Consider the following 72,089-nt stretch of genomic DNA (forward strand, 5'->3'; position numbering starts at 1 on the left):
TCCAAGAATGGAAAATTTATTTAGACAATGTTTGAGATCTCATATGTGCCACAACAAGATAAAAACTAAAAGGTAGAAATCTCACACTTCTCCTTGTACCTCCTTTTCCTACTGCCCAACCAGATTCCAGACATTATATTATTGTCATTACCATTTCTGCTAAATGGAGGCCCCTAGGCACTAATCACACTGGCAACTGCATGGTGACATAATGCACCACCACTTTTCCACTAAAAAGCTGTAGTCTCCTTCTCTCCAGCTATAGTGGTGATTCTCTAGTTACTTCAATACTTTAAAGGCTGCAGAAGCACACAAAAGAATTTCATTTAAAAAGAAAGAAAGGTCTCCAGGAGATGGTGAGTTTTACTTTGTCTTGTCTGGATAGAGGTTTGATTTGCTCTGGAATGTTCCAGAATGGAGAGAAACTAGGAGAAAGCACAGGATGTCGAGGTCTATTCAACAAAATTTTCTCCCTCGTTTTTATCTTCACCATCAATGGAGAAAGCAGCATATGTGCTTGCAGAACTGAACTTGGAAGCTGGATTTTCCTCAGGTTTCTTTGGCTCAGGTGCAGATCTGGAATCTTGATCCTTTTTGCCATCTTCCCTATCTGACTCCTTCCAGTGGTCTTTGTTCCCTCCGTCTCCTGGACTACAGCTAGCATTCCCAGTTTGGCCTTTTGGGATATTCATCCCATCTACTTTGTTTTCATCTTTTCTTGCTGGTCCTTCCTCAGATTGAGCTGGAACTACTTTCCCCCCACCACTTGTAGGGGATTGCTGCTCCGTGTATGAGGTCCTACAACACAGTAACTAAACTTGCCTGCTTTTTAAAGCATTTTTGTAGGGATCAGCTTGGTGGATGGTTATTAGCAGAGAAATGACACCCTGATCTTGGTTTGCAGGCCCTTCACCCAACAGTCCTAAAGATTAGGCCCTGTTCAGTCATGCAGGGTTGTTGATTTATGTGTGCTACAGCAATGGGCATAATGAATATAATTTACCCAGTGGACAAAGGTGTGTACCAAGTGAATTTAAATAATTGGTATGGATTGGCTAGTAGCTAAGAAGTGGACTTTTAAAGAGAGACTGAAGACCTTCCAAATAGTTGTATCCAAAACTGTTTTTCCCTCTCCCCTACCTTATTGCCCTGTTAAAATAGAAATGGGGATTGATTAATGTACCACTCCTGAATACATGTAAAATTTGTACAAAAATATCTTCTATGAAAATGATTTGTAATCTGTATATTTATTACCTGGGAGATGTCTTGAGATGTAAAATCCCATCCTTTGAGTTGTGGGTTTTTTGTTTTCTCCAAATAAATATGATTTTTAAAGTTCAAAAATAAATGACTATATATATATATAAAACTTTAAATTTTAAAGCCCCCAAATATTTGCAAATCTGCTAGCCACTTAGATGTTTTGGTACTTGAATTTAACATTCTTTCTATAGTAGCCTATAACCCAAGATAAATAGAAATGTTGACCACATATGTTCTTTATAGCTAACAAATGGAAATTTATTTGCATTTTACTAAAGTAATCTATGTAAGTGAGGGGTTTTGTTTTCATTTTAAAATGTTAGACTATGTATTACATAATGCTTTTTAAAACAAGCATATTATGTTTATTATCCTAAGATATTTAAGAGCTGCAACCCTGTATTTTATTTATGACAAAACCCCTACATAAAATATAATATTAGACACATTAAAAATATTCATTTTCAGGGCATGTTAAATTGAACTTTTGACATTAGACTAATAAAATGAGATAATGTATCAAAATTATTTAAAATTCTAACAGGAACAAATGTTCTCACATGGTCATACCTAGATATAAAAAAAATTAAGATCAATGAAAATATTTGCTTGATTTATGGCAAACTATATGACATATGGTAATATTAATAGCTCACATTTAATAAGCACTAAGTTCATCATAAGTTCTTTAAGGATTATTTGACCCTGGCCTTAAAGAAAAAATGTGATAGTATTTTGATGCTGTTATTTCAAAATATTGTTCATTTGGTCTTTTTTGGCAATGAGGTTTTCCCTTGTCCCTTCCTAGTTTCACTTTGACATACCTCCATTTACTGCTTAATACTGTTTTCCTTTGCAGCTCATGCTATTCTGTGGGATAACGTATTTTCATGGAGTCAAAATATAAATTTGCATTTTCTTCAACACTATTCTTTGTTCTTCTCCATTTCTTATGTGTATCTCAGATGAGCAGTGCTTAGTTTAGATAACAGAGTGTAGGAAAGAGGGGTAAAAGGGAGAGAAAACAACCAAATTGATCTTGAATCAAAAGAGCTGCCAAACTGACACTTCCATTACTGCACAAATTGCACAGATTAATCTTATTGTTAGATTCAAGCTATTCATACAGGAACAAAATTTCCAGTCAAGGCATTCACAGTTCTATGAAGCCCACACGGCAAAAGCGGCCAAAATGATTACTGACTTTGTTATTGATATATTCTCATCCATCTATCAAACAAATATTAAACTTCTTAACTTTTTCATCTATTTTTCTCTGCCACTTTCTTGAATAATGACTAGTAATACCACCAACACATCCTAACACAGATCTTCTACCTACATGGTATGAGCCCAGTAGACCAATCTATCTAGATGTCTTATGTATAAAAAAGCACAATCAAAAAACATATGCTCAAGGCTACCATGCACACCTCTCAAGATAATCAAAGACATCAGATATTATTCTACAGTAGTAAGATTCACAATTTATTGACTTTGAGATTTAATTGTCCACTTTAAAATTTTAATTTTTAACTTTGTATGAAAAGGACATTAGCAACATCCTCTCTTCAAAGTCTCTCAATGACATGACACATTTACATTTGGAATAATATGCAAGTTATTTTGCACAACACTAGAAATACTATTGGTGTTGAGAAATCTAGTAATTTTTTATATATAGACCTTTGTGAAATTATGAGGATTTAAGATATTAAGGTTAACTTTTTTCTTGTGAGTCTCTTTTCCTACATTTTTAAAGCATACAATGGATAAATTCAATTTATCTCTCTTATTACAGAGAATCTTTTTGCCTGTGTTACCTAGTTGTGATGGTAAAAATAATAAATACTATATAGCAGTAGATATTGCATAGTCATATTAAATCATTTAATAAAATATGGCCTTAACTTCATGATTCTGATAGATAAGAAAGTTACAAGAAAATGCTTAAAGTAGATAACAGATACTGGTGTGCTTTCAGAAATACTGAACAAGTTAGGACTGATAAACATATCAACATTTGCTTTACAGCAAGACATAGCAGCATTATAGAAACAACTTTTTCATATACACACATCTACCTACCACTATTGGGCTGCAGACTAGAGAACTTACCACACAAAAATGCAGCTAACAGAAAATACAGTTTTTAGATATCAGATATCTGAACCAGATGGTTTACCATATTAAGATGAAGGCTTAGAGCACAGATGTCCTTGTGCTAGAATCAAAGCAGCACAGCCCTCCTCTGTGCCTCTAGGAGATGGTGTTAGCCTTGCAGTCAGACAAGGTGTTGTGACGAAAGGCTATTTCTGTTGCTAATGGAATGAGGACAGAAGTACTAACTGGAAATGGTGTTTCTATTTTTCCCACCATTCTATTTTGCTTCTCTGTCTTCATCTCCTTCCACTTATACTCCCTTCTTTTTCTCTCCTTCCCAGGACCATTCACCTAAAAATATTTCTCATATCTTAGAGCTTTATATGTCTCAGCTTTTTAAAGAAATGTTCTACAGTTTACTGTACTTGGGCAAGAAAACCTCAAGAGTAGGATTTGAGTAGATTCTTACATAAGATTATGATTATCTGATTATATTGGAAACATGATGTTAAATAACAAAACCACTCAAGGAGATCTGGATAAATTCCTCAAGAATGCAGTGAAACAGTTGGACAGTTGAACAATAGCTGCTTTTAACAAAAGTCATATATATACTAGTACAATGGTGTTCAGGACAGTGTAGTCTTGACTCAGCAGAAACAGTATGCAACCTGTAGGTCAAAGCAATCATGCTAAAAATAACAACAGCATGCCCAGGGACAATATAAACCAATGCTAAGAAATACAAGGCTTGCAAAGTCATCTAGAAGAGTCTAAAACGAACTATCCTTAACTGCACTGAAGTCCACCATCAAATAATGTCATGATTCCTACATCTGTCTATTGAGCTTTCATACATACTGAGCTATTGCCCAAAGTCACTGTTGATCAATTTTAAAAGTTGCCTGTTTGTCAAAATAATACATGTTCATTGCCAAAAAAATTGAAATATATATAGAGTATAAAAATCCTTCACTCAGTTTGAATCTAAGTCACAGGACCAAAAGGATTTTTAAGAAAAGCCTCACTAAAAAAAGAAAAAATTAAAATAAGAAATTAACACTCTGACATATTTTACTTACATATACACTTATTTATTTGAGATGGGTCTCCCTCTATCGCCCAGGCTGGAGTGCAGTGGAGCAATGTTGGCTCATTGGAGTCTTGACCACTTTGTCTCAAACGATCCTCTCACTTCAGCATCCAGAGTAGCTGGGACCATAGATATGCCCCACCACACCCAACAAATTTGTCACGTTTTTAAAAATTGTATTGGTTTTTGAAAAGCGATGTTCCTGTTGTATTTAACATGTGAATCTTGCCCTATATTTTATTGATGGAGTAATTTACTTTTATATTAACCTCTTTGAAGAAATGAAAATGGTTTCTTCTATTTTACTACTGTATTATTCAAAACATCATTAATTAGTATCATTTTAAACATTGGTTAGTTGATAAATGGTCATTAGATTTTTATAATTATTACTAAAGTATACTGAAGGCCTGAACATCATCAAAATATTTTGGGTTATCATCAGTCAGTAGTAAATGCTAGAGTATGCTGCCTATATCCCTTACCCCTTTAGAAAAGGCACTTTATTCCCTGAGTTGCTGGGAGTACCACCTACTGCCAGTTCACAGATGAAATCAAGACTGCCTTGTGGTTTGTTTGTGTGTTTGTTTTATGAGACAGAGTCTTGATTTGTCACTCATGCTGGAGTGAAGTGGTGCAATATCAGCTCATTGCAACCACCACCTCCCACATTCAAGCAATTATCCCACTTCAGCTTCCCAAGTAGCTGGGACTACAGGTGCATGCCACCATGCCCAGCTGTTTTGTATTTTTAGTAGAAACAGGGTTTTGCCATGTTGCCCAGGCTGGTCTTGAACCCCTGACCTCAAGCGATCTGCCTGCCTCAGCCTCCCAAAGTGCTGGGATCACAGGCATGAGCCACGGTGCTCGGCCTCCCCAGACTTTTTAATTTAATTTACAACTCTAAGGGACATTCTAGCTGTAGAACTTCCCATGGAATTGCAGTACAACCTCTTCTGGACCTGATCTTTCTTCCTTCTTTTGCTCCCTCCATCACAAGTCTTGATATGAGAGTACCATCCAATAAATCTCCTGCAACCCAACCTTATTTCGGAGGCAATTTATTGCTATTTTTGCCACACACTCCCCCAATATTTAGGAAATAGTATCTATATTATTTAATTGGAATTTCTCAATTGTTGTGATTTTTCTGTTACAACGTTATTATAATTTGATCGTGAGGTCTGTTGACAATGGCCATCACCACTCTCTAAAAGAGCCTTCATAGGAAAAAGTTATGTTTTAGTGAGTCAACCAGGTAAGATACAACAAGGAAGTAAAAGCCAAAATGCATGCAACTGATGAAATTTATTACCCTAGGTTCTTGAGAGGTTAGGGGCGTGGACAAGAAGTTTGGAGAAAACAGGGCACTTGAGCAGCAAATTGGGAGTGGGAGAGAAGCTGTAAAACTGTACCTTCATTAAGGTCTATGGGCATTATCCCTTAGGCTTTCCCATGGGAGTGGTGGATTGGCTGGTTTAAAGAAAACACATGTAAAGAAGGGAACTTATTTAGCCGGCTCTGGTATTGACCATTGGGTTTTATCCTGGTTAAGAGCTGTGGAGTCTGTTGTGTGTTGTGCCAATGCGATGAGGATCAATTAGGGCTATCTCACAAAAACACCATGCAGGAAAGGGAAAATTTAGCTGGGCCAAAAGTGGCAGGGTATGACTAGGTTTCAAACAACTTATGCTGGGCTTAAAATAGATGCCAAGGCAACAACTATATTAAACAAATATATAACATAAATAATTTATTAATTTATGACCTGTCATTCAACTAGTGATTGCCTATTTCATATCCAAAATTCCTTGGAAAAGGTATGAATTTCTGATTAGTTTGTGACACTGCAAATAAAGAAAATATACAATCCATTCATGATGACTTTGCATCATGTGAATTTTTGTGTTTACCTACTTAATATTCTTTGCCTTTTGACAATAATACAATCATTAGTGTTTCCTGTATGTGTTATATAGCTGATTCATAATCACAGTAAAAAGTATCATAATTTCAGTTTTTTTATAGCTGTATGTTCAATTATGTTTACAATATTTAAAAGTGGAAAAAGACAAATCCTTTTAGAAAACATGTAAGAAAAAAAGTTTCCTTAATAAAGATGTTGAGATGCAGATCTATTTTTTCTGTATAAAGAGATGTGTCTAAAAATTAGCAGAATAAGGAGGATGCATATAGCAACTTCAGTAACCTAATCACACAATAATCAAAACCTGATGAGAGTCGAGGATAAGGATGCAAATAAAGTATCATGTATCTTCTTAATAATTTTGACATGGGACGGAATGAAAGGATGAATTAAAAGAAACCCAGTTATCTAAGAAATGTCATTTTTGTTCTAAACATGAAACAAATATAATCTACTCAGGAAATCTGTATTGAATTAACATAATTACTAAGGGAAATCTGATCCATTATCGCACCAGAACAAAAGTTAGGAAAATGTTCACTAGAAAAGCTTTTAGTTTATTTATTTATTTTTTTTGGTTTAAACAATAGAAATGTATTTTCTCGCCACTCAAGATGCTAGACGATCCAGATCAAGGTTCAGGATCAGGTTCTGATAAGGACTTTCTTCCTGGAGTCATATGGCCACCTTCTCACTGTGTCCTCACATACCAAAGATCTCTCTCTCTCTTTCTCGTTTTTACTTTTATAATTTTAACTTTTATTTTAGATTCAGGGGGTACATGTACAGGTTTGCCACATGGGATACTGAATGACGCTGAGGTTAGGGATATGAATGATTCCGTTACCCAGCTAGTAAGCACAGTACCCAACAGTTAGTTTTTCCAATGCTTCCTCCCACCCATCCTTCCCTTTCTAGTAGCCCACTCTTACCACTGCTATTTAAGACAGTACTGAGACTCCTAGCCAGAGCATTTAGTCAAGATAAAGCAATAAAATGTATCCAAATAGGAAAAGAAGAAGTCAAACTATCTCTCTTCACTGATGACATGATTCTATACCTAGAAAGCCCCAAAGACTTTGTCAAAAGCTCCTGTAACTGATAAACAGTTACAAAGTCAGTTCAGTAATACCCCAATCAGTGTACAAAACTCAGTAGCATTTCTATACACCAATAATGTTCAAGCTGAGAGCCAAATTAAGAATACAATCTTAATTAAAAATAGCCACAAAAAATAAAATTCCTAGAAATACATCAAACCAAGAAGGCAAAAGATCTTCACAAGAAGAACTACAAAATACTGCTGAAAGAAATCAAAGATGACACAAGCAAGTAGAAAAACATTCTGTGCTCATGGATTGGAAGAATACATACTGTTAAAATGACCATACTGCCCAAAGTTATCTACAGATTCAATTCCTAGTAAACTAACCAATGGCATTTTTTTCAGAATTAGAAAAAAAGACTCTAAAAGTCACATGGAACCAAAAAAGAGCCTGAATAACCAAGGCAATCCTAAGGAAAAAGAACAAAGCCAGAGGCATCACATTACCTGTCTTCACACTATACTCTAAGGCTACAAAACCAAAACAGCATGGAATTGGTACAAAAAGAGACACATATACAAATAGCACAGAATAAAGAAACCAGAAATAAAGTCACACACCAAAGCCATCAGATCTATGACAAACTCAATAAAAATAAGAAGTGGCAAAAGTACTCCCTATTACCTTGATGGTGCTAATGTAGCTGACTACCCATATGTAGAAGAATAAAACTAGACCTTAACCATTAAGAAAAATTAACTCAAGATGGATTAAAGATTTAAATATAAGACCTCAAACTATGAAAATCCTGGAAGACCACCTAGGAAACACCATTCTGGACATTGGCCTTGGAAAAGAATTTATGACTAAGTCCTCAAAAGCAATTACAACAAAAACAAAAATTGACAAGTGGGACCTAATTCAAGAATTTCTTAATAGCAAAAGAAACTATCAACAGAGCAAACAGACAATCTACAGAATGGTAGAAAATATTCACAAACTATGCAACCAACAAACATATTTAATTTTCTTTGGGTATATACCTAGTATTGGGATTCCTGTTCCATATGATAGTTCTACTTTTAAATAATTGAGGAACTTTCAAAGTGTTTACCATAATGACTGTACTAATTTACACTACCACTAATGGTATACAAGGATTCCCTTTTCTCCTTATCCTCATCAGCACTAATATTTAATAATAGTCGCTCTAACAGGTGTGAGCTGATAGCTCACTGTGGTTTTAATTCACGTTATCTTGATGATTACTAATGTTGAACACCTTTTCACATACCTGTTGGCCATCTGTCTTCTTCTGAGAAATGTCTATTCAGATACTTTGACCACTTTTATTTATTAATAAATTCAACTTTTATTTTACATTTAGGGGTACACGTGCACATTTGTTACATAGGTATATTTCATGATGCTGTGGTTTGGGGTATGGGTGATCCCGTCACCCAGGTAGCGATCAGAGTTCCCCATAGGTAGTTTTCCAGCCTACATCTCCCTTCCCTCTCCTCTCTGCTAGTCCCCAGTGTCTATTATTGTCATCTTTCTGTCCATGTGTACTTGGCGTTCACCTCCCACTTATAAGTGAGAACATGTGGTATTTGGTTTTCTGTTCCTATATTAATTTGCTTAGAATAATTACCTCTGAGGGTTGCATCCATGTTGCTGCAAGGGACATAATTTTGTTCTTTCGTGGCTGCATAGTATTCCATGGTGTATATGTACCAAATTTTCTTTATTCAGTTCACTGTTGACAGGAACCCAGATTTATTCCCTGTCTTTGCTATTGTGAATAGTGCTGCAATGAATGCATAAGTGCACCTGTCTTTTTGGTAGAATGATTTATTTTTCTTTGGGTATATATCCAGTAATAGGACTGCTAGGTCAAACAGTAGCTCTGCTTTAAGTTATTTGAAAAATTTCCAAACTGCTTTCCACAATGGCTGAACTAATTTACATTCCCACCAACAGTATATAAGTGTTCCCTTTTCTCCACAGCCTTGACAGCATCCTGTTTGACTTTTTAACAGATGCCATTCTGACTGGTGTCAGATATTATCTCATTACGATCTTGAAGTGCATTTCTCTGATAATTAGTAATGATGAGCAGTTTTTATGTTCATTGGTCACTTGTATGTCTTCTTTTCAGATGTCCATTTCATTTTACCCATTGTTAACGGGGTTGTTTTTTTTTCCTGTTAAGTTTCTTAGAGATTCCGGATATTAGATCTTTGTCAGATGCATAGTTTGAGAATATTTTCTCCCATTCTACAGGTTGTCTGTTAATTTTGTTGATAGTTTTGTTTTTGTGTGTTTTTTGTTTGTTTGTTTGCTGTACAGAAGCTGTTTAGTTTAATTAGGTCTCACTTGTCAGTTTTTGTTTTTGTCACCTTTCTCAGGTGGATAGTTTGAGAATACTGTCTCCCATTCTGTAGGTTTCCTCTTCACTTTGTTGATTTCTTTGCTGTGAAGAAGATTTTTAGTTTCTCATATCCTATTTGTCTAATTTTGCTTCTGTTGCCTGTGCTTTTGGGTTCATATGCAAAAAAAAACATTGCCCAGATAAACATCATGGAGGCTTTGTCCTATGTTTTCTTCTAGTAAGGTTCACTGTTATGTGTATTACATTTAAGACATTAAGCCATTTTGGATGTTTTTGGTAGATTATGTAAGCTATGGGTATAATTTCATTTTTGTACACATGAATATCTAGTTTTCACAGAACCTTTTATTGAAGATAATGTCTTTTCCCTGTTGTATGTTATTGGCATCTTTGTCAAAAAATCAGTTGGCTGTATTTATGTGGATTTATTTTTTAGCTCTCTGTACCATTGTTCTGTGTTGTTTTTATACCAGTAACATGATGTTTTGAGTACTGTAGTTTAGTAATATGTTTTGAAATCAGATAATGTGATGGTTTCGTGTTTTGCTCAAGATTACTTTGAGTATTCAGGGTATTTTATGGTCCTATACAAATTGTAGGACTCTTTTTTATTTCTGTGAAAAATATCAATGGAATTTTCATAGGGATTGCATTGAATCTGTATACCATTTTGGTTAGCATAGACATTTTAACAATATTAATCTTTCCAATCCATGGATGTGCAATTTCTCAATTTTTTTGGGTTTCTTCTTGGATTTCTTTCATCAATGTTCTATTTCAGTGTACAGAACCTTTACCTCTTGGTTTAATTTATTTCGAAGTATTTTATTCTTTCTGGTGCTATTGGAAAAGAGGTTATCCTTATTTCTTTTTCAGATAGTTAATTGTTAGTGTATAAAAATACTACAGATTTTCATATGTTGATTTTGTACCCTATAACTTCACTAACTTTGTTTATTAATTGTAACAGTTTTTTGGTAGGGTCTTTAGAACTTCCTGCATATACGATCATGTCTGCTAACAGAGACAATTAAATTTCTTTCCAATTTGGATTCTTCTTATTTTTTTTTCTTTCCTCTCTGGCCAAGACTTTCAGTGCTATGTTTAATAGAACTGTTAAGAGTGGACTTGTCTTGTGCTTGCTTTCAGAGGAAAAGCTTTGACTATAATGTTACCTTTGTAACAGGCATTTATTCTGGCATTTATTGTGTTGAGGTATACTCTTTCTATTCTTACCCTGTGGTGAGTTTTTATCATTAAAGGATGTTGAATTTTGTCAAGTGATTTTTCAGCATCTATTGAGAGAATCATATTTTTTTTCTTTTATTTGGTCCATTGGTGTAGCACATTTATTGATTTACATATGTTGAACCATCCTTGGATGACAGGGATAAATCTTTCTTGATTATGGTGAGTAATTCTTTTAATGTGCTATTAAATTCAGTTTGCTAGTTTTTGATTGAGAATTTCTATAGCAATATTCATAAGGATAGTGTCCTAACTTTTCTTTTCTTCAACATTCCTTTCCTGGCTTTTGTATCAGGATAATGCTGGCCTCATAAGATGAGTGTGAAATTATTGTCTCCTTTTAAAATTTTTGAGAGAGTTTGAGAAAGATTGACATTAATTATTTAAATGTTCAGTAGAATTCAGCAATGAAGTCACCAGATCTCAGACTTTTCGTTGAAGGAAGACATTTTCTTACTTTGATAATTTAACAGATTATGCAAATTGGTTTCCTATCTGGAAGACAACAAAAAAATGATTTGCTTATGTTTTTTGTTTTGTTTTTGTTTGGTTTGGTTTATATATTTAATACATTACATGATGTCATTTAGGAAAACACTTCCTGCTTATTGAAAAAGAGGATAGCTTTAGAGATCTGGATGTGAGACATTTGTGCTTTTGATCTTATTTTGACCTATTGCTGATATTGACAAACTAAAAAAGCATTTACTTCTTATTAACTGTAAAATATTTTTCTATCTCTGAAGGGTATTAGTAAATAAGGTGACAAAATCTCTTATACTTAAAAGCTCTGATCTTATTGGTTAGGAGAGGATAATGTATTTTAAAATAAACATAATATCCACTTCAACTTGTCAGGAATAATTTTGTTTGTTTTGAGATGGAGTCTTGCTCTGTCACCCAGGCTGGAGTGCAATGGCAAGATGTTGGCTTATTGCAACCTCCTCCCAAGTTCAAGCAATTCTCCTGCCTCAGCCTCCAAAGTAGCTGGAATTACACGTGCGTACCACCATGCCAGCTAATTTCTGTATTTTTAGGAGAGATGGGTTTCACCATGTTGGCCAGGTTGGTGTCGAACTCTTGACCTCAGGTGATCTACCTGCTTCGGCCTCCCAAAATGCTGGAATTACAGGCATAAGTGACAGTGCCTGGCCAGGAATAATTTTTTAAAAAAACTTTTTAATACATTAATATGATAACATTTTAAGAAGTCTCTTTCAGAAACCACTACCTCAGCAGTATTTTTCTATAAGAATATAAGTCCAGTTAGTCAAGGCGAATCCTTAACAAATCAGGTAGTTTGAAAACTTATTTAAAAATATCAGCTAAATATATATATGTTAAAAATTTTATTAGTTTGCAATACAATACAAACATTTTGGATTTTTTTCATAAGAGAACTAGATATTCTGAATTTCCTAAATTCTTATGCAAGTTACTTAATCAGATTAGCTAAAATTGCTCTAGCATAAAGCTGAAAACACAAAGAATTATGGTTTTCTAAGATTAAGCCATAATTCTGAAAATATTTTAACAATAATTTCTCTCAGTACTGTGTCAGCTATTTTTATGATCTGTACTTACTTTTAAAACTTTAGATATTTAAGAACTAATTAATGAGTGATTTTTGCATATAATTAATGAATCATAAGATGGACTACTGAAACAGTGATTAGCAAGTATGGATTTGGAAGGTAAACAGTTGTGCTCATTAGTTTTATATGTTATATAGACCTTATATCCTTGGCACAAAAGTGAAGTGGACAATTATAGGTGGCCATTAGGTGTGTTCATGAACTTTTCTACTTTGCTACAATGCTTGACTGAGTTTTCAATTACCCACCACGCAGTGTTTTCTGTGATATAGTAGTTACTTTGGTTAAAAATTATAATTACTATAAGTTTTTGAGTTTCACTAGAAATAATAATGGGAAATAAATACAGCAACATATGCAAAGTAATGTAACATGTTTCTGCTTTTCAGGGAAAAAAAAGCAGTTTTGTTGTAAGGAAAAACTGTCAGGTTGCTTGAGAATATGAAAGATCACTATGAAAAAAACAGTTCATATAGTTAGTGGTGGAACGTCAGAGGAAAGGGAATTTTTATGCCTTGGTTTCTAAGTCATTTGGGGCTGCTGTAACAGAATACCATAGACTAGGGTAGGGGCTTAAGCAACAAACATTTATTTTTATAGTTCTGGAGCCTGGCAAGTCCAAGATCAAGGTGCCTGCAGATTTGCTATCTGGTGGGGACATTCTTACTGGTTTTCCTAAGGCTGCCTTCTTGCTACATCCTCATATGGAGAAGAAAGAGATCATCTTCTTCCTTTTGTCACTTCTTGTAAGCACTCATCCCACCATTTCCTCTGAGGCCAGAAACTGAATTTTCAATAAAGGATGTTCTTAGAGCCAGGTAGAAAGGATACAACAAGAGAATTTTGACATTTTAAGGAATAGACTCATGAGTACAAGTTTCAGAGCTTAAACCTATCATTGCTTAAACAACTGTCAGGCAATATCGTAGGATTCTTTTTGGTCCAGAAGCAAACAATCTCTTGAAATTAAACTGCTATCACAAGATCTAGAAGAAGAGTCTTCTCAAGCCCTACTTAATTATAAAAAATTGACTAGGTGTGCCAGACTCTGTGGCTCTCGCCTGTAATACCAGCACTTTGGAAGGCCAAGGCAGGCAGATCACTTGAGGCCAGGAGTTTGAGACCAGCCTGGCCAATATAGCAATACCCTGTCTCTATTGAAAATACAAAAATTAGCCAGTCATGTTGCCACATGCCTATAACCCCTAGCTACTTGTGGGGATGGGAAGGCAGTGGGGGCTGAGGTATGAAAATTGCTTGAACCCAGAAGGTGGGGGTTGCAATGAGCCAGATTGTTCACTGCACTCCAGCCTAGGCAATAGAATGAGACTCTATCTCAAATAAAATAAAAAAATAATTATTAAAAACTATGTGGATGAAGGAAATTATTTGTACTTATTTGTTTGAGATAGTATTGAAGTTGTCCTAATATTCTATTTTTTATTAACATGTGGAATCATTCTTAATCTGACTCTAATATGCACATTGGTAGAATACATTTTCATGAATTAAATGGATCATTTTTATAATTAGTGTAACTTTCACTGACTCCATTAAACTTGGTAACAATTACTCTATTAATTCTCCTTATTTTTCATAATACTTTTATTCACGTAAGTACAATAAAGTTTAATCCTCCTCTGTAATATGATTTAATTAAACAATATAATTATGCAATAATCAAGGCCAACCCTGGAGTGTCATATTTGGTAATACGTTAATCTAATAATAATAAGCTCATCATCAATGAAAAAGGATTGTACTTTATACTTGGAGTCAATGCCCATAACTATCTTCAAGAAGATGTAAAACACAGTTTACAGGTTTCAATCTGTCAGGTGGTGAGGAAGCTGACTCCCTGGCAGGCCAGGAACTTCTGAAAATCTAGTGTAACCCGAGGAGAGAGGAAGCAGCTCAAATCTATAATATGGCTAGAAAGATGTAGTAGAGAGAATTTCTTTCATTTGATTTTCCAGCCTTGGGACAGAAAAACATATTGTAGAACATTTTAAAATTTATTATGTGATTTTTAAATGAAATGTTTTGAATTAAGTTAATTATTCTAGCCTCAATAGTCACTTGACACTTTGTGCTGAAGGAAACATGTATCATCAATTAACACCTCTTGCTACACCTATGTTAATAAATAGACCCATGCATGCAAAGAATGGCCTTTTTGGCATCAAGAGTAGTCTTTAGAAATTGTATGTTATAAAAATGAATGTATTACATAAAAAGTTATTTTATTTTAACATGATTTAATTATCAGGGAGATACAAACTTTTTTTTTAACAAAATAAATTAGGCTTTGCAATCTGTACATTCTCTCTCACAACTACTCAATTCTGTTATTGTGACTCCAGATCCACCATTGACATATGGTAGATTAAAAAACAAAATTTATTTATGAAAGTAGGCAATTGGCAAACAGACACAGTTTGTTGGCCTCTGATAGAGGAAAATATGCTTATGTTTATTTCTGTTATTTCTTGTTAAGTGAGGGCATAAATTCTGTTAATTTACATTTTAACATATATTTTTGTTCAGTATAAAAGTTACAGTTGCCCTGCCTGGTAAGACATTAACCATATGTATATCTGACCTAGTAATCTCATTTTATTAGTTTTTTAATGCATTTTGTGAAAGATAATATAATCCTTGTTCCCGTAATTCACATTTAGATTGGATTTGCTGTATTTTGGGTCCTTTTAATAATAAATTGAGAATTTTTGACACAAGTTCATTCTAAATCTGTAAAAGAATCATGTTTTTACTTTTGAACATTATATCTGGATAATAAAAATATTATGTGTGTATCTTGTGATTCTTAATTCTATTATTTTATATATTTTAGATTCTAAAATATCAAATTTTCTGTTAGATTTTCAGCATCTTTACTGGCAAGATTTGAGGATTTCTAAACTAGGGCAGCCTCTCACCTCTGAAAAAGACAAAATTTGAATATTTAAATTATTGAGACCAAAATTTTCAAGGCATCGTCAGAGAGCAATTAAATTATTTGAAAATTCCTTTATCCCTTATAAAACATATTACTAAATATGTATATTTTATCTGCATTTAAGCTTTTGACTTAAGATGTGATTTTTTTCAACTATGAGTACTACCAAGTCCTAAATTGCTGTTTTTTTGTTTTTTTTGTTTTTTTTTCTTAGCACATCGAGTGTAGTAGACAGAGTTTATGCTTCGAGAAGAATCTTTGCAGACAGAGAGGACCACAGTTAGAAAGAAAGAGAGATGTTCTAACTTCTTCAATTACTTTTCCTTGTGACTGAGAATTTGAGCCTTTGGCACATTTAATCCAAACTCTTAAGTCATTCAAGACACTGAGAAGCAAAGCTCACTCAGAGGTAAATGTGCATTTAACTCTGCACAGGATTTCTAAGTGACAAACATGTCTCTGTTTTTGCCAGATGTTTGTTGGTGCTTTTTATGGTTCAGAAACTTATAGTTGGATGACAAATGTAACCACTCCAACACACGCAATATGTATTAGTGAACTAAAACTTTATGAACTAGTATGAAAAAACAGAGATTTAGTGAAGTCAGATCCTGAATCTAATTCATTGACTGGGAATCTAATTCATTGATTAGGAACATCTTCCTTTTCACAAGAGGCTTTTTGTTCTGCCGTCCTCCCAGCACTAGGTATAACGGCTTCTATCTTGGTAATTGTTCTACAACAACAGAAATGATAGAGACCTTGCTCTACAGTTGTACCTCAGTGGATTGTACTCCACAGGCCAATAAGTTTTACATTCGTCGGTCAGAAATTTAAAAAATTAGGTACATGCTTTGAGAGGCCGAGGCGGGCTGCTCACCTGAGAGGTGAAGAGGTTGAGACCAGACTGGCCAACATGGTGAAACCTCATCTCTACTAAAAATACAAAAAAACATTAGCTGGGCATGCATGCCTGTAGTCCCAGCTATTCAGGGAGGGTGAGGCAGGAGAATCTCTTGAACCCAGGAGGCGGAGGTTGCAGTGAGCCAAGATCGTACCACAGCACTCCAGTCTTGGTGACAGAGGGAGACTCCATCTCAAAATAATTAAATAAAAATAGGCACATGGGAAAGAAAGTTGGTGTTTCATAGGTTTTATAGTATTATCTCTATTTTCTTTCTTACCCACTTCACTGCTTTTTCTACTACAAACTCTACCTAGAGCAGCATATTAAGATTTATAGTGCTGTCAAACTGAGGGTTTTAAGATTCTCAGCCACATTGTGCCACTGGCTGAAGGCACAAAGAGTTTATCTTCATTAGGTTGTATTTACTCTTTCTCTGCTTGCAGACAGGGTATTTAGAAGAATCTGGTCTCTTAGAATAATGTATTGAAAGCCACAAAAAAATAGTCAACACATTTCAAAATACTGAAATTTCTCTACAGAATTTTCTAAAGTTCTAGCCACAGAGAAATAAAAGTCTGAATACCAAGTAAATTTCCATGAATATGGCAGTATAAATATTTTTTCTACTGTATAATACCTATCAGTATCTTCTCAACTAAGTTAAGGGAGAATCTTCATACTGTATTTTTTGGCAAATCAACTTAATCCACAGTTTAAATGTTCCAATTATAATACGTCACACTTCCAGAAATCAGGTATACTGTTTTTACTATTCAGTAATACTTACAACACTTCAAACTTCCAGAAACTAGTTTCAGAATTAGAACTCCTTTTGGCTTCCAAGTAACAAAGTCAAATGCTATATGGTAGCTTATTTATCTGAAAATTCCAAGTAATCAAATCATTTTGCTATATTTCTCTCTCTTCATCTCTCAGCTTAGAAGTTCTGTCTTGCTGGCTGCAGTCTCAGTTAATTTCTCCACTCGACACAAAATGACCACTGAAAATCGCAAACTCACATCTCTCTAACAGTGCCAGAAGACAGAGCTCTCTTTTCTTTAAATGGTTCCAGACATTCCTAGATTTCTGCTTATGATCTGATCCAATCAGCTGGATTTGGAGATTAAATTCTGTTTAGCAAAGCTTGCACCATGCTCCCTCAAAATAAAAAAATCAAGAGTACAGTAGAAATGATTCCACCAAAGAAAATCAGGATTCTTTTACAAGATGTAAAGAAAAAGAAAAGGAGAGAGAGAGAGAGAGAAAGAGAGAGAGAAAAAAAGAGAGAAAGAAGAGAGAGAAAGAGAAAGAAAGGAAGAAGGAAGGGAGGAAGGAAGGAAGGAAGGAGAGAGATAAAGAAAGACAAGGAAGGAAAGAAGGAAGGAAGGCAGGCAGGCAGGCAAAGATGTCTACAACTTGTTAAAGCATATTGAAAAATAGAAGAAATGTGACTTGTCGGGAATTTTTGTTGGTAGGCCATGGTGATTGAAGTACGCATAATTTCCTTTTTTTAATATTTGTAACCCATCTATTTAAGAAACCTGTCAGAGTACTGTTAGGTTTATTACTTATACCTTACAGAATATTATTTGTTTCTGAAATAAATTAAAATTATTTTTGTAATTGTTTTCCTTCATAGACTGATATTGAAAGCTGTTGTGCAAATACATCTTAAAGTTATTTTAATAATTGAATAAAACACTGAACTCAATTCAAACAGTGGTATGGTCTCTTCCTATAACCTAGGTGCCATTCTTTTTTAAATGTATTTTTTCTAACCACTTTGACATTGGAGATTAAGCTTCTGTTTAATGTTGTTATTTTATTTATTGCTTTGTTAATATTGGATCTTCAAGAGATAAGAGTCCCCTTCTTTTCTTATTGTTTATATGTTCAAACACATGCATCACTCTTTTAAAAAATCATCTTAACAAGCTTTTAACATAGTTTGTTATCTTTTAAAAAATCATCTTAACAAGCTTTTAACATAGTTTGTTATTTAGTATTCCGGATATTATAATGTAACTTTTCCATCTATATTCTGCTTAAGCCATTTGTTCCAGCATTCATGCAGATCTTTTCAAACCTCTGCTCATTTAATATCCCCACATACTTGACTTCTTGTTGATCTCCTATATTTTCCTTAATTTATCATAAAAATGTTATTCCAATGTTTTCAAATCCTTGTTTTCTAAAAAAAAAAAAAAAACTTGCTTTCAGGTATCTAAAACCATGCCATATTAGATATTTTTCCTTTGCACTAAATTGTGGAGCTTATGTCTATCTATGCCTAACAGTTCTTCTCCCAGTTATTGCAAACTTAAGGATTCCACACTCACATTCGTTCACAGTGTTTGTTGGCTCTTAGCAGTACTCCAGGGAGGCATCATAATGCAATATAAAGTGTACTAGTTTAAGACCTTTCTGTCATTCTTACAGAAATTGTTGATAACTTAAATGTTAACCTATTTGAGCCTTAATGTTTTACTCTAGAAAATGGTTATATTGTATCGAGCCTAAATGTAATCACATGCATAGGACTTAGTATAGTACCTGACGGTGGTGGTGCTTAATAGGTGACTGTCTTTTATTATTATTGTTATTATTTATTAGATTTTACTCTTTAATGCATCCATCAGGAATGGTTTTGACCATTCAGGACCATTTTTCTGATACTAGGCCATTCCTGAGTTTATAAACCATAGATACTGACTCATGCACAGAGAAATAATACTTATTATGTCTTCCTTCTAGGTTCCCTGAATCCGTTCATGACTGTAAGTGTCCTTGTTCTCTATGACAAAATGTGTCATTTAAAAAAAAAAAGAATTTTCTTCTATCTCTTTTTTATTTTAAAAATATAGCTGGCATAAAATCTTATAATTACACTTTTATTGTTTTTTCTCTTATTTTTCTACTCATCAATTCCTCAATTCTAGTTTACCTCTTTCTGTTTCCTCATTTTTTTTCTTGTTTTTATTCCTTTTGGATCATTTCTCTCCACATTAAGAAAACATTCCATTCTTAGCACAATTTTAAAAATGGAAAGATATTCTGCAAACATTTTGAATTTGTCATCAATGTCAGGAATTGGCACCTTCCATTTTGAGTTTAGTTACTCCTCATTTCTTGCCTAGATTACCACAGATAACCCCTTTTCATCTCCCTGTATCTTGATCTTTTTCCCTTCTTATTTATTCATCACATTTGAGTGTTACTTCTAAAGAAATGGCTATAACAGTCTGCCAATTGCTATGGTTCAAAAATCTATGTCAGTTCATTACATGGAAGGGCCTTTATCATCCTGCTTTATCAACTGCCAAGTAGCAAATATACACCTGCCACACTGAGCCAATCACTATCTCTATTATCCAGTAGACATTAGTTTATGAATGTTCATTTATACATCTCAAGAATAAAATGGCAGTGCCTAATTCTCCTAATTGTAGCTGAATGGACCAGTGATAACTTGTGATCTCTGGCATAAAAAAAGATGAATAAGGTCAATGAGATTTCTCTACTGAGAACTTAAAATGTGTACATTAAGGAATACATATAGTATATACAGATTATAGTAATCCATGGAGAATTCAGCCAGGAAGTCATGTAGGTTCTGGAGCTAGAAAGCCATCAGCTGTGTGTCTGCAGATAAATTAAGAGAGGAGAAAGTTAGACAAAAGAGAGAAACAGAGAGATACACAGGCTTGGGAGAAGAAATTTAGTCATCATCGAGGACACTGAGAAAGGAAGAGACAGAGACAGAGAGACAGAGACAAACTGCCTTGATTCCCGACATCTGGATTCCATCTTCATTGAGATTTTTCTGCCTTTTAAAAATAAGCCTGCCTTTTTTTAAAAATTAGCTTTAGTAGGTTTTTGCTCCTTTCCATGGTAAAAGCCTTGACATAAAAGGATGAGCTATTTTTTGTCATCTTGTATTATTCCCTGTGGCAAGTTTTTTTCCCCTTATAAAATTCCTACTTTCATGTCAAATCCTAACTCAACATTGCCAACTCTATGAATTTATTTTCTACCTTCTTAGGCCAAATTGATTTCTATGACCAGTATTATCAAAGAATAGTATTTATTTACCTATCTTATAGGTAATATACAATATCACATTTTAATTATTTATCTTTCAATTCTCCTGGCTGTGGCTTCAGCATCTGCATTTGTAAAAAGTGAATACTACCAGTATTTCCTCATAGAACTGTGGCTAGGATCAAACAATTTGACATGTCAACCATGATTTAAATAACAAGCACTATAAACTTAAAGAAATTTAAAGTTGATTTTCCTCTGAGCCATGTTTGTAGGCAACAACCCAGGCACACAACTCAGAGCAAACCAAGAATGTGCCCCAGAGTGGGCTACATGAGACACAGTACTTACAGATTTTCACAAAAAAAATAGAGAAGGGACAGTGATGCAAAGGTGACATTCTCACAGTTCTGACTGGTGCTTAGTGACACCATATATAAGATAAAGCAAATGGTGTAAAATCTTAGCAAGTATGTAGACATCTTAGTGTATGGAGAGGGATGATTGACTTTATCCTGCTTTTGTGTTTCATCTGATATGTAGGGTCACAGTTGTTATGTGTCAGTAAAATATTTAACAGACCGTAGCCTTGCACACAAGACTTCAGATTAGCTCAGAAGCCTAGTTTCTATTTTCTTTATGTCCAACCTGCAGTCATCTTAGGCCACTTTTAAGAATGTTTTTCAGATTTTCGTTTTCTGATAGACATATGTAAAACACTTAGAGAGTAGCTTTTATAATGATAGTGACTTTCCCATCTAGACAATATTAATTCTAGTAGAATCCAGTCACCAGTATATGTTTTCTTAATAAATAAATGAAAATAAATTAACTTTTTGAAACAAGAGTAATTTAAATAGTTTATCATTAAGAAATCCATTTCTATACTAATGTGCTGATAAACAGATATATAGAAAATAAGCAATCTGTATGGTAAAATAAAAAGTTGTAACTAAAATTGATTTGGTTGAAAAAGAATGGCTTCCATAAGTTTTGTCATCAGTAAAGTTTTAAACTAAAATGACTAGAAAGAATTCCTTGGTTAAAGCCTTGTTTTACAAATCACATAGCTTATTTTTTGTACGGCAAACCTGAGGACAAAATGAGACAGGACATCTATTCTGAGATATGAATGTGGAAGCACTTTGAGATGTTTAACATGGAATAGTGCTTTTAAAAATTCAGTTGTTATAAAATGCCAAGCCAGTCTGTCATAAACCCAAGTGTGACAACCCAAGTGTACGATGAATAGGAAAAAAACAAAGAATGCTGTTAGTTGACAAGTGAGTGTATTCTGACAATGCCTTAAACTTTTGTTTGTATTATTAGTGAACTCAGCTATTTCTTTTGTTGCAAATTTAAATATAAATATGTGGTATTTCAATGGAAAGGAAGTTTAAAGGAAATAAAGTAAATTGATTAATCCACTCTTTTGACTTTAATCAGTTGGATTAGTCACATTCAAATCAGAAATCTCCTGGAATAGCAAAATAAACTGAGCTCCCCAAATGTTCTGTATCTTGCAGAAACTGGATAGAAACTATTTTATTTACAGTTTAATGTCAAATAATTGTAGATATCAAAGACAGAAAAGTTCTTTTTCACATGTTGTATGCCACAAGCCTGTAGCTATGCTATGTATTAATTGCTATGTTCATTAGGAATAGTTTGACTCTTGAATTAGATAGGCTACAATCTGATTAAAATAATACGCAGCAATAAAAAAAGATGAGTTTGTGTCCTTTATAGGGACAAGGATGAATCTGGAAACCATCATTCTCAGCAAACTGACACAAAAACAGAAAACCAAACACCGTATGTTATCACTCATAGGAGGGTGTTGAGCAATTAGAGCACGTGGACACAGGGAGGGGAGCATCACACACTGCGGTCAGTAGGGGGTGGCTAGGGGAGGGACAGCGGTTGGGGAGGGATAATGAGGGGAGAAATACCCAATATAGGTAATGGGGGAACGGAGGCAGCAAACCACATTGCCATGTGTGTACCTATGCAACAATCCTGCATGATCTGCACATGTACCCCAGAACCTAAAGTACAATTTAAAAAAAAAGAAATACATCTCATTGCAAGTGGCTTTCTAAAGAAGTTTTACATAAACATAACTCAGAAAATAAATAGAAATCAGCCAAGATGCACCACAAGAGTAAGAAAATAGCCCAGAAAAACATAGTGCTATGTTAAGAATGAGAATAAGAGAAGGTAGATAAGATATTTATCCTTCAGTGAAAACTCGTATTTATTTACAACCTAAAATACCAATTTTATCGTGTAAATTAAAAGGTTGGGTAACAAAATACTACAGAATGGCTTAAATACTAAAAATGTGTTTATTGTCTTATGGTTTTGGAGGTTAGAAATCCAAAATCAAATATCAGCCAGGTTTGCTGCTTCTGAAGATTGTGAGAGAAAAATAGGCTTCTCTCCTTGGTTTCTAGTTAGTTGACCATCTTTTCTCTGTGTCTCTACATCATCTTTATTCCTTGCATATCTATCTCTGGCTCCGAACTTCACCCTTTTATAGAGACAACAGTCATATTGGATGAAGGGCTCAATTTACTTTATTATGTTCTTAACTAATTACATATACTAATGACCCCAATTTCCAAACGAGGTTATGTTCTCAGGTGTTGAGGGTTAAGACTTCCAACACATGAATTTTGAGAGAGACACATTTTTGAAAATGGAAACCTAAAAAATATATTGGAATCTCTTATATGTGAAGACCACACAAAACTAAATAAAGGCAGTTGCCAAAGATATGACAGTTAAAGAAAATTAACAATTTGATTTTGGAATTGCTTAAAGGTGAAGAAGCCAACATAGTTGGGTACCCCTTGATGACATTTCTAAAATGGAAAAAAGTGTGCTTTTACTTTTTTGGCACCATCTTTCTTCAGTATTTTTCTATTGTGGATTGCAAAAAGAAACCTCATTAACTGGCCCTCTAACAAATATTTTCTTTGGTCCTAATCTGACTAATAAAGATCACGCAAATCCAAATATTACTTCCTACCCATACCAGACCCAACCTTTAAACTTTTAGCTTTATTTTCAATCTCTTATCCATACTTTTTTCTAGTTTGCCTTTTTCCAAATTCTTTAAAATAATGTTTGTTTGTTTTTTTTAAGGAACACAAATTGCTAACTTCTGACTTAAACTTTTAAGCACTTATGATTATCATTATACTTCCATTCTCTATTAAAAGTTTTCAGGACATCAGATTTTTTTTCTAATTCATTAGTCCCTAAAGTGCCCTTAAAATATCATAGGTTTTACAACCAAAATAAGATTTTTTGCAAAGGCAGAGCCACTGAAGAGAAATGAGTGCCTTTGTATAGCTACCATCAGTAATTCAAGTAGTTACTCTCTAGACAGCACAGAAAATCATGTTCCAAATATAAGTTTCAGAAATCGGCCCTTGATTATCTTTCAAAGAAAGAAAAATAAATCTTTTTTCCTTTCTGTGACACATATGGTTCATGGTATGACACACTCTCATGGGTATATACAGAATATACATATACACACAGACATACACATTTTCATTCTAACTACTTAGCTCGTAATCACTGTTCTTTAATAACAAATCTTTCCTAGTTATTTTTCATCTGGAAGATCCAAAAATAAAAGACTATTGCAATGGAACTTCACTGGCTTTCCAACTTTAATCCAATCTCTATGCCATTAATTGAGTTACTCTTTTAAAGTTCTAATCGAGAAAACACATATTCATTCATTCATGTATTCATTCAATGAATATTCATAGAAATTTATGCCAGGTACTATTCTAGATACAGAAGACATAAGAGTGACGGGGCAAAAAACAATTCTGTGCTCACGACATTTAGATCTAATGAGGGAAAATGAAATAAATGTAATAATAAATTAACTGTATATTAGAACATAATAACCTCTCTGAAGATAAATCAGAAATGACTCTTTTATAACTCTCAAGTAGTGGGAGATATTTTAAATGATGACTCAATTATCAAAAGCCATTAAAAATTGAGAAATTCAAGTAAAGAAAATGAAAACTTCCAAATAAAGAAAAACATTATAAACAAGATAAAAATACAAATAACTGTGTGTAAAATGTTTACAGCATATATGAATATATGACCTCCCTATACAAAATGAAATTTGAATGAAGGCTACAAAACAGAGTGTATTAGTCTATTTTCAAGATGCTATTAAAGACATACCTGAGACTGGGCAATGTACAAAAGAAAGAGGTTTATTGGACTTACAGTTCCACATGGCTGGGGAGACCTCACAGTCATGACAGAAGGCAAGGAGGAGCAATTCATATCTTACTACACAGATAGCAGCAGGCAAAAGCAGGGCTTGTGCATGGAAATTCCCATTTTTAAGACCATCAGATCTTGTGAGAGCATGGGAAAGACCTGCCCTGATTCAATTATCTTTCATCAGCTCCATCCCACAACATATGGGAATTATGGGAGCTACAAGATGAGATTTCGGTGGGGACAGAAGACTAAACCATATCATTCTGTGCTTGTCTCCTCCCAAATCTCATATTTGCATATTTCAAAACAAATCATGCCTTCCCAACAGTCTCCCAAAGTCTTAACTCATTTCAGCATTAACTCAAAAGTCCACAGTCCAAGATCTCATCTAAGATAAGTCAAGTGCCTTGCCCATATGACCCTGTAAAATCAAAAGCAAGTTAGTTACTTCTTAGATACAATGGGGGTACAGACGCTGGTAAATACAACCATTCCAAATGGGAGAAATTGGCCAAAACAAAGGAGCTGCAGACTCCATGGAAGTCTGAAACCCAGCAGGGCAGTCAAATCTTAAAGCTCCAAAAAGATCTCCTTTGACTCCGTGTTTTGCATCTAGGTCATGCTGATGTAAGAGGTGGGTTCCCATGGCCTTAGGCAGCTCTGCCACTGTTGCTTTGCAGGGTACAGCCTTCCTCCTGGCTACTTTCACATGCTGGCAATGAGTGTCTGCAGCTTTTCCAGGCACATGGTGTAAGCTGTCAGTGGATCTGCCATTCTGGGGTTTGGAATATGGTGACCCTCTTCTCATAGCTTCACTAGCCAGTGCCATAGGAGGGACTTTGTGTGGGGGCTCCAACTCCACATTTCCCTTCTTCATTGCCCTAGCAGAAGTTCTCCATGAGTGCCCCACCACTGGAGCAAACTTCTGCCTGAACATCCAGGTGTTTCCATACAGCCTCTTTTTCTAAAAGTGTTAGGCAATCTCACAGAATTCCAAGATGTTCCAAAGATGAAAATTTGAAAAAAATAAAAGCAAATATATGGGTAACACAATAAAGTTTTCTTCTCCTTTTAAGTTTTTAATACTTAGAGCAAAGAGTATAACATTGATGTGGAGTTCAATATAAATATCTACATAAAGAAAACGCATGCATGTGTGTAGAGAAAATGTTTAAGACAGCTATATTACAAACAAGAGAGGATAAGGAAACAAAGGATGTGAGGTTTCTTGGATTATAAAAGTTGAGAACAGTCAATTTTTGTATTGATGGAACAGCTTTTTATCTTGATGTTGGTGATGGTTACAGGAACTGATACATGTGATTAAATGACATAGAACTACACACACATGGTACAAATGCCCATTTCCTGCTTTTAACATTATACTTTTTATACAAGACATAACCATTGGGGAAAACTAGGTGAAGAATATCTGACACATCCCAACAGGGTAATTTCCTGTAAATCAATAATATTTGAAAATTATTTTGTAAATTAATTAAAACTCAAATGTAAAACTTTGCTTAAGATGACTGTATTCCCACTATACTGATACACATAAAACTTGGCTGTGTTTAATAGTCCCACTTATACTTTATATTTTGACATATTATGCACAAATGGACATCTGCCTCCTATAAATCATATTAAGCAGTATTGAAGTATGCACATAAGTAATCAATGGGGAAACTGAGCAAAAGGTTGGTGAGGCTCTCTGTACTATCTTCACAATTTTCTGTAATTCAAAATTATATCCAAATAAATTTTATAAATTATGATACAAATGTTAAAATTGCTTTAAAAGGTGACAGAGTTTTCATTCTCTAAGGCACATATAATCTGTTCCATATTGAAGATAATATTCACCTGGTTGTGTTGTATTATTTAAACTGTGAACAAATAAAAAACTGCTTCCTGTTTTTTACATTATGCAGAATTGAAGTAGGTGTTTTTAGGTCGCAATGGGCAAGTCAGTATGTGATTAGTGTTAAAAAATGCTGCTTTTAATCCTTATCAATATTGAATCATTTTTCAATTTAAAATATTAACAAAATATATTATTCTTATTAACATTATTCAAAAGAATATTATACCTGATTTACTCTTAACTATTTTCCAAGGAACTCTGGAATAGTGACATCAACAAGACAGCCCACCTAGAGCCACCAGCACTTGTCCCCCTGATAAAGACAAAGCAGCAGATACACAGCTACATACTGATGAAAATAACTAAAAGAAAGTGCTGGAATACATCAAGAGTGTGCAGAAACCCCAAAGAACACAGAAACTTGGAATGACCACATAGAGAATAAAAGGAAACACCTTGTCTTTGCCACCTCAACTCCCAGCTGGGATCAGCTTGGAAGCAGGAGGAACTTTTCCCTGCAAGAATAAAGTAACAAGAGGACCGCATCAGCCCCCATCTCCACCTTGGACACCTACAGTCCTCCTCACCACTAGAAACAACTCCTATAGTACTCAGTTACTAAGCACAGTAGAGGGAGCTATTTGGAGTCCACACATCTGTGATCCCCACAAAGAAGGAACCAATGCTGCTTGGCCTCCTATGGCCCACACTGCACAATGTCTTCTTGGAAATAGGAAGACTGCTGTACTGTGCTCTGCTCTGGAGACATGTAGCTAGAATGTCCTTCCGTTGATGAGGCCTTGTCACTGTGGCTCTTCTCACTTGTGGTGGGCTGTCCTTCTCTACCCAAGCTGCTACATTTTATCCAGTGGGACCCAGTTGCTGGGGAGATGCTTCATTTGCCCCTTCCAATTGCTGCTGCATCCAACACTTTAGGGTCTGAGCTGACTCAGCACCCTGCCTCCCAAGTAAATATTTTCTTGGCCACCCAAAACAATCAAACACACACCCACAGTGCTTAAGTCAAAATGGTGTTCTATCTCCCAGGGAATCAATGTTTTGGCCTAGCCTAGTAGGAGCACCTCCAAAGGCTAAGCTAATGGGGCATTCCACATCACAAGGAAACACAGAATTAGCTAAGCTTGAATACCTTAACCCTCCAGATCAAACAACTGTAGAAGCCTGCTTCCCTATAACTGAACTAGTTTTCCAGAGTCTGGACTGCTGAAGTGTAGTGTTTCCCCAGGTAGTGAAATCATTCCTTCCCTGCCTCTGCCCCACAGGTTCATTCTGCGACTTCCAGATCGTCCATGAATGCATTCTGCTATTCCTGGGTCCATGCCACCACTGTACCTATCTCAGAGAGCTTGGGATACTGCCATGTCAAACCATCCTAAGGTCCAGAATCACCTCTATGCAGTGTCTTATCCTTTGGGGCATAAGGTGACACTGTGCCCTATTTGCTGTAGTACAAGACAAGGATGCCCACTAACACCACTTCTATGCAAGGTAGTACTGGAAGTACTAGCAAAGTAGTTAGACAAGAAAAAGAAAGAAAAGATATCCAAATTGTAAAGAAAGGAGCAAAATTATGTTTATTTGCAAATGGCATGATATCATATGTAGAAAACCCCAAACACTTCACCAAAAACTATTAGAATAAAGAAATTCAGTAACATTTCAGAATACAAAATTAACAAACCATAATATGTGCCATTTCTGTACACAAATACTGACTTACAAAAAAATCAATAAAACAATCCCACTTATTACAGAATCACAAAATAAAATATTTGGAAATAAATGTAACCAAGGACTTGAAAAACCTGTACACTGAAAACTATAAAATATTTATAAAAGAAATTGAAGACGACACAAATAAATTAAAAAATAGTCCATGTTTATAGGTTTGAATAATTAATATTGTTTAAATGTCTGTGCTACTCCAAGCAATATTCAGATTCAATGCAATCCATATAAAATCCCAATGACATAATTCACAGAAATATAAAAGTTTTTGTGTATAAAACCACCAAGAGGATAGGCACAGTGGCTCATGCCTGTAATTCCAGCACTTTAGGAGGCCAAAGCAGGTGGATATTGAGGTTGGGAGTTCGAGACTAACCTAACCAACATGGTGAAACCCCATCTGTACTAAAAATACAAAAATTAATCATGCGTGGTGACACATGCTTGTAATCCAGCTACTCAAGAGGTTGAGGCAAGACAATCACTTGAACCCAGGAGGCGGAGATTGCAGTAAGCTGAGATCGTGCCACTGCACTCCAGCCTGGATGACAGAGCAAGACTCCATCTTGGGAAAAATAATAATAATAATTAAACACAAAGAATTTCAAATAGTCAAATTATCAGAATTAAAAAAAAATTGTTGGAGGTATCATACTTCCTGATTTAAACTTTAATGTTACAAAACTATGGTATCAAAACAGTATAGTACTGGCATAAAAACAAACACATAAACTAATGTAATACAATAGAGATCCCAGAAATAAATCTAAACATACATGGTCAACTAATTTTCAACAAGGACTCAGAGGGCTTTCAACCAATAAAACACAATGGAGATAGTCTCTTCAACAGATGGTACTGGAGAAACTATTTCCACATGCAAAAGAATGAAAGTGGACCCTTATCACACACGATTTTGCTTTTATGGATTCAGCTATTAAGTTTAGAATTAAATGTAATAATTTGGGTCTAAAAGACCTAAATGTGATACCTAAATCCATAAAACTCCTAGGAGAAAACACAGGAAAAAACTTACTGAAATTGGTTTGGTGATGGATTCTCATATATAACATATCAAAAACTGAGGCTACAAAAGCAAAAATAAATAAATGGACTCCGTCAAACTAAAAAGCTTCCACACAGAAAAGAAAAAAATCCACAAATACAAAGGCAACCTATGATTTAGAAAAAAATATTTACAAATCACAAATTTGGTAAAGGATTAATCCTCAAAATGTATAAAGAATTCATACAATGCAACAGCAAGAAAACATATATCCTAATTTGAAAATGAGCAAATAACTTCCTTAGATAAATATATTTATCCAAAGGAATAAAAATAGTGAGAGGTTATATCAGAAGGTGTTCAGCATCATCAATCATCAAGGAAATACAAATAAAAGCTATTAGGAAATATTACTTTATACCCATTATGTTAGCTACTATGAAAAAGTAACAAGTGTTGATGTGGACAAAAGGAAACCCTTGTACACACATTGTTGGCAGGAGCGTGGATTGGTGCAGCCATTATGGAAAACAGTATGGAGGGTGCCAGATAAATTAAAAAGAATTACCATAAAACTCAGCAATCCCTCTTCTGGGTATATACCCAAAGGAAATAAAATTACCACCTAGTAAAAATATCTGTACTCTTATGTTTATTGCAGCATAAATACCAAGATACAGAAACAACCTAGGTGTCTGTCAACAGATGACTGGATTTAAATTAAAAAAAAAACAAACTGTGGTACAGTATTCCCCCTTAGTGATGGGGGATACATTCCAAGACCCTCAATAGATGCCAAATCAGAACCAGATTGCTTTTAATCAGAAAATGTTTCCTTTCATGTATTTCATGCACAAATTTAATGCCTTTCCCATTTCAACAAAGCCCTGAGGCTATAACTGTTTTGATTTAAGGTGTGACAACAAAACTGGCACATTTCTTTCCTTCTTCTCAATTTTATGCATAGACATTTTGTTCTTAAAATACATCTTAGTAATCTCAGCATGTAATTATTTTTCTTACTGATAATTTTTCCCTTTCTGTTTAAAGAAAGGACTTTATGGCTTCTCTTTGGCATATTCAAATTGCCATCATTAGTACTCTTGCATCTTGGGGCCATTATTAAGTAAAATAAAGGTTATTTGAACACAAGCACTGTGATATAGCAACATCTATCTGCTAACAGAGGCGGCTACTAAGTGACTAATGAGTGGTAGTGAACACAGTATGGATACACTGGACAGAAGACTGATTCATGTCCCAGGTGGGAAGTAGGTGGGCAGTATGAAATTTCATTATGCTACCAAGAAAAGCACGCAATTTAAAACTTACGAGTTTTTTTATTTGGAGAATTTTCTACTTAACATTTTCAGACCATGGTTGACCACAGGTAACTGAAACTGTGGAAAGCAAAACCATTAATAAGTAAGGACTCCTGCAATGGAATATTATTGATCACAATGGAATATTATTGAACACAATGGAATATTATTCAGCCTTAAGAAAGGGGGAGATTCTGACATTTGACACATGTATGCAATTGAAGGACATTATGCTAAGTAAAGTATGCCAGACACAAAAAGTATCACACAACTTCACTCATATGTTGAATCTAAAAATGGGGGGAAGGGTATACAGAGAGAATAACACAGTAGTTACCAGGAGCAAGTCATCAGGGAGAAAATGGGAGAAGTAAGTCAAAGGATGCAATGTAGCAGATATACAGTATCAACATGTCTAAAGATCTAATATACAACATGAGGACTATCGTTAATAATAGTGTATTATATCCAAAATTTTCACTAAATGAGTAGATGATATCTGCTTTTGTCATGGGGTGGAAAAAGAGTAACTATATGAGATGAATGATGTAGTAATTTATTTCACTGTAATAACTATTTGTATATATAATGTGATATAGTTTGGATATTTGTCCCCAATAAAATCTCATGTAGAATTATAAGTCTTAATGCTGGAGGTGGAGCCTGGGAGGAGATGGTTGAGTCATGGGACAGATCTCTCATGGCTTTTTCCTGGCTTCATGATAGTGAGTTTTTGAGAGATCTCGTAATTTTAAAGTGTGTAGTATTTCCCCTCCCCATTTGTCTCTCTCTCTCTTACTCCTGTTTTGGCCATGTGAAGTACCTGCTCCCCTTTAACCTTCTGTCATGATTTTAAGCTTCCTGAGGCCTCCCTAGAAGCTGAGCAGATGCCAACACCATGCTTCCTGCAAAGACTGCAGAACTATGAGTCAATTAAACCTCTTTTCTTTATAATATACCTAGTCTCAGAAATTTCTTCATAGCAATGCAAGAATGGCTTACTACAGAAAATTGATACTGAGGAGTGTGGCATTACTGTAAGTTTGATACCTGAAAATACGGATGCAGCTTCGGAACTGTGTCACAGGGAGAGTTTGAAAGAGTTTAGAGGGCTCAAAAGACGACAGAAAGATGTGGGAAAGTTTGGAACTGATAGAGTCAGAATACAACCAAATGCCCAAGCAGACAGGGAAGAATTTCCAGAGAAACTCCAACTTGCCCAGGTCATTGTGCACAGGGAGCTTGCCTAAACATGCCCATGATAAAAAAATCTCATCCCTTAACACATGCACAGGACGGGAAATACATCAATGTGGAGTGGCTCCTTCTAAGGAACCACCTGTGCACTGGGAGAAATGGGTGGAGCCACCAGGAATTTGAGCCTTCTGCTGGGGAGGAGCCTAGCCTCTTCAGCTCGTGTGTGAGAACCCTGGTATTCAATTGTGAGGTGGGAGCCCATTTTCAGGACCTCTCTCTTTTCTGAGAGCTTTACTTTAGCTTAGTAAATCCTACCTTCCTTCCTCACCCTTCAATGTGTCCACATGCCTAATTTTTTCCTGGCCATGAGACAAGAACCCAGATTTAGCTGAATTCAGAAGCAAAGAATCTGCATCAGAGCTTCTTAGAGACCGGTTAAATGACTGTACCAAAATGCTGCTACTGATGCAGACAGACCAAGTTGATGAGGTATCAGATGGAATGAGGAACTCATTAGGTACTGGAACAAAGGTTATGCATGTTTTGCCCCAACAGAGCTTAGCTGCATTCTGTTCATGCCCTAGAGATCTGTGCATGTTTGAACTTGAGAGTAATAATTTAGGGTATCTGGCAGAGGAAATTTCTAAGTGGCAAAACATTCAAGATGCGACCTGGCTGCTTCTAAAAGCCTACACAGGGATCAAAGAAGGATCAAAGAAGTAACTTAATGTTGGAAATTATATTTAAAGAGGAAGCAGAGCATAAAAGTTTGGGAAATTTGCAGCCTGGCCATGTGACAGAGAAAGAAAAAGCTTTTCTGAGAGAGGAATTTAAGCAGACTGTGGAGCAACAACTTACTAGAGATATATGCATAAGTATAAAAGGAGTCACTAATATCCAAGACAACTGAAGGCATTTCAGAGACCTTTGAAGAAGCCCCTCCCATCACAGGCCCTGAGGCCTAGGAGGACTGAATGGATTCATTACCCAGGCCAAAGGCCCTGCTGTCTTGTAGAGCCTTGGGACACTGATCCTCACATCCAGGCCACTCCAGCTCCAGCTAAGGCTCAAACAGGCCCAAGTACAGTTTGGGCAGTCACTTTGGAGAATGCAAGCCATAAAGTGAATTCCATGTTTGGTGGCTTCAATGTGGCCTTAAGCCTGTAGGTGTGAAGAAAGCTAGAGTGAAGAACACTTAACAGCCTCCATCTAGATTTCAGAGGATTTATGAGAAAGCCTGGGTGTCCAGTCAGAAGTCTGCTGCAGAGGCAGAGCTCTCACAGAGAACCTCTATTTGGGCAGTTCCAAGTGGAAATGTGGGAGCACCCACATAGTGTCCCCAGTGGGGCACTGCCTAGTAGAGCTGTGAGAAATGGACCACCATCTTCCAGATCCCAGAATCGTAGAACCACCAGCAGTTTGCATCCTGTGCATGAAAAAGCCTCAGGCACTTGATAGCCTATGACAGCTGCTGTAAGGAATGAACCCAAAAAGCCACAGGGGCAGAACTGCTCAAGGTCTTGGGATCCCACCCTTGCACGAGTGTGCCTTATATGTGGGATATGGCATCAATGGAGCTTTAAGATTTAATGATTGTCCCACTTTGTTACAAACTTGCATGAGACCTGTAGCCCCTTTCTTTTGATCACTTTTCTCTCTTTTGGAATAGAAATGTTAACCCAAGGCCTATACACCTATACCTCCATTGCATTTTGGAAGTAACTAGTTTGTTTTTAATTTTACAGTCTCATAAGTGTAAAGAACTTGTCCCAGATGAGCCTTTGGACATTAGAATTTTGTGTTAATGGGAGAATGAGTTAAGACTTTGGGGGACTCTTGGGAGGGCATGATAGTATTTTGCAATATGAGAAGGACATGAGATTTGGGAGAGGCCAGGGGCAGAATGATATAGTTTTGAATTGTAATCCCCAAGGCCGGAAGTGGGGCCTTGTTGGAGATGTTTGGGTCATGTAGGCACATCCCTTATGGCTTGGTGCTGACCTCACCATAGGAAGTGAGCTTGCACAAGATCTGGTTGTTTAAAAGTATGTAGCACATCTCACTCAACTCTCTCTTTTTTTTTTCTATCTCACTTGCTCCTTCTTTTACCAATTCAAGTGTCTGCTGCCCCTTTCCCTTCTGCCATGATTGGGACTTTGGAAACTTCCTGAGGCCTCTCTAGAAGCTGAGCAGATGCCAGCACCATGCTTCCTGCAAAGCGTGCAAAACCTTGAGCAAATGAAACATGTTTTCTTTATAAATTACCCAGTCTCAAGTATTTCTTTAGTAATGGAAAAATGGCCCTGACATTATATTGCATACCTTTAATATACACAATTTAAAAATATTTTTTTAAAAAAATGTTCATTTGTGTTAGAAATTTAACAACCTTTTATTGTTTCATGTCTTTTTATGTGTCACTTTCCTTTTTCTTGTCTTTTTCTTTTTCAGACAAGGTCTTGCTCTGTCACCCAGGCTGGAGTGCAGTGGAGCAATCATGGCTCACTGCTGCCTCCGTCCCAGACTCAAGTGATCCTCCTACTTTATCCTCTTGAGAATCTGGGACTACTGGCATACACCACCATGCCTAGTTAGATTTTGTATTTTTTGTAGAGATGGGGTTTCACCATGTTGCCCATGTTGGTTTCAAACACTTGAGCTAACACGACATGCTGGCTAGCCCTCCCAAGGTGCTGAGATTACAGGTGTGAGCCACCGTGCCCAGCCATCATTTTCTTTATGTGGAAAATTAAGTGGCAAAGAGCACTGCAGTTAAAGTATCCTATGAAATGGTTGTCTTAATATCTATCTCATAATTAATTACACTTTGTTTTCTTCCACATAGTCAAGGATAAGGCCTTTGATATAATTATCACACTTGTTTTAAGAATAGATATAATGCTGTTGTTAATTTACATTAAGTTTCTATACTTAATATAGAAAACAGATTGTTATTTTGAATTTTCTATACTTGAAACACACACAAACAGAATAGTGAGAAAATTAGAAGCGGTTTGTGAAATCCACCTCTCAGAGTATTTAGCTATTATAGCAATTTGTAATCATGTAGCTACAATCTTGTTTCATCTTTTTGCAAACGTTCAATAAATATGTCAATTAAGAATTCCAATGATACTTAATATACATACATTATGAAAATAAGTTTACAATTCCTTTCATGATAAAAACTAATGGGTTGCTTGTTTAGTTTTAGATCTTAATGCCAGACATAGTTTAAAGACAGCTATTTCAGTCTTTCTGAGATACATCCATATGTAGAAGGGGGAAAGCCTCTATAGGAAATTGCCTATAAAGTTAAAGAATTCCTCACTCAATCTTGCTCTTGTATGTATCTTGGTATGCTTATGAATATTTCAGCCAAACTGAAAATCAAGGACAGAAAAAAAATATAATCTGTTGATTAGATATTAGATACCTATTTTAAGGCAATGCTAAAGATTATTTTATCAACTGTCATTTAACTATCTTTGGTTCATCTTATATAATAATTTAATCAGAGTAATCCCTCACAAAATAAGTTTACATTCAAGATTATATATTTACTGAGAGAAGGATTTTATATGGTGCTAAAATTCAGATTTCCTGAGATAATATAAGTTAACATATTATAGATACTACAAAAATGAGAGCGACTGTTGCCTAGACCTCTGACAAATATGCATGTGTCTTAACAAAAGGAATGTAAGTGCTAAAATAGAATTTTGCTATTATTGTGGACCTAAAAAGAAGTGATTTCTAATTTGCCAGGCAAGCCATAATACACCTGCTCACATAATAATAATTCATAAGTTTAGTAAATCTCTATTTCTAACAGAAAGTTGTATGTCTCAACAACAAGGATATCACACATTTTTTTAAGTTACTTTCAGGAAAAATAAGATTTAGGAGAACCAGAAGGTCAGGATCTTTGCATTTAGATCCACTTCGCAACATGCTTCATCAGGAGAGGATCATTTGTCTTGAAAGACACATCCCATAAAGGCCATGGTGTGAGGGAAAATGAAGCCATTAGATTTTTGGAATTTAAGTTTTATAGCTGAAGTTTCAATAACACTACCAGAGTGGAATAGGACCCAAGTGTAATATTGAAGAGTCAGCATAAATGACTAATTCCATGTGGTGAGAAAGCTGATGGGCTTTTTATACTGAGCTATCTGAGCAGAGAGAAACCAGTCAACTATAGAGGATTGCTTCCTTGTATAGCTGGGGAAGTTGAGCACCTGAAGGACTGAACACACAGCAACATTTTAGAAGAAATCATATTGTGTGAGACATTCAGCAGTATTAAGTGTTGATATTAGTGTCAACTGATGATTCTATAAATGACACAAGATTTGCCATTAGAAAGGTTCTAAGGATACAATGGGTAATGCAAATAGTGTCAGATTGGGTAAGTTAAACTTGAAATCATTGCCATGTCCCTCTTAGCCTCTGCAATGACTCTGTTTATCACAGTCTCCAACCATCTCCTCAGAAGTCTTCAACACTCATAGGGAAATCTGGTGATAGGCTAAGTGAGAGAAATACAAATTTTACTTTTTATCACTGTAGGGTACTAGATAATTTCTGATGACTAATGCTGTTTCTATTTTTCTAGATAATCATGGTCAAACAGAGACATAACAACATCTGTATTTAGAAATGAAAAACTACCACCACCACAATGAACCAAATCTCCTTTGAGGGAAATCCCTTTTTCTATAGCTTTCATTAAGGGAAAGATACTGAGAAGACCTAGTACACTTAAGAGAAAAAATCTCAAGTTGTAGCCTGACAAAGACAAATGTTCACTACTTGTTTTGGAACAGGTAGATGAAATTCCATTGTTACGTTTACTGCCTCTTCAGTTTGCTTCCTTTAGAAAAAAAAAAAAAGACAAAACCTTAGTAGGAAGCTAAGAGCTGTCTGATTAACTGCTGAGCTAAACCGGAGGGAGCATACTCAGGAGTCTGTCTCTGGGAGGCTCCTCTAACTTGCTGTTCTCCTACTACGCTTGCACATATTGGCTAATGTCAATTAATCACATAAAGTAGAGACCATGGATTTTGGATAATTTCCCCTCTTTCTCATAAAGAGAATGAATTGTTTCAGACAGAAGGAGACAACAATGCACAGGCAATTCGGCTGAATTGTAACCCGGGTGGACTTAGTGCTGTCAAGAGGGAAGTTTGGGTTGATGGTTCTTCTGAGTTGCACAGCTCAGTGGTTTTTCTGTTCATAATGTCAGCTTTTTCTTACACACTGCTTTGTATTAGGGATTTCAACTACAGAAGGAATATGGGGATCTATTTAATAGAAACTCTGTTGGGAAACTGAAAAATGTTCAACCTCCCTAACTTTCTGCATTAACTTTTTGCGTAATTCTCCTCCTTTAGTTTGCCATTTACAAAACTGAAATTAAAAGAGGAAGTATATGGCAAAACAGTCAGTTAAAACATACAAACACAATTCTACTAACGTGGTTTTAAAAACCCACTAGCTACTTTTAAAAGCATAAATTCTAATGAGCAACTATTACAGAGTAGCAGTCAGAGTTTCAGAGTTCACCAGTTGCAAATGACCATGAGACAATATTTGAGGTCAAATAAACATAGATATAAAGCCAAGGACAGACAACTCTAGGCTTTCAGAAAAGACAATTCTCAAGTAACTTAATAGCAATATAAGAAGAACATATTTCAATCAGAGCTCTCTGTAACAGTGCCAAGCATACAGGCTGAAAGAGCCTTAATATGATACTCTATCTCACTATGCACTGGTGTTTCTGAAACTGCTTTAAAAAACAAATCTTTACACATTTAAACCAAACTACATCTAAAATTATTGCCAGACATATTTTTAAAACAAGTTGAACACTTTTCTTCCAAAACCAAGTTAATTGTGTTTTTCTCTGTCGGATAGATATTTTGGATCAAATAAGAAATAAAAGCAATACTCTGAGAAAATAAGTGCTATTTTACATAATTAAACCCAGAATCTAAGTGCAAAATCTATCATGACTGAAATTAAAGACTTAATTTTCTAAACAATAGCAATGACTGCTGTCCCTAGCAGGTAATACAGAAGTGTCAAAGGGAGAAAAACTAGATCCCAGCATCAGAATCTAAATTGAAAGTAATTTTCTTGCTATAAAATTGAGTGGTTTATATTTACATTATTAATAACCAGAAAAAAATAAACTGAAATACAGAAAATATGTTCACCTCTAATATTACCACTAATGCTAGTGATTTATATTGTATTTATGTAAATGGTTAAAATATATTCAAATATTTGTATTTTTTATAAATTGGCAATTTATGATTATGTTTCTTTGTGGAGTACAAAGTCGTGTTATGGTTTATGAATATTATGTAGAATAATTCAATCAAGTTAGTTAACATAGTTAACATCCTTATTCAAATATTAACTTTTTTGTGGTGAGAACATGTGAAATTTACTCAGCATTATTTGAAATGTACAATACTCTGTTCTTAACTATATTAACCATACTATGGAATAGAAAATCCAAAAAAAAACTGCTCTTGTCTAATTGAGATTTTGTACCCATTGATCATCATCTTTTCATTTCCCGCATACTCACAACCTCTCTAATAAACATTCAACTCCATGCTTCTCTGAGTTTGGTATTTTCATATTTCATAAATAAATGAGAAAATGTGATAATGTATTTGTCTTCCTTTTCCTGGTTTGTTTTACTTAGAATAATGTTCTCCAATTATTTTCATATTGTAGCAAAAGATTTCTTTCTTCTTTAAGGCTGAAGGGTATTCCATTATGGACATATACTATATTTTCTTTTTTTAACAAAATTTTATGTTTATTTTTAATTTTTTTTAAATTTCAGATCCTGGGGGTAGATGTGCAGGAGATTTGGGTTTTAAGTGCACAAATCATCCAAATAGTAAATATTGTATCTAATAGGTATTTTTTCAACCCTCTCTGGCCTCCAAACTAACACCTATTGGAGTCCATGGTCTTTTATTGTCATCCTTAAGTTCATGTGTATGTATTGTTTAGCTCTCACTTATAAAAAAGAACATGCAGTATTTGATTTTCTATTTTTCAGTTGTTTCACTTAGAATAATGGCCTCCAGCTTCATCCATGTTGCTGCAAAGGACATGATTTCCTGCTTTCTTTTATGGCTGCATAGTATTCCATGGTGTATATATACCAATTTTCTTTATCCAGTCATCTAAAGGTGGACACTTAGGATAATTTCATGACTTTGCTATTGTTAATAGTGCTGTGGTAAACATACAAATGCAGGTTTCTTTTTAAATGATTTCTTTTCCTTTGGGTAGATGCCCAGTATTGAGATTGCTGGATCAAATGGTAATTCTATTTTTAGTTCTTTAAGAAATCTCCACACTGTTTTCTATAGGGGTTGTACTAATTTACATTCCCACCAACTGTGAATAAGCATACCCTTTACTCTGCATCCTTGTTAGCATATGTGGTTTTTGACTATTTCATTAGAGCTGTTCTGACTGGTATAAGGTATCTCATTACGGTTTTGATTTGCATTTCTCTAATGATTAGTGATGTTGAGTATTTTTTCATGTTTGTTGGCCATTTGTATCTCTTCTTTTAAGAAATGTCTGTTCATGTCCTTTGCTTACTTTTGAATGGAATTGTTTGGTTTTGTCTTGTTGAATTGTTTAAGTTCATTGTATATTCTGGATATTAGTGCTTTGCCAAAGGCACAATTTGCAAATATTTTCTTTCATTCTGTAGGCTGCTTGTTTACTCTCTTGATTATTTTCTTTGTTATGCAGAAACTTTTTGATTTAAATAAGACTCATTTACCTATTTTTGCTTTTGTGGCATTTGCTTTTGTGGTCTTAGTCACAAATTCCTTCCCCAGGCCAATGTCTAGAAGTTTTCCTCAAGTTTTCTTCTGAGCTTTTTAATCAGGGCTTACACCGAAGTCTCTAATTCATCTTGAGTTAATTGTTGTATATGGCAAGAGATAGGGCTCTAGTTTCATTCATAGGTATATGGCTAGTCAATTTTCCCTGCACCATTTATTGAGTAATTTGTTCTTCATCCATTGTTTTGGTTTTTTTGGGGGGAGGGGTTAACTTTGTCCAAGATAAATTGGTTGTAGGCATGTTAGTTTATTTCTGGGTTCTCTATTCTATTCCATTGGCCTGTATTTCTAGTTTTCTACTAGTGCCATGCTTTTTTAGTTGCTATAGCCTTGGAGTACAATCTAAAGTTGAGTAATGTGATACCTCTGGCTTTCTTCTTTGGCTTGTGATTGCTTTGTATTTTGGTGATCTTTTGTGGTTCCATATGAACTTTAACATTTTTTTTAATTCTGTGAATAATTACCTTGGTAACTTGATAGGGATTGTGTTGAACCTTTAGATTGCATTAGGCAGTATGTTCATTTTAATAATATTGATTCTTCCAATCTATGAGCATGGGATGTTTTTCCATTTATTTATGTAATCTGTGTTTTTTTTTTTTTTTTAATCAGTCTTTTGTAGTTCTAGCTGGCTCACAATTCTGCCAGCTGTTAGAGAAAGCATAGCACCAGCATCTGATTACCTTTGAGTGAGGTCTCAGTGAGCTTTTACTCATGGTCAGAGGCAAAGAAGGAATAGGTATGTTACATGATGAGAGAGGTAAAAAGAGAGTAAAAGAGACAGAAGGGGAAAGTGCCATACTCTTTTAAACAACCATATTTCATGTGAACTACAGAGAAAGAACTCATTCGTTACCAAGAGGAGGGTGCTAAGCCAGAGGAATCCATCTCCATTATTCAGTTACTTCCCACCAGGCCCCACCACCAGCACTGCAAATCACATTTCAACATATGTGGAGTAGAAAACACCCAAATCCTATCAATTGTCTTTTGATGTGCTGTTGGATGCACATTGCAAGTATTTTGTTGAAGATTTTTTTGTGTATGCTAATCAGGGATACTGTCCTATAGTGTTGCTTTTTGGTTGTATGTTTGCCTGATTTTGCTATCATAATGATACTGGTTTCATAAAATAAGTTAGGGAAGAATCCTTCCTCATGACTTTTTTGGAACGGTATCAGTAAGATTGTGATATCGTTTGGTTCTGCGTTCCTGTCCAAATCTCATGTTAAATTTTAATTCCTGGCCAGGCGCGGTAGCTCATGCCTGTAATTCCATGACTCTGGGAGACCCAGGTGGGTAGATTACAAGGTCAAGAGATCAAGACCATCCTGGCCAACATGGTGAAATCCTGTCTCTACTAAAAATAGAAAAATTAGCCGGGCGTGGTGGCACGCACCTTTAGTCCCAGCTACCCAGGAGACTGAGGCAGGAGAATCATGTGGACCCGGGAGGCAGAGGCTACAGTGAGCCAAGATCTCACCACTGCACTCCAGCCTGGTGACAGAGCAAGACTCCGTCTCTTTCTTTCTCACTCAGGTTTATAATTTTTTTAATGTCATTTTAAGGCATTGGGTGTTGAACGCAAAAATAAATTCTAAAATATTTTATTTGGTAAAGCTTTGAAATAAAAAGGAAATGTTTTGACTGGCATGGCCCAAAGAATGAAACACGGTCTAGAAATTAAACTCCTTTTTTTTGTTCTGCATGCTTCTTTCTCAAAAATCATCAAGTACCTTTAAATAACTCATATGGTACCTCATACTTTATATTTGTTGAATTTTTTGTGCTTCAAATTCACACAAAAACTACAGAAGCTTCAAAATGAGAATACACTGTCGCCTCTGTCTTCACTACCTTATTAGGCTGAAAATTATTATTTCAACATAATGTACAATATGGCATGTTTTACTACTTTCATTGATCTGAAGAAAATAAAATGAACCTACTCTCAAATTCAAACGGCCACTCTGTGTCTCAGGATGTCATTAACATCAAAAGAGTAGATCACCGTGTGATTATCTTCTAATTTTCAACATTTCACCCTTATAAATAGGATTGATTACTTACTTTATGGAATAATTTTTAGTTCCAAATTAATACACGTTAGATATACCAGTCTAAGATATTAAAACATTAACATTGTGAGTTCAGGATGGAGTTTGAGACCTATTTTAACTTTCATTTGTTAGAGGAGGTCGCATATACTGGGATAAGTATATAGTCCCTTTAGCTATGAGAGCTACTTTGATTCCAGCAATGCCCCTTATAAATACTATGAGTTCAGGTAAATTGATATCACTGAATCTTACATTTCCCTTTGTATATAGTAATATTAATAAGAAATATTTCATGTTTGATATAAACATTAAATGCTACAGAAACATTTTATCAACACTAAGATGCTTTAAATTACAAAAGGCCCTTATTATTTCACCATGTCACTATAAATGGCTGCCATTAAGTTAGAACAATGCTTTCTAATTGTTTATTTTATTCTTACAAAAATAGTTCTTTTTAAAAATCTTTCTGCCATGGATTTATATTGTATGTTATTATTATGCTATATATAAAAAGAAATAAAAGCAAAACAAATTGATCCCGTTATTCTTAAATCTTCAAAGTGTACTATTCTTCTGAATCATTTTTTACTTGAAAGTGCATTTTCCCCATACTTTCTCTGTGCCATTAAGCATATCAAAAAGGCAGCATTTCTTATACTGCTCATATGGTGTCACCAGTATTTTTTCCCCACAAAAGGCTGATCCCATTCCATATATTGTTTCTTTTTAAAGTAAATTTAGACTTAAAATAGAGTTGCAAAGGCAATAAAGAGCATTTCCATGTAACTTTATCGTACATAAACACATGTAATTCTCAAAACTGATAAATTAGCATTGGTTCATATTATAAACCACAGACTCTATAGAATTATACCAGCTTGCCCACACTCATCTTTCTCCTGTCTCAGAATCCAATCCAGGAACTCACAGTGCACTTAATTACCATTGTCACTTTAGCGCCCATCAGTTTGTTACAGTCCCTCAGTCTTTCCTTGTGTTTTACACCTTTGACACTTTTTAAGAGCAGAGGTTAGGTATTTCATATTTGATCTTTTCTCCTAATAGATTGAGGTTATAAGTTATTGGGAAGGATGTGGCATTCATTTTCTATTGTTCCGGTAACAAATTGCTAAAAACTTAATGGTCTAAACAACAAAAATGTACTAACTCACTGCCCTGTAAGTCAGAAATTTCAAGAGACTCAGCTGGTTTCTCTGCCCAGATATCAGAGACTGAAATGAATGTATTGGTGAGGCTGCCTTCCTTACGTGAAGTTCTGAGAGTCTCCTTTCAACTTCTCTCAGGTTATTGGCTGAAATCATATCCAGTTTCCTTGCCGTCGGCAGTGGTCAATTTCTACTTGTAAGGCAGACTACATTCCTTAGCTGGTACCCTCTTTCCTCCATTTTCAAAGCCACCAAATTGAGAGAGAGTTTTCCATACTTCAAATCTCTCTGAGGAGATAGCTAGAAGCTAGCTTTAAAAAATAACATTTTATCTGTAAGGCAAGAGACAAAATGTACTGTATACCAACACTGTACTCTGGTAAATTTGCTTCTCACAGGAGTATGTGTTAGCAATTCTGAAACCACTTTATGTTAACTTAAGATTGAACAGATAAATATTATATAGATAATGAGAACCAGATTTTTCCACTTCTGAATAAAGAAAATAGAAATAAGTAAGGGTTTAAAGGCTCAAACAAATCCTGTGATGCTGGTTTAGGGTCACAGGTACTCGTATGGACTCATATTTATATTAATGTCTATATACAGAGAGATGGATATAGAAATACATGTTAATATGTATGTATATACATGGTAATTTTACATATTTTTCAAGTCTGCTCACTAAAAGGGTGTAGAAGCAGTAACGCACCTGTAGCAATAGGTAACACTTAGCACCAGATCTCAGCTTCTTGAAGTCATTTGGAGTGCTCATGTGGTTGTCCTAGTATTTTCACTAGAAGAAGTTATTTCTAAATCAAATAATTTGTCTCTGAGTAGCAAATACCCTTCAGAGTGTTCAGAAATCTAAATACTCTTTTTAAGTCTACACATTTAATACTTTTTGGTCTTGCTATAAACTGTCAGTGGAAGGCTTCAAGCAACAACAGTGACTCATTTCTTTCTCAACCATTGAATGAGCTGATACTAAAATGTCATTTGAAATCAACTTCTGTAGTAGTACAGGGTATATACACTATTGGTGTGGGACAAAATATCTATGACTAACTCCATATCACAATTTCTTCCTGGTCAATAATTGTAAAACACTGTCAACTGTATGGTGCGCCCATTTGTCAGAGGAGAAACTGTAAACTAAAAATGTTTGGAATGGATAAAATATTATGAATACAAAATGCCTGACATATATTAGTTAATTAAGTCTGGGTGGATCACAGCTTTATTCTCAGTTCCCTCTACTTGCCTGGAGACTGAAATATCTTACTTTACTGCATATTTGAACGACTCTCCTACTGCAACTTCTTTACCTCACTTCAAATTTCTCACAGAAAACCATTATTATTAACGAATTGGCACCTGCATAAATGTGTATGCAAAGAAATTATCCTTTTCCCATCATTTAAAACATTGAAAATGAACATAGAAGTAAATAAATTTCAAGACAGACAAAGCATAATTTTATGAATTGGTAATTCACTACGCTGTTATTTCATACACACACACATACACACACACACACGCAATGCATATATATGATAGTTAAATGAGTAGATAGATAGAGGAGGGGAAAGGGAGAGGAAGAGAGAGAGAGAGAGAGAGATCAGAAAAGATACCAAAAATGCATTTAAGCCTTAAACCTATTTTAAACCAAATTATAATTGTGCCCATTCATTTAAGATATCTTTACTTAAAATCACTGTCATTCAATTTCATCACCATGGATTGTTTTACTAAAATCTAAATATATTTTTATTTTTCTTACTGTATTTTGAATTTTAACATGTTTTCGGCTTTCAAAGCAATGTTGACTTAATCCATAATGTTCTCACATTGGATGAAGAGTTAATAGCAGTTTGTGCCACATTTCCTCCACAAATAAATCATAAGACCAGTTCAGAATGACAAATCATAACCTTATACAAAAGCACACAGTAATATCAACTAGAATAAAATGTCACAGCATATGGTTCCTTTCCATTATCAACAAGTGACTACTGAATGAACAAATGATTACTTGGCAATAATTCTGATTCTAGGTAAAAGGACTTTTTGAAAACATTTTAATAACTGTAGAATGAAGGCAAAAAGTGATGGCTTATGCTTGTATACATACTTTTGAAATTTCCTAATTCAAATATTGATCTGCTTATACCACTGTTCCTCTTTCGTGTCTACATTACTTGCCTGAAGTCATTTGAAGTGCTCATGTGGTTGTCCTAAGATTTTCACTAGAAGAAGCTATTTCTAAATCATGGAATTTGTCTCTGAGTTACAAATACCCTTCAGAGTGTTCAGAACTAATAATACATTGCTGGTATATTTATAAGTGTATAAAATATAAAATACTGATTAATAAAAAAATTAGACAACTCTTATTCATACAAAAGCAGTATAGCATAGAGGAGAGATCATGTATTTTGGCATTAAAAAGCACCTAGTTATATTTTTGTTTTTCACTTTCTAGTCCTATGGCCTTCATCATAATATTTAACTTCTCTCTTCCTTAGTTTCCTGATCTACAAAATAAGAAAAGAGTGATATATCATACCATTGTTGTGATCATTTATTAAGTTCAGGTATAAAGTTTCTGATATAATCGGTGCCAAGCGGTTGGTGCTTTTTTCATTCAAATGATTCAAAATCCATAAAGGAAGAAAGGTTTGTTAACACATTTATACATAATGCATTAAAATAAAAGATTAAAATAACATTAACTTATTCATAGACTACATATACATGTATGTTTTTCATCAAACTCTGTTATTCTAGTATTTAACTTCTCATGAATAATGTCATATTCTCAGTGTATGTTAAAGCTCCCAAAAGTCAATTCTTCTATCCCTCTCAATATTCTTTCCCTCCATGGCACCATAGTTTTTCTTACAAAAGTCTTAAAGAGTCTGGACATACACAGAAAAAAAAAAAAATATATATATATATATATATATACACACACACACACACAGACCTTATACTCTTGAAAAAAATTAACTCAAAATGGATCACAGACCTAAATGTTAAAAAACATATACATAAAACTCCTAGAAGATAACACCATAGGAAATTAGATAACCTTGGCTTTGGCATTGATTTTTTTAATATACAACACAATAGGCATAATCCATAAAGAATATATATACTGGACTTTACTAAAATTCTTTGACACAGAACACTGACAAGGGAATAAAAAGACAAATCACCCAAAATATTTGCAAAAAGACTTATTGAATAAAGGACTACTGTCCTAAATATACAAATAACTCTCAAACTCAACAATAAGAAAATAAACAACCTGATTTTTAAAATAAGCCAAAGAGCTTAGCAGACACCCCACTGAAAAAGATATACAGAGGATGTAAGAAAATGCTTCACATCATCTTCTTGATATGCCATCAAAAACTGCAGATTAAAGAACTGAGCTACCGCTAGATTCCTATTAGAAGAACCAAAATCTAGAACACTGAAAACATCAAATGCTGGCAAAGATGTGGAGCAACAGAAATTTTCATTCATTGCTGGTGGGAATGCACGATGACATCACAACTTTAGAAGACAGTCAGTGGTTTCTTACAAAACTAAGCATACTCTTACCATATGACCCAGCAATTGTGCTCCTTATCATTAACCCAAAGGATTTCAAAACATATGTTCACACAAAACCCTACAAGAGTATTTACAGCAGCTTATTCGTAACACCCAAAACTTGGAAGCAACCAACATGTTCTTCAGTAGGTGCATAAATAAAAAGACTGTGGTATGTTCAGACAACAAAATGTTATTCAGAGCTAGGAAGAAATGAGATATCAAGCAATGAAGAGACATGGAGAAACCTTAAATTCATATTGCTATATGACTGCTATGTGATGGAAGCCAATCTAAAAAGGCTACCTATTGTATAATTACAACTACATGACATTCTGGAAAAGGAAAAACTATGGCAGGAGTGAAATGATTATTAGTTGCAGGGTTGAAGAGAAGAAGAGATGAATCAGAGAAGCACAGACAACTTTCAGGGCAGTGAAACTATTCTGTATGATATAATCATGCATATATGTTATAAATATGTCAAACCTATAGACTGTACATCAAGAGTGAACCCTCATGTAAATTATGTATGTTAGTTGATAATAATGAGTCAATGGACATTCATCATTTGTAACTAATGTATAACTCCGGTGGGCAATGTTGACAATGCAGTAGGCTGTACATGTCTAAGGGAAGGAGGGATATGGGAAATATCTGTATTTTCTTCTTAATTGGGCTGCAAACGTAAAAATGCTCTAAAAAGTAGACTTCATAAACAGTCCTAAAGAGTTTTAAAATTAAAGCTAGCAAAAACAAAAAATAACAACAAAAAACAGACAATATGTTGTAATTTTTTAAAAAGTCTAGGATTAAAAGATAAAAGTTGCATAACACCATTTCTTATTTTTATTTTTGCAGTCAGATGACTGATTTTGGCTTAAACAATGTGAAAAAAATCCCTTCCTGCAAAACCAGATTGTGATGGCTTTGCTCCACTGCCAATATCATTATCTTTCAGGAGAAGCATGACAGATACCGTCATAACAGATATGTAAATGTAGAGAGCCCTCAGATCTCAGACACAGTTATCTTGAACTCAGAGAAACCAACTGGTGAACAACTAAGAGCAGGGTATATTTGAAGTAGATTTTATGTCAGGTCTAAACTATGGACAGTTTCCTACTAAGAAGCCACTATTTATTTGCAATTTGAAATAAAATTCATGGCATGTGGAAGCAACAATGTTAGTGCCAAATTCAGAAGACAGAAGAGATTAGTGAACATAGCAGAACTTTGGCAAGGGATGAAAAAGGAAAAAAAATGAACTGAAACAAGTCCTTTAACTACACCTGGCAAAGAATTTCACCTATATATATTAAGACTGAAAAAATAAAACATTTGCAGTTTCCCTTACGTATACATACTAAATTGTGCATTGTTTTCATTTTTTTCTAAGTTCAGTCATTCTCCAGTTTATTTGTTGTTTTACTTATAAATTTTGAGGTTAAAGTTTACTTAATGCAATTTTTAAATCTACTCCCCGGATTCTAAGCAAACTGGATCCCAAATGACGCTTAGAGTCAGCATGTAAGTTTTTTGGAATGGACGGATCAGTTAAGTGACAGCTATACACATAAACTCAGCAAGTCACATAAAAATCATTTCCCTTTTCTTTAATTTTACACCATTCTATTCCATTTACATTTTCTAACCATGTGCATACATTAATTCTATATTTCTCTTCAAGTTCAACAGAGATAATCCTGTCACTGTAATTATAGATCATTTTTGTACACACATCTCTAAGTCTTATTAAATATTTTGAAAATAGAACACTGCATCTTACAAGTGATATTTATAAATGAAAACAAATGTATTTTAATAGTGTATATATACTTTCATCATTATAGAAATATGCATATTGGTTAATATGTCAAATAAATTGTAATTTGTTTCAAAACAGATGCCAAATTTAACTCTATTTATTTAAAATGTTTTGAACTGTTGAAAAGGCAAGTTTTATCCAAGAAACAGGTCAGGTAAAAGATCAGTTGCTGTCAGCAGAAAGTCAGTTTAGTGAACTGTTAGTAAATCCTTAAAAGGCACAGGAGAAAACTACTTTAGTTATGTATGTGAAATAGCCCAGGAAGCTAAACTTCAGAGCTAGGAGCAAAGGCCACAGGCTTACACAAGAAAAGAAAACATCTATTTTGCAATGCAGCAAAAAGATGCCAAAACCTTTTTGCTTTAGAAACGCTCTTGAGAACCGAGAAGTACACAGCCAACAAATTCTCACATTTTAGTCTGTGATTTCATTTGACATTTTAAATCATTGAGTGTTAGAACTGGAAAGACCTTAGAGAGTATGTCATCCAAGCCCCTCATTTTATCATTTTATGTAAGAAGTGCCATGGATTTGTAGCCAAAACACCTGAGCTAATTTCTTAATCAGTATTTAATGGCTGACTTCCTTTAAGTATGTCATTTTTTACTCTGAGTCTCATTCGCACATCTACAATACAGTGAAAATGGTATCTACCATGCAGGTTTGTAATGACACTTGTTTTAGCTCCCCACTCCTGTTATAATAACCACAAACCTGGCGAATTAAAACAATAAAAATTCATTTTCTTACAGTTGTGTAGGTACGGCTTCAGAAGTCTAAAACGGGTCACACTGGAGTAAAATCAAGGCATTGGCAGGCCTGAGTTCCTTCTGAAGACGCTGGGGGGACTCTGTTTCCTTGCTATCATCAGCTTCCAGAGGCTGCTTGCATTTCTTGGCATCTAGCACCCTCCTTTCCACTTTGACGCGGACTCTCCTACCTCTTTCTCTCCTTTGTAGAAATCCCTGTGATTACATTGGTTCCACCTGGATAAACCAGCGTATTCTTACCCCAAGATCCCCATCTCAGCTGATTAGCAACCTTAATAACACCTGCAACCTGCATTTCCCCTTTCCACTTAACACAACATATTCACCATTTCTGGGGACTAGGATATTGCCATCCTTGGTGGTGGGTAGAATGAGGGCAGAGGAGATAATTTTTTCTGCCTACCATAACAATTACTCAAATAATATATGCAAATACACCCTGCAGATCACCAAGTATTATACATATGTAAATAATTTCTGTTAAATCTAACAAGAAAATAATGTTATGATTTCACAGTTAATTAGCAGCAGAGCTCACGTAAGCTTCAGTTCTAATTACCTGACCAGAACCTTATACACCTCCACAAGGAGCATTTGATCAGAAGCACATATAAGAAAACCATAAACTTGGCTTGAATTCACTAACAAACATCCTGAAGACCTAACTGTTCGTTTCAAAATGAACTTTTGACATCAGACTACCTACATTTGATGCATAGTTCCACAATTATTTAGTTCGGAGAATTTTAGCAATTTTAATAATTTCTCTGAGTCTCATTTACACATAAGTAAAATAGCAATCATAGCATAGCTTCAGGGGTTTGTTGAAAAAGTAAAATGAGAAAATTCATATGAAGTGCTTAGCAAACTGACACACAGCAAATGTGCAACAGGTGTTAATTGTCTTTCAGTTCCCAGATAAATACAAACACCTGCCAGTCACAAAATACGTAGGCTAAACACCATGGCACTCTGGGAAATTTGAATTAGATGCATTTTTATGGCCTTAAAAAGTTTATAATTCAAGAATGAAATAAGTTAAATATATTTGTTCAGCTAATTAAACTATCTTTATATGTAAAGTAGCCTTCTTTGCACTGTCTTCTAACCATTCAAAATCTACAAAGGAGTAAAAGCTGCCAGGACACAAGGAAAATCTATGAAAGGAAACTCATTGCTGAGCATGACAAAATTCAAAATATTCTGAGTGGCACAGAGTGACAATTACATTACCAAATCAAAGGAAACTTCAACTGCTAAAAATTCAATCTTTGGGAATTATATAGGATCATATTTCAAAATATAAAATATATATACATATCCAGAATATAAACTGGAAGAGTTTTATGTTGAAACTCTTCAGAAAAGATTGTGAAGGACAAAGGCACAGCAGGATCCCAGAGTGAGTCAGTGACGTACAGGGCGGGCTAAAAATATGACATTTTATGCACTTATAGGAACTTGATTATTGAAAGTAAAGTCAAGATAGTTTGGACTGTAATGTCAGACAGCTATTTATTAAATGAGTTATTCTACTCAGTAACTAACACAAATGGTTATTCAGTTTTCACCATGGTGTATAAACAAGTGAAGATAGAATTTTTTTTGATGCAAAGACTTGTATTTTAGTTGTTAACTTTTCTCAAATTCAATACAATTACAAATTCAGAAGAAGTTTTAAGAATTTTAACAAGTTGATTCTCAAACTAGAAAAAAAAAAACCTGCTTAAAAATACAAAATAATTTTCTAAATAAAATATAATTAGGTGTCTTGATTGACAACATTTGTTATAAAATACAGTAATTAATATACTGCTACATCAGTACAGGGTTAATATACAAATTAACCACTAAAATAAAATTCAGAAATAGCATCATAATATGCAGGTGATATAAATTGGCATATAATTTGGTAAATACCTGTTGCTCAGGTTACGCAAGTGTCTCCTCCAATCCCAACACTTCCCAGGGATACCAAATAATTCTTCACAATTTTACATCTAGTAGCCAGTCAAAGCAGAGGCTTATGGAACTTCTTCAGTCCCAAAGCCATTATCAATTCTGATTAGTCAGTGCATCTACCAATCTGGTCATTAAATATACTGAATATTATCTTATTTATATGCATATATACCTGTACTTGTATGTTTTTAAGCATCTGTCCATGTAGGACATTCAAGAATATTACTGAAAGAGCTAGATATGGTGGCTCATTCCTGTAATCCCAGCTACTCAAAAGGCTGAGGCAGAAGGATCGCTTTAGGCCAGGAGTTTGAGACTAGCCTAAGCAACATAGGGAGACCCTATCTCTAAAAAAATTTAAGAAATTTTTATAGAAAGAATATTAAGGTATAAGAATTCTTTATACATTCTGCTTGAACATTCTTTGTGAGATATATGCATCGCAAAAACTTCTCCCACTATGTTGCTTGTCTTATTTTCTTAATGCTGTCTTTTGAAGAGCAAAATTTCCCATTTTGATAAATTTTTATTTCCTAATTCATGCTTTTGTATCTGATTAATTTTTGCATACTCTAATGTCTCAATAATTTTCTCCTTTTCCTGAAAATGTTAGCGATATAGCTATATAGATGTAGCTATGACACTTAAGTCTATGACCATTTTACATCAATTTTTACATATGATGCAAGCATCATATGTAGTTCCTTTATTATTTCTTTTGGGTTTTCCATATACATTATATGTTGTCTACATATAGATAAATTGTATCACTTTCTTTAAATTCTGAGTAGTTCTAGCAGTCAAAGATTTGAATTATTGCAGCTAATATAAGTTGTCTCATTCCATGCACATTCCAGTCCCTTTCTTTTTTTCTTATCTACTCCAATGGCTAGAAAATTACAATATTAGATACCTGTGCTGCTAGGTGGGGCAGTATGACAGTATTTTCTAATAAGCCATAAGTAAATGTAGATGAATGTCCTCTCTTCTTTTTCCTTCCTTCTTACTGCCTGAAATATGTTATACCTGTAGCAGAGCATCTGTCACCAAGAACGATGGAACATAAAGACAGAAAGCACTTGGTTCCTACCGGGAAGCACTGGGTTGTGATATGGTTTGGCTCTATGTCCCCATCCAAACCTCATCTCAAATTGTAATCCCCATGAGTCCAGGGAGGGACCTGTAATCCCCACATGTTCTGAGAAGGAAGTGATTGGATTACGGACGGCAGTTTAACCCATGCTGTTCTTGTGACAGTGAGTGAGCCAAACGAGATCTGATGCTTGTAAAAGTGACAATTTTTCCAGTGCACACACTTCACTTCTCTCACCTGCCGCTATGTAAGACATGGCTGCTTCCCCTTCCATCATGGTTTCCCGAGGCCTCTTTAGCCATGCAAACCTATGAGTGAATTAAACCTCTTTCCTTTACAAATTACCCAGTTTCAGGTGGTATTTTTTACAGCAGTGTGAAAATGGACTAATACAGCTTGTTATATTGGCCCTGGAATACTCACTTCCGGACTACTCCCGTTTTAAAACGAAAATGAAACCTCTTATTTGTTTGAGCCCCTATTTAGAGGTTACTGCAAGCCACAGAAGTCTATCCTAATTGACATGTAGAGCTAGAAAAAGTGTACTCCTATTCCATCCCTTTCTCCGTATGCATTTATGGATCCTTCTATGTGATTACAGTATGGCTACCTCTCTTCATTTGTATTTTGTAACTTTAGAATAACAATAATTTCATTTGGGTTTGTGTTTCACTTACCTGCATAGTTCCTCACAGAACTGTGTGCCTGTGGAGGACAAAAATAGAGTGTCTTCACAAAATTTACATTCCCCATGGTTCTTAGGTGAATACTTTTCTTTTAGTAGATGCACAAACATATTTTAATTGAATTAAAGTAGAAAGGAGAAAACAGTGAAAGAAAAGAGTTGATATGAAAAAGAACACTTTAGAAAAAGGTTTATTTTTTTCTCACAACTACAAAAAAATCTACTTTTTTAGGCAAGTAAAATAAGAAATAAAAATATCTGGGCTATATCATTTGCTTTTTATCTTATCTCAGGAATGCAATTGTGATTTAAAAATCTATGTATTACTAAGGGATTAGTAACTTTTGCCTTGGCCTAAGGCATCAGCATGTTCTAGCATAATATTATTTTTTAGGTAATGTCTTATGTCTCAATTATTATTGCCTAATTAAAATAGAATGGTAGTTTAACTTTGTTTTTAGAACAAAGGTGATGGAAATACCAAGATTATTTTGAGCTTGGAATAGTTTCTACTTTTTTAGTAGGAAAAATACTGATTTGGGATAAAAAGAGGGACTACGTAAATCTAACTTTGTAATTTACAGCTTAATTTAGTGCAGGAGATACTAAGGAGGTTATCACACTGACTGTAAGTTTTTAAATGAACCTCCTTCTTTCATTTAGTTTTCTGTATAAAATATAGGTCATGGAGAATTTTGCATGAGTCAAGCAACTCTCTCAATAATTCATTAACTTTTTATAACATCACCATCATTTATTTAAAAATTGTTGCCAAAATTCATCAAGAAAGTTAATTGGATTCATGATCTCCAATTTCCACCTATTTTCAGTTGGTTATCAGTGCTAGAGAAGAAAATTGAGAGGTGATTCCTAAGAGTCTACAAATGATATGAATATTTACGGTTACTTTCCTGTCACTCACCAAAGTTTAGACTGACATAATTACATTTGTCTCCAGGGTGAAAAGGACCCAACATTTAAAGCTCCATCTCCTACAAATTCTCCTTCATAGATGCATGGCTCACGTAATTGTGATAGCTAAGAAGTCCCAAGATCTGCAGTTGGTAAACTGGAGATCTTGCAGAGCTGATAGTATAGTTTCAGTCATTGTCTGAAGGCCTGAGAACCAGGAGAGTTGATGAACAGTTGATGGTATAAGTTTCAATTGAAGCCAACAGGCTCAAGATCCAAAAAGATGCAGTGTTTCAGTTCAAGTCTGAAGGCAGGAAAAGACTAATGTGAGTTGAAGAACTTAGGCAGAAAGAGTTCCCTCTTACGCAGCCCTTCTGCTCTCCTCAGGGCTTCAACTGACTGCACAAGGCCCACCCACATTAGGGGTAGCAATCTGCTTTACTGTCTATCAATTCAAATGTTAATCTCATCAAGAAGCACCCTCACATATACATCCAGAATCATGTTTGACCAAATGTCTGGGCACCTTAAATTGACACATAAATTAACCAGTACAGGGACCTACTGCCCACCCTCTAAAAAAGAAAAGAAAATCTGAAGACTGGGCTAAAAAACTGTAGCAACCAAAATTCTATCAACCCATTTACATAAAAAGTCATTAGTTGTGAGGATGATTAATACAAATAAACTTGTTATTTATAACATTTATTTAAATTCTATACTGTCAAAGAGAAATCAGATCAGACATTTTTGTTAAAAATTCTAGAGAAGACTTTATTAAAAATATTACAATATGGGTCAATATTATTGCAATAGAGGGAGAGATATTTCCACTGAAACAAAAGGTGGGAAAATGTTTAAGCATTTGAGGTGAGCTAATGGAAACGTCTTAAAGGACACTCAAGGAGAGGTTGGTCAATGTGACTGGGCCATACAGGTTTGCTAATTGACACATACAGAAGTTAGGCTCCTACTCCCCCACAAAAACTAGAAGATAAGAGCCTTATACTTCTTGAGATTACATTTAAAAGAGATGGCTCCCAAGACCTTGAGAAAGCACTGGGTTGTAGAAGATTTACATCTCAAAGAGCAGAAAAATAATTTCCAATGGCAAGTTTCTTTAAGTAAATACAGTTAGAAAAAGGAGATCAGGAGCCTATAATCAGGAAGAAACCGGCGTAAACTTTAGTCAAGCTTAGGGAAATGTTAAGGTCATCTTGGTCAATACCAAAACGTTATTCAAAACTTTTCAGTTGTGGAGATGTAGTGCATTGCTGTTGAGTGCATCTATCACAGTTATTTGTAAGAACTGAGATTTTAAAATATTTAATACACTCATATTTTCAGTGTCAAATACTTTAAAATTTCCCTCTTTATTATGTGTCAACCAATATCAGTATAAAAACTGTAATGTGCTTTGAATACATATGAGATATTACTAATTAGTTGAACCAAGTGATACCAGATTACTAGGTAATAATAGATAGCTTACAGCATCCAGAGAACTTTTACCACCACCAGCAGATGGGTGTTTTTATCACACAGTGAATGAAACTGACAGATAAAATGGTTACCTATTCCCTCTTGTTCTTGTTTCTTCTTTACTACTGCACTTGCTTTCCTAAATATTTTCTCTGGAAAATCCTGCATACTCTGTTAATATTTCCCTTTATATTTTTAAAATGAAAAACAGCAACTAAATTAAATAAAATTTACTTCAAGCAGAAGACAATATAATGTATGCTCTAGTTTTTTCAAAAACTTTAATATAGGCAATATTTCTGAGAAGCAAATCTAGAAACTAAATATTTTATAATCATTTAACACTAAAATTATTTATAACAATATATTGTATTTTTTTATTAAAATGTTAAATATATATGTGAAATATGTGGTATCTTTCATCTCTTTTGCATTAAGACCAGAAATGTCCTAGTTGATTACTCCAGTTAGTTTTACTTTCGTCTATATCCATTGATCAACTTTCATAATATTTCTATTTCCATTTCATTCACTAAATAATTTATCCATTTATTCAACAAACATTTATTGAACACCAAGTACAATTTATTAGGCAATGTGATAATTCCTGAAAAGAAACACAAAAATTGAAGATTGTCTATACTCCATGAGTACTCACTATAAATTTCAAATAATTGTAACACAATATATCAATCACTCTGTTATATTTTAATTAATTGAAATATTTGTATAAATTTAAGGGGTACAAGTGTAACTTGTTAAATAGATATATTGTATGATGGTGAAATCTGGGCTTTTAGTATAAAAAAATAAAGAGATGTTTTTAAAATTCAATGTAATCACACGTAGGATAATTGAATTTTTCAATGTAATCTTCAAAAGCCTGGAGAAGATGTTTTCACAGAGATAGTGATAACTGATTTAACTATTTAAGGAGTTGGGAGCAACCCTGTTGTCTTCTGGCATCTATTGAAAAAGAAAAACTACATCACAAATGCATAGTGGGGAAGAGTAAGGTTTGTTCAGACTATGAGAGATATTTATCCAGAAGGATATAGAACAGAGGAGCTGTGCAAGTTAAACTGCATTAATTAGATTGGTTATTGCAGTGAGTGTCCAGCCAATAGCATATATAAAAACCATTAGCTGTGGTAGAGGTAAATATGTATTATACCATTATTATTACAATGACCACTGCTGCTGGGTAATAATTATAGCAATAACAATAGCTATTAATATCACTTTAATAGATACCTCCTACTTACATATTGCACTATTTTACATTATTGTTAATAGCAATAAAATTGTTGGTTTATATATTAATAAAATACAGCTATGTCTAGATTTATAATGGGATTATATCCCAATAAACACACAGTTAATTGAAAATATCACTAATTTAAACCATGGTAAGTCAGGGATAGTCTTCATATAAAATAATATGAATGAACATTTTTCAGGAATGAAGATAAAGTCTACTGTTAATAGCAGAGACTCCATAATTATTCCAATATGGGCTACATCTCCAGTTGTTTGGCCTTGGTAAAGAGGAGATTCCATGAAGTCTCTATTTAACAAGAAAACACAAGTAAAGGTAAAGTAGCCCTAAACTACAAATTATAAATTATTATTGGTATTTTCTTTTTTTTTTTTAGAAATTGAAGAAAATCTAACTATGCCTAAATTTCAAAGAGTAAGTAGATTTTCACTTAAACTACACTCAGAATTACCGATAGCTTTGCAGTCACAGGTATGATCTGACCAGAAGACTTCTGATTTCTAATGTTACTAAATTTGTCACACCTAAATAATAAAAATGAATTTAATAAATAGTATTGCTTTTTTCTTTTTTATTGAAGCTTTAGGAGAAAATTAGCTAACAATAATCCTCTACATACAAATTCGGAAACCACTGAGATAGAGAAAATCTACTTCCAAGAAGCAGTGTCTATGGATTGGAACAGAGAAAGCAGTGTAAGGGGTTGTGTGTTGCAGTCAGAGCTGGGGCTTCTGGAGGACATATTGTCTTCTTCACGTGATGCTTAAGGCTTAACTGAGAGACCCTCAAGAATGCCCTATAACAACTAATTAAGTGGCCCAAAATAGAAGCCTTAAATCCATCAAGTCATGACCACCACATCCTACCACATCCTTCCTAAGGAAGATATCCAATGGTAAGAAATACTTTCCTAGGACTGAAGGCAGAAGAAAAGAAGAATAAGAAATTGGTATCATCTTTCTCTTTTCCTTTTTGATACATGTCTAAATTAACAGATCTATTTTCCTCTTTAGATTTTGATATATAAAGAATGGACAATTTAGTCAAGGTATCTAAATAGGTTGGGGAAATGTGTAATTAATTGTTTTAAAATAATTAAAATGGTCTTGAATCTATTCTGCAATAGCATATACAAGCTAATTGATATTTATAAGCTTCAGTTTCCTCATGTGAGAAATGGGAATGAATTTGTATATATTCATGGAGTCATTGTGAAGATTAAATGCTATAAACAAATTTTTTTGGAAAAAGGCCAACTACTTAATATTTTCTACTATGTGAGCTGTATAGTTGCAGCCACAGTGACTCAGTGCTGCTGTTGTAGCATGAAAGCAGCTACAGACAACGCGCAAAGGAATGAAGGTGGCCATGTTTTACTCACAAAAACAAATGACAGAGCACATGCACACTGCAAGCCATAGTTTGCTGATTCCTGCTATCATGCATGAAAAACGATTACCATAGGGCTTTAAACATGGTACACCATGTTGTATTCATATTATTACTACTGTTGGGTCTTAACTTTATGAATTTCTTTAGTTTCAATATTAATAGGAATAATTTAAAGTTCATTCTTTCTTCAACAAATATTTAAAGAGCACTTCTCTTATTTCAGTCACTATGCTAGGCTGTTTACATAATACTGGAGGTCCTCTGGAGAGGATCTATTGAGTGTAGTCCATAAAGTGGGCTTTCCATACAAGAGAGGAGAGTTGAGAAGGATAGGAAATAAATCTAAAGGGACAAAAGGAAGACAATGGCAGACATACATTATTAATTAAAATTAAGATTAATCTTTGTTGTAACATTTTATTTGAATAGGATGCTAATTTTCTAAAGCAGAAACTGAGGCCAAAAGAAGTTAACTGCTGTACAGAAAGTCACACAACTATTAAGTGCAAAAACTTATTTAAACCCACAGCTATCAGAAAATAGAGTGCATATTCTTTTTATTCTGTCATTATGCCAAGATCTCAGAAATGATGAACTCAAGAATCTTGGTACTTCAAATAATTCTGGCTATGAGGATTAAACTAGAGAAATCACTAGAATTATCTGAGAATGATTGAGGAGGCAGAAAAAGATAGAACCAGGTAACTAAGTATCTCGGAATGTCTCAGTCTGTATGTCCATGTCCTAAAATGCTCCCAAATTACTTTAACTGCCAGAAATTTTGCTTTTTTAATTAATTTTTTAAAATGTTCAACAACCTGGGAAACTAAGTATAAAAAGAGTTTTAAAAGTACAAATAGTGTAATACATTTTAAAATACTTTTTCAAACCATGGATGAGAAAAACAACTGGAGGAGAGAGGGAATGAAGCAGCAAGATTATAAAACGAGTAGCAAACATCCAAGCAGACAGTTTCTCTGAGGGGATCTTTCAAATCTGGCTTAGAAGCTGGAACTCAATTGACCTCAAGAGCATCAAAACTAGGAGATAAAGCTTGGAACTGCTCTAACTACAAAAAGCATATAAATAAAGTCTATAACTTCAAAATTAGTAGGGGTAAAAAGTGTATTAAGGTAAATAAAATAATAACACCATTAAAATTGAAGCAATTAAGAAAGTTACAAAAAAGAAAAAATGTATTACAGACTACACAGGACAAATAAACGCAAATTTAAGACAGTGGTTCATATTCTTTTTTATGTACTCATGTCACATTTATGAAACTGACCACAATCAGTACATTAAAAATACAACAAAAGAATTTAGATGTTAATTAAAATATGACTAAAAATATTCAATGCATTTATAAATACATATTTTTTAAAACTCACAATTCTAAGTAATCTATGGGTTATATAAGAAATTATAATGGGAATTAGAAAATACAGAGAGTAAAATGTAATGAAATTCTACCTAATAAAACTTGAGATACCACAATAGTGGAGCTTAGAAGTAAAAGTATGTAAATTGTAATTGTACATATAAACACATATATTCAATCTATCAATACATCTGGGTCTCTTTTTGCCCCCAAAACAGGATGCTCTAAATATGAGGGAAGTATAAGATCGACTATTATATTAGGGAAGTATAAGTCTGACTACCCAACTACCAGCATCTTGGGGGCAAAAAGGAAAAGGCAGGTAGGAATTTGTTCACTCTGTATTTGACTCCCACTTAACTCCATGTTTTGAGTTAGGTATCCCTACCCATACTCCCCAACCAGCCAATCACATACATACATGCATCTGTTTTTACTGTTCACATTCTGGTCTTTTATCTAGGTTCATTTATACATACACACATAAATAAATCCATCCATATATATATCTCTTCATGTATATATCAATGTGTATTGCTAGGCCTATGAGAAGAATTTCTGGATCGTAGAACATTGTCATAGTCACACTTTAGTAGGTAATGCCAACTTATTTTCCCAAGTAGTTAGACAAATTTATACTTCAACTGGCACTATGTGAATGTTACTATCAGTTTGCATCTTTACCACTACTTAGTAGCAACAGACTACACATACACATACACACACATTTAATTTTTGCCAAATGGAAGGATGTGAGATTGAATTTCATTGTAGTTTCAATTTGCATTTCTCTAAATTCTAATAAGGTTGTGAATATTTTCTTTTTTTTTTTAATTTTTTTAATATCTTTTTTTATTGTATTTTAGGTTTTGGGGTACATATGAAGAACATGTAAAATTGTTGCATATGTTTACTGACATTTTTCCTCTTCTATTAAATATTTATTGCGGCCTTCTTTTTGGTTTATTATTTATTGATTCATAGGAATTCTTTATACTTTTGAGATGCTAGTCTTTTATCTATTACACATGTTGCAATATTTTTTCCTAGCTGTGGCTTACCTTTCTTCTTAGGAAATGGGTATCTTTTGATAAACAGATGTTCGTAAATTTATCAATATCTTATAAAGCAAATCCTGGGCTGGATTTTTCTTCAGTGCTGATTTGGCTATTCTTAGGTTGTTCTTTAAAAAAAAAAAAAAAGTTTTTGCTTGTCCACATAAAAAAAAAAAATTGCAGAAATCCTAAGTGTAGAACTGTACACAAAATAAATACCCTAGTATAACCAGCACCCAAATGAAGAAATAGAATACTCCTGGCATCCCAGAACTCCTAGTCATCACGCCAATATGTAGCTGCTTTCCCGTTTTTTTTTTTTTCTTCAGTTTACTTTTGCCTGTTTTTAAACGTTACATACTTTTACTTCTAAGCTCTACTATTGCTGTATCTCAGGTTTTATTAGGTAGAATTTCATACATTTTGTTCTCTGTATTTTCAGAGTGCTCCTTTAAAGTAGAAATTTACTCAAGCCAGTGCTCTTTCAAACTCCTCTGATGGGCTCTCATTTTACCTAGAGTAAAACCCAAAGGATTTTAAACAAGTCTACATAGGCCCCTAATACGCCTGGGAGCTGTCAGCCTCTCCTACGTCACCTTCTGCCATCACTGCCTTTTTGCGCTCTTTGCCTCCTTGGTGTTTCTCAAACACACCATTCAGACTTCACCCTGGAGATGAGGACCTTGTTATTCCTGCTGCCTAAGAACACTCCTCCCTTATGTACCCACACAGCCTGTGGCTTCGTTTTACTGTGCTCTCTGCTGTCATTTTACATCTTCTGGGAAATCTTCCCCTACCCATATGTAGTTCATAGTTAGCATCCATTTTCACCTGCTGTCTCTTTTATTTATTCCTCATTATTTAAAAAATTAAAACAAAATAGCCATGGTGAGACAATCTTAGTTTACACATTGAGAATATGGCATATACAATGAGACCTAAATGTGAAAGAAATAAGTCAGATGTCAGTTCTGGGATTCAATAGTGATAACAGGAAAACTCCTTTTATATGTTTACATCTAATGGAAAAGCAACATAAAAGAGACACACACAAGAGGAAAAAGGGCATGAGAATATGTAAAAAGCAAAGTCACCAGAATGTCTCTGCTGTGGCTTGAATCACATTATGCCTACAATACTTGACCAGTCAGTGATTTAGGGAAGTCCACATCCTTACTCCCACAACCCATAAAATGTGTTTGATTAGACGGCTATCACTGCCGTTTTAATTCCAAACCTGACAAGTAAGATCCCATTTCACTTTTCACAATTGCCAAATTGCTCTCCCAAGATATCTTTTGCAACTATTAAATTAAGCAGTCTCCCATTAGTAAAACTGATTCTCAAACATAATTACTCAACAGGGATGAGAACAGGAAATAAGAAGAAACTTAGCATCATTTTCATTTCCAAGGACAGGTGATCAAAAGTCAATGCAAGTGAGTTCTTTTCCCTGAAAACCCTTAACAAAAAATTAAAAAGGCAAAACAACTTAAGTTTAAATTAAATGTTTCTTTTTTGTCTTTTGGAAGTACACCTTGTATGTACTAGAAAAAAAAACTCACAACTAAATAATATAATTTAACTTATGTTAAATATTAAATTATATAAATGTTTACTTATTTTGTAGAGCAAAAACATATATGAACTATCTAAAAATAAATCCTGAAATAAAAAGGTAAAAATTGAAAAATCAAAGAAATGCTATTATATACATAAAGTAAAATCAACACAAATTTCATTTGTTATTAAAAATAAAAGGATTATTTTTTCATAATCCATCTTTTAGAAAATTTATATATTTAATCTTTGTTGAGCATATACAATGCAATTAGTCACATGTAGATATAATTATTAAATAGCTTTAGGATTAATGCTTACATTTCAAGGTTTTTATTTTCTTCAAGATACGCATTCATTTTTGGTATTTCTTAACAAATGAATTTGAGGGTTGGTAAGACTATCAAAACTGAGAAAGATGTAATCTGGTTTAGATTTGTGACCCTAAGCAAATCTCATGTGGAATTGGAAGAGGGGCCTGGTGGGAGGTGATTAGATAAAGGGGGCAGATTTCCTCTTTCCTGTTCTTGTGATACTGAGTTCTCAAGAGATCCGATGGTTTAAAAGTGTGTGGCATGTGCTCCTTCGCTCTGTCTCCTACTGCCATGTGAACAAGGTTACTACTTCCCTTTCGCCTTCTGTCATGATTGTAAATTTTCTGAGGCCTTCCAGTCATGTTTGCTATTAAGCCTGCACAACAGTGAGTCATAAATTAAATCTCTTTTCCTCATAAATGACCCAGTCTCAGATAGTTCTTTATAGCAGTGTGAAAATGGACTAATACAAGGTGGTTCTTTTATAATGCACAAAAACCAATCAATCTAGATAACTGAAGCAAAAGTGTATTCAAGTTTTATATAACTTACTTAGATTTGGTTAATAAGGTTAGCTCTTGCTTTTTTTAGTAAAATATTTTATCATATACAAAAATTGTGACTTACACAATTATTTGACAAACAGAGACAAATTTAGCATATACACGCCTCCAAAGCAGTCTTCTACATTAACATGCAAACCAGTCAATGCTAAATTTTTACTCACTGTTTCTCTGTCTAGATCTGTGCAAAGAGCTTGTTCTCATAAGAACAGTGTTATATGGAGATGTCATTAGGAACTAGAGCCACTCTATGTGAATGAAATACCAAACCCTCCAAGGTGTTATTCTCAGTTTTCTAAGGAAGGGGGTGAATGTTAAAGAAGATAAATGATGGTATATAGACAACAAAATCATGCCCATTGTTTTCTACCGTTATGATATGTGAAAAAATTTCAGCAGTTTTTCAGCTTCCTAGACTGAACTTCTCATAGGTGTCCACTCAGAGATAAATATATGGGTGTCATGATGATGATGCATGGAGTGGAGCAAAAGCCAAAGACGTTAATTGCCTAACTGGATTTTGATTATTCTTTCTGTTCAAGAGAGAGCACTTCATTTCATTATACTTCAGGCTAAGTGCAATGATTTAAAAGTGTTTTCTTTTCATTAAGTGACAGATATTAGAAAAGAGAGTGTGCATTTAATAGTATCATTATATTCTCCCTGTTGTATATCTAAGATGTAATCATGGAAAATTTGAAACTAATAACACACTCAGAGTCTTAAAATAACTTGTAATGACAGATAATACTTTCCATTCCTGAATCAATATAAATGAGGAATACACGCATACACGATGTGCTTTATAATCTCATGCTGTTTCCCTAATCTATCGTAACTCCAAAAGCCTTAAGTAAAAGTAAGTCATGATGCTTTTTATGTTGGCATAAAAAGCTTCTCATCCAAATGAAGCATCCCTCCCTCAGATTTAACTATCAGACGAGAGTGCTGTAACTTCTAAATGATGAAAACTGTTAGTGTTTACAACAGTTAAGAACCAAAATCAATAGACACATATTAAGTTGCAACAAATGGCTAGGGTAAATTACAATTGTTGCCATATGCTGTGGAACTTGGCTCATGTTTAGAGTAAGCACTTAATTGGATCAATAAGAAAAGCTGAAGCATTACAGGTAAATTTGACAGATAATTACTTTTTATCTGACTTTAATACTCTATGGCAAAAAAAGCAAACTTAAAATAGTAAGCAAACTAAAAAGTTGGGAGGAAATGTCTCTTGTATAGATGGCTGATAAATGTTTTCAAATTTCCATGGCAGAATCGAGTATTAGCATGCTCTACTCATGACTCAATGATTGAGTTCTGATCTATACATAAAAGCTTAATAGAAAGGTAGGAAGAAAAAGGCATTGGTGTACAATTCTGGAATTTCCTAGCAAGGCAATTTACATACAAATCATTTGTGGTAAAAGAGATAGTTTTGTAGTAAATGAATTCATTTCTTCAACAAAATTAAATCTCAGACTGTACAAAGCCAATTTAACACATGATATTTAACTTTTCAGTCTTCTCTACCGATTAACATTACTCTTTTGATACTTCATGGTTATATAAATCAAAAAATTAAAGAGAAAGGAGAAAAAAAATCTCCAGTATTTGAACTGCTTCCCTAGAGCCAGGAGTATTCTCTGGCATTCATCATTCACTAGTGAGATTCATTAACAGAGAAACATGTAATTACCTACATATGATTGTTAACATATTTTAACCACATATGTGCTAGCATTATGCTAAACACTGCAAAAATATTATCTCATTTGTCTATTAGCCTTTTGAGACAAAATTATCATTCCTTCTTTCTAAGTGAGAAAAGTGAGGATTACAGCAAGAAAGTAACTTTCCTAAGGTAAAACAGTGGATCAATTGTACCCAGGACTCAAGCTTATCTATTCAAAAGCATGGCCTTAACTGCTAAACAAGAGTGATCATATCACACTGTATCTCTAGTGTTCCACTTTGGAAACCTGAAATCAGTTATTTTCAAAATTTGTTTTAGTCAATGTATATCACATAGCTCATAGTCATTCACACGTATTTTTGGCTTATATTTGTCTCATTTATTAAAATAAAAACTGTTTCTGGTCAGGAATATTACTTGTATTTTTACTGACCTCCTTCTTCTACTACCCCTTGTGTTTAGTACATAACACTTAAACTACATCCAGTAAAGGTTTTTATATAAATTTTCAAACTTTTCAATGTATTGATAAACAATAGTATCAGATTCAGCAAAGACTAACATTAGCCTAAATTAGCAAAATATCTCTTTTCCAGAAGAGACCGTGTACACAGGTTTTAATTCTGAACTTCTCAGTAGTCTTGCAAACATTCCCTACTTTGGGATGAACTTTAATTAATTAATTTTTCTTCCTTGATAACGTGACACTCAAAAAAGAAACCAGTAAGTAAAATTATCATAAATAATGAGTTGATCTTCTACAGTTAAAAACAAAGTGTTCTCAAAATTGAGATTGCTCATAGCATACATAGGCGATTGAGTCTTTTCTCTCCCTTTAAAGTCAGAGAATTTAAGAATGAAAAGATACTGACATCTTTGAAATTGTCTAGTTAACTCTAACTTACAAATATAAAGAAATTATGGCATAGAGAGGCGAATAGCTTTCACAATGCCATGTATTATTAAATTAGGACAGTGCTACATATTGTTAAATTAAGTTAAAATTGAAGCCAGGACTTCAAACTAGGGTCAACTTTTCAAAGAAATCATACCCTCTACTTGAGTAGAAGTATTATAGCAGAAAATGCATGATTATTTCACAAATGCTCATATGGTTGCTTAACCTCCAATAAACCTTAGCAATATTTTATGGTTCTAGGAGTAGAAATGTTTCCTTTTTGGCCTTAATTAATAGCAAAGGGCTCTAGAATGATGATATTTGGTATACAAATCCACATTCTTAGGTACACACTTGGAGATGGATCGATAGAAGAATGTTTTCTTTTATTTGGTCCTACAAAAGCCTTTTATTTACCTTTATTATTCTCTTCTAAGCTGCTTTCTCAATTCCAGTAGACTTAGTGATACCACCCCTTCTCTCATAGTTTTTGAAATTCTGATGAGATAAGAAACTATGCTCTTCAACAACAGTGACAGATAACCCTCTGGAACTAATAAGCAATTAGAGCAAGGTTGCAGGATACAAGGTTAATGTATAAGTCAATTCCTTTCCCATATACAGGCAATACACAAGTGAAATCTGAAATTAAAAACACAGTACCATATACATTTGCAACCCCAAAAGTGAAATACTTAGGCATAATTTTTTCAAATGTACGAGCTATATTTGAGAAATACTTCAAAACTCTGATGAAACAAATGAAAGAACTAATTACATAGAGAAATATTCCATGGTTTTTAATAGAAAGATTCAATGTTGTCAAGGTAGCAGCTCTTCCCAACTTCATCTATTGATTCAATACAAACTCAGTCAAAATTCCTGGCAAGTTATTTTGTCAGTATAAACTAACTGATTCTAAGATTATATAGACAAGCAAATGACCCATAATAGCCAACACAATAATGACAGAGAAATATAAAGTTGGAGGACGGATACTACCTGACCTCAAGACTGACTATAAAGGCATAGTAGTCAAGGCAGTGTGGTATTGAGAAAAAAAGAAAAAGAAAAACCAATAGAACAGAATAGAAATACCAGAAATAAACCAAATAAATATAATCAACTGACCTTTGCAAAGGCAATACAGTGGAGAAAAGATAGTCTCTTCAGCAAGTGACATTGGGGCAAAGGTATATCCACATGCAAAAGATAAATAAATCTTGACATAGACCTAACACCTTTCACAAAAAAATAACTTAAAATGAGTCATATGCCTACATGTAAATGCACAACTATGCAATTCCCAGAAAATAATATAAAAGAAAACCTAGACGATATCTTTTCTCCACTGTATTGCCTTTGCAAAGGTCAATTAATTATATTTATTTGGTTTATTTCTGGTATTTCTATTCTGTTCTATTGGTTTGTCTTCTTTCTTTTTTTTTTTTTTTCCAATACCACACTGCCTTGACTACTGTGCCTTTATAGTCAGTCTTGAGGTCAGGTAGTATCAGTCCCCAACTTTATATTTCTCTGTTATTACTGTGTTGGCTATTATGGGTCACTTGTATTCGCAATGACTTTTAGATATAGCACCAAAGGCACGATCCATGAAGGAAAAAATTAATAAGCTGAACTTTATTAAAACTAAAAAGTACTGCTCTGCAAGAGACAATGTCAAGTGATATAAAAGGCAAGCCACAAACTAGGAGAAAATATTTGCAAAGACGTATCTGATTAAGGACTGTTTCCCAAAATATACCGAAAACTCTTAAAACTCAACAGTAAGAAAATGACCCAATAAAAATCTGGGCAAAAACCTGAACAGACACCTTACCGAAGAAGATATACAGATGGCAATTAAGCATATAAAAAGGTGTTCCACATCATGTGTCATTAAAGAACTGAAAATTGAAACTACAGTGACATATTACTACACACCTATTAGAATGCCCAAAATCTTTAATACTGACAACACTAAATGTTAGTGAGGATGTGGAGCAATAGGAAGTCTCATTCATTGCTGTAGAGCATGAAAAAAGGTTTAGCAAACTTGGATGATAATTTGGCAATTTCTTCCAAACCTGACCCAGCAGTTGCACTCTTTGGTATTTACCTAAAGGACTTGAAATTTCATATCCTTACAAAAATCGGCACATCAGCTTTATTTATAATTGCGAAAACATGGAAGCACCAGGATGTCCTTCAGTAGGTGAATGGATAAATAAACTGGGACACATCCAGACAATGGAGTATTATTCAGTGCTAAAAATAAATAAGCTATCAAATCACAGAAAGTCATGGAAGAAACTTAAACGGATATCACTAAATGATAGATGATAGAAGTTGATTTTAAAAGGCTACATACTGTATGAATCCAACTATATGACAATCTAGAAAAGATAAAACTATGGAGATAGTAAAAAAGACTCATAGTTTCCAGAAGATGAGGGGAGAAAGGGAATACTTAGCAGAGCACAGAGGATTTTGAAGGCCATGAATCCATTTTGTGTGACTTTAATGGTAAATACATGTCATTATGCAGTTGCTAAAATGTATAGAGTATACAACCCAAAAAGTAAACCTTAAGAAAACCGCAGAGTCTGGATAATAATGATATCTCAATGTATGTTCATTGATTCTAACAAATGTTCCACTCTGAAGTGGGATGTTGATAGTGGAAATCCAAGTACGTGTAGAAACATGGGATTCATGAGAAATCTCTAACTTCCTCTCAATGTAGCTGTAAATATAAAACTACTCTAAAAATAATCTATTTTTTAAATTGTACTTTTTGATCTTTTTTTTCTTGCTTTTTCTTTTTTCTTAGGGTGGTAGTTTCTTTTTTTCCTAACTTTTATTTTTCTTTCCTATTCATGCTTCTTGCCCAAAGCTGCTCATGCTAATCTTATCACATTCCTGCTCTGACTCCATGACTAATGACTACTTTGCTATTAAAAACTTCTCCTAAAAACCATACTTTAAAATATATGGTTACTTGGCAAAGTAGGAAAAGTTCTAGGTTCATAACACTTCAAAATATATAAGTATCTTGGTCATAAAATTTCATTTCAAGCTTAAAAACTTAGCTTGTATACAAAATAGCAAAGATGAACACATTTTTGTTTTTTTTCTTACAGAGACGTTTTCAGCAAGAATAACCATGCATTTTCTCCCCCTATTTTCTTATCAACTCATTTTAGAACCATTAATCTTCCCTAAAATACGGAAGAGGCCTTTTTTTCCAGTGCCTCCTGCATGAGGGGACAGGTGGGTTTTTCTGGCACATGGAGAAAGGCTGCCATCTATTGTTCAGTGTTTTCCTACTGAACAAGATCTAAGGTACTGAGTTGTAGTTTACACATGTTCTTTGCTGTGTTCTCTGCTCTTTCCCAGTGGCTGGTAAGGGAGGTCCTAGCCCTTCATACCTCTCATCAAGCTCTTGTATGTATATATAAGTATATACATATATATACATATATACTTCGTGTGTGTATATATATATAAGTATATGCTTATATATACTACATATACTTCATGTGTGTGTATATATATACTTCATGTATATATATACACACACGAAGTATATGTAGTATATATAAGCATATACTTATATATATATACACACATATATACATATATGCTTATATATACTTATATATACACACATATACATATATACTTATATATATATACACACATATATATACTTCATGTATGTGTGTGTGTGTGTGTGTGTGTATATATATATATATATATATATATATATATACTTCACAAGTATATACAAGAGAGAGAGACAGAATTTTGCTCTTGTTGCCCAGGCTGGAGTGCAATGGTGCTATCTCAGCTCACCACAACCTCCGTCTCCTGGGTTCAAGTGATTCTCCTGCCCTAGACCCCAAGTAGCTGGGATTACAGACATGTGAGATCATGCCTGGATAATTTTGTATTTTTAGTAGAGATGGGGTTTCTCCATGTTGGTCAGGCTGGTCTTGAACTCCTGATCTCAGGTGATCTGCCCACCTCGGCCTCCCAAAGTGCTGGGATTGCAGGCATGAGGCATTGTCCCCAGCCATGAAGCCTCTTTTTTTATTTTTGCTCCCTATGTCTAGTTTCCAGTTGGTTCACAGCACAGAAAAAGGAATATATATCATTAGCATTCACTCAAGCCCCCAAAACATCAAGGACATTTTCTATTGCTTTTTAAAAAGTCAATACAGAATTATACAGCATATCTACATGCACCATTCATACCAAATTTTACACATCTTACCTATGTGGAAAGAGCAAGGAAAAGTCTCATTTTCAAATTTATAAAACTGTCAGTGCTTTCTTCAACCTTCCTACACTGTTGTTAGGACTGGTTTCATCTCCAAAGCCATTATTGTACTTCAAAATGTTAAAATCACATATTTAATTAGTAGGAAGAGCAAGCTGACTTAATGCAAGCATGGCTGGAAGTGACAATCTTAGGTGAGGAGGATCTAGAGAAGAAGCACAGAATAAAAAGAGGAGCCTAAAGAAGTTGCTTACTGCATATGCAATAATTTTTTCCCTGAACTGCTTACTAAAACTAAGTAAAAGTATAAAAATGTCACAGAGGTAACTTATCCCTACTGTCATCTTCAAATACATGACAAAAAAAGCTCAATGTCAAGAGGACAATAGTTGAATCTGTATAAAATTAGAAAGTAAAATAATATATATATATATATTTGTTTTTTGACACAATTTTTCATAGTCCCTTATGTAAGCATAAGGCTTATGAACGAAAATACCACAAGTGCTCTTTCGAGCAAGGTGTGCTCACAACAAGAGGTCATCTAACTTGAGGGATAAAGTGTTAATGTCTGGCCTTCCTGGATACTTAATTGAACTAAAATAATTTGTGGAGGGAGGCTTGTCATTATAGTAAATGAGATGGAGGGGAGCAAGTGAAGCAGAGTTCAAGACAGCAGGAAATAAAAGATATAGAGAACTATCAGACCAGAAAGGGGAATTGAAACAGACCTGATGTAGCACTAATCATTAGTGAGTGAAGTAATGAACTAGGAAGAGATGGGTTTTAGTTATGGCCCACCAAATGGAAATCAGAAATTTCCAGATGTTCCATATGGTCTGTAATTTAAATGCTTTGTGCCTTCAGGTCAGAATTTTCAAGCAGATAACAGATGTAGAAAAGACTCGGGATTTCATGCACACACCATGATGGTTAGCTGTCAAAATCTCAGGGCTTGCATGTAAACTCCTCACGTAAGAAGATGGGGCTTAAAATAAAGCCTGTCAGACCTTAGGCAGACTTCCAGTTGAGCAAAAGAGTTGCAGGTTAATAATAGCTTTCTTTTTACATCCCAATTCAAATGGGACAGAACAGTGTTAGGGATTTTAACACGATGGCACTAATTCAAGAGCTATAGGGTTCAAAAGAACATTTCTTGCCAAATGGCCTGTTAGCCAAATAAAATAATTTGAATCAAAGACCTTGATATTCAGAGATTAATTCTGCATGCAACTGAACACAATGCACAAAACATCAAAATGTCAATTTTATCTTAAAGGAAACAGAAATTTTCTCTACAGTTACAATTAAATTTTCATCATTTTTTAAACCTCAGAACTGGTAGAATTATTAAATTTTCAGAAGCAAAATTAAAGTCACTGAATAAATCTTTGTAAGGTCTTATGTTGTAAACAAACAGGATTCTCTCCCACCTAGTATAAAATCAAGTAAAGGAGATAACAAATACAACTAAATAAATAATCAAAAATCCTAGAGTAACTAGAAATCTACATACTACTAAGTAAATATGGAGATGCTGAGGGTAGAACAATATTTATATCTGATCAGAGGAATAAAGGAAGCATCATAGCAAAAGTAATATTCCAACTGAGCCATATGAATATATGTGATAAAATTCCATCCATGTAGTATATCGAAGCACAGGTTTGAGTCCAAGCTCTGCTCTACACTTACCTTGTAACATAAGCCAAGTTACTATATCTCTCTAAGCCTCAAGTTCTGAATCTGTACAATGGGAATATAAATTCCCTAAATAGGAGGGTTCTAGATAGGATAAAAAGAGATAATACATTTCAAAATGCTTCCCTAGTATGCAGGACATGACATAGAGGAAACTCAACTTTCCCTCTCCACATGCTACTGCTTTGAACAAAACATTTAGTGCTAGCTACTACTCTCTTACAAAAGGAGGATCAGAAGAAAGGCTTTTCCTCTGTTCTTCACTTCTCAATTACTGTTCCCTATAGATTAGGATTTATAGATAAACATAACATGAAGATAGCTGGTCCGGTGTGCCCCAGATTTCCCTGGGGAAATACTGGACTTCTCTGGGGTAAATATTGGACCTATTCCTAGCTCCTCTCTCTCTGAAAGGAAAAAATATGATGATTTCCCTCTCATTTTCAGTTTTTTTCTCTCTCTCTTCCTGCTTGCTTTGACTTAATGGCCAGCAGATGAAGCGTATTCTCCTTT

This window comes from Aotus nancymaae, unplaced genomic scaffold, assembly GCF_030222135.1.
Source record: "Aotus nancymaae isolate 86718 unplaced genomic scaffold, 86718_ANA_hifiasm-v0.15.2.pri h1tg000062l, whole genome shotgun sequence".
Taxonomy (NCBI): domain Eukaryota; kingdom Metazoa; phylum Chordata; class Mammalia; order Primates; family Aotidae; genus Aotus; species Aotus nancymaae.